Genomic DNA, 59,241 nt, shown 5'->3' on the forward strand with positions numbered 1-59,241 from the left:
GCTCACATATGGGAACCAGATGTATAGTTTTTATGAGGTTTGAAAGGCAGTATTGTCCCCACATAGTGAGAAGTGACCTCAAATTATTTATCCCCTCTGGGTCTCAGTTTTAATGTCTGCATAATGAGGGAGCCAGCTGGTATTCTTCATTCTCGGCCCAGGCTGAGTTATACCTGGGAGTCATAAAATGGCTCAACCCCGGGTGAGCAATTCAGAAATGATTCTGGATTAGAATACGGAAGCGATTAGGGGGAAGCCAGGCATCAGCATTCTGAAAAAGCCCCGCAGGTGGTTCTCGCGTGCAGCCGGGGCTGACGACAGGCACAGACGAGGATGCTCGCTGTGCTCTCATACAGCACTGACTTTCAAATTGTAGTGTCTGAGCAATGGATGGCTTGCTCAATGATAGCACCTGCATTGCAGTTATTCCTTCTTATTTGTAAGGGACCTCTAGTCTGAAGGGATATTGTAGAAATCTGTTTATTTTATAACCGAGGGTGGGTAAGAATGCTATTTTTGAAAATTTTAAAGAGCTTCCATGGAAACTCCAACCATCTAGCTCCATAAGTTTTTTTTTTTTTTTTTACGTGGGGGATGTACACATGAATATGTGTCTTGGGACTCGGGAAAGAGCATGGACAGGAAAGCATCATCACTTTAAGAAAGGCTCCATAATTCACTGGTCAAGCAGGCAAACAAGGAACCTTCAGGAATAGGTCTTTGGTCCATGCAATCATCTATTCACCCAGCAGCACTTACTGAACACCTAGTTTTTACAAAGTTGCTCTGCCAGGCCAGCTTGTTGAGATTGCTCGGCAAGTGAGCTCTCTTGGGCTCCCGTCACAGAGATTTCACTGAATGGGCAGTGCCACGCTCCAGTGCCAGGGAGCTTTTCTGCTCTGATATTGTCAAGGTGGTGCCGGTGAGGGTTACATGGGTTCACCTTCTGTGCCCACATGGGCATTTCTGCCTCTTAGTGTCAAAAGAGTAGCAGCTGAAGTTTATGAAGAGCTTACTGTGTGCCAGGCATGCTGCTTTACATGTATGATCTCCTATAACCCGCCCAACCGTGGCAGGAATCAGGCTCTATCATTCTTTTTATAGGGGAAACGCAAGGTTGAGAGAGGTTAATTAACTTGTCCAAGGCCATACCGCTAAGGAATGAGAGTTGTAACGCCACCCGGGACTCTCTGGCTCCCATGCTGGACTTGTAGGTTTGCCCACATCCCAGAACGATGCCTCAGGCCCTCTGTTCTCCTTGACATCCCAGGCCTGCTTCTCTTTCAGGATCCAGTTCCAGACTCACGTGTGCGGTAAAGCCTCCTCTGAGCACTCGGCCCCACGCGGTATTTCCCTCCTGTTTGTTCATTCAGTGCGCGGACCTGCCCAGTGTGAGCCCCGCTTCTAGTGGTACGCAGTGCCCATAGGGAGGGTCAGCCTTATGTCACAGGCTTGTTTCCTTAGAGGTATTAGAGCCCCCCTGAGGGTCCAGACTCAGCTTTGTACTTCCCTTCACTGTGCCCAGCTCAGACCTAGATCTGTGTGAAGACCCATCACATGCTTTATGATTGATGAAAAGTTAATCTTCTTCTATAATAATAAAAGTGTAATATGGTAATTAGACCAGACGCCCTTCCGGATGAAGCTGGGGCTGTGAGGGAAGCCTGGGTCCCGGGTGCTGGAGGGAAGCCAGTGCCGGCAGCCGAGGGAAGGAAGGCCTCCTCTTGCACGAATTTCGTGCATCAGGCCTCTAGTAGATTAATAAATATTCTAAGTTCCTGTTTCCAGAGAAAGAATAAACCAAAATACCAAATGTACCCTCACTGTTGATTCATTCAACATGTTGGTTGAAAACATGTCAGATGAGAGCTCTTCAAGCATTATTTCCAAGGATTTCATCTTCACCATTTTCTTAAGAGTTAATCTGAGGCCTGGCCAGCATGGCTCAATGGTTGAGCATTGATCTATGAACCAGGAGACCACAGCTCGATTCCCAGTCAGGGCACATACCCAGTGTGGGACAAAAGAAATGTGTTGCTGGTCCTTATTTCTATCACCTGGAAGTGATCAGTGATTATTTCTCATCATTGATGCTTATATCTTTCTCTTTCTCTTCTGCTCTGAAATCAATAAAAATAAATAAATAAAGAGTTAATCTGAGCAAAAATCTATTAGAACAGGGTAGCACCCAAAACAAAAGTGGTTAGAAGTGCTCCTCACCAGCTATTTTTAGGTAGCCCCAAAATGTACTTTCCCACCCTATAAAATCAAAGAAGCAGTTAAAGGTGGCCTTTGTTTTCTGAAAGTTGTAGTTTCTTTTTTTAAAAAAAAATATATATTTTATTGATTTCAGAGAGGAAGTGAGAGGGAGAGATAGAAACATCAATGATGAGAGAGAATCATTGATGGGCTGCTTCCTGCATGCCCCCTACTGGGGATCCAGCCCGCAACTCCTGGCATGTGCCCTTGGCTGGAATTGAACCTGGGACCCTTCAGTCCACAGGTCGTCGCTCTATCCACTGAGCCAAACCAGCTAGGGCTGAAAGTTGTAGTTTCTATCACAAATGATATCATGTAGCTAGACTGTGAAGCCAGAATCTAGCCAGGATGGTCTGTCTCTAGAGGCTATGCCTTCAGCCCCTGTCTTGGGGCAGGGACTGTGCATTATACTCCTCAGTCTCGCCCCCCCTCCCCGCGCCACCCCCTCCTCCCCCAGGCACCAGACGAGGCTGAGCACAGTGTAGCACAGTCAGAAAATGACCTGGTGGGGACTGAGCTCATTGGAAAAGATGCTGGTTGTGGGTGAACTCCCTCACCTGAGAAGTTTCCAGAACATGCATGCCAAGGCACCAATGGGTAATGTTCTGAAGACATCTAAGAATTGAGCAAGAGCTCTGAGTAGCTCACTCTCGAGGGGAGTGTAGGCTGTTGGCCCCTCTAGGTTCCTTGCAGCCTAAGCACTCAGTGTTCCGCTTCATTCCTAGAACTGCTGGCTGACGGAGAAATGCTTACGATAAACCACAGCATGGGACCAAAGGTGACAGGAACCGTGCCTTTGGCCTGATGTTTATCTTGTGGGCCAGCCAGCCACAGGCGGCCATTTACTAGCATTTCATCAGCTGTTATAGGGCTTTCCCCATCAGCTTCCTTTCCAATTACTCATAAGCACCACACGAGGAGGGCAGGCAAGGAGGACACGTGGGGGAAGGGATCTCCCTCCTGAGTGCCACCCTGGCAGGAGGCTGATGGGAGCTTGAAGCACTGGCCTGGTTGCTGTCTGGACTGGAAAACCTGATGGTCCACCTTCCAATGGTCCAGCACCCAGAGTTTAGTTAGTAACACATGCCATTCATGCACCTCATCCATTGATTGTTTTACTTTCTGAACAACAACAAAAAATGGATTCACTCTAGGTCCTCATTAATACCACTTTCTTTCTAACTACTTTTCTAGTCCATCTCATATACTCCCAAGTATATTCATGCGCTCATTATTCTTTCATTGCAAATATTTTAATGAGTACCTATCATGTTCCAGCAGGTGGGCTTGGGGTGGTGATTCTTGGATCAATCTAGCATCAATCTCTGCCCTCAAGGAGCAACCAGCAAGTGGGGGAATCAGAGAGCGGAGTGCGATGTGAGAAATGTGTGTGCAGAATGAAGGGAGCTGGCCCAGAGACTTCCATTGGGGGTGACTTTTGAGCTGGGTTGTGAAGATTACTTTGGGTGGGAAAGGGATGAACAGCTCATGCAGGAGGCAGAGACTCAGAAGAAGTTGGATGTTGGGGAACAGTGAGTTCCATGTGACACGTGGGGGTGGGTATTGAAAGTCTCCAAAGATTAGATTGTGAAGGGTTTGCACAGGGAGTTTAACTTTGTGAGGGAGTTTAGCTCTTATTCTATAAGAGATGTGGGCCAGAGAAAGCTCATTCTAGTGGCAACATGCAGGTGAACTCCAGAGGGACCGTGCAGAAGGCTCAGAATCAAGCTAGACACTGGTTGCCACTGTCCCGAGCACCCACGAGGAGGCACGAGGAGGCTCAGCAGTGGCGCTGTATGTAAATTGACAAGTTTGATGAAGACGTAGTGCACAGTAGGTAAGAGCCACAGCTTAGAGTCAGACTTTCCTGGGTTTGCATCCTGGTTCTATGCCTTTCTTGTGTGACCTTAGGCAAGTTCCTTAACATCTTTGTCCCTCAGGACCCTCATCTGTCAGTGGGGAAATGGTCAGAGCGCCCACCTTAGAGACATGCTGTGAGAATTTAAGTGAGATGATGCCTGACCATGGTGGGTGCTGTATGCACAGTGGCTCTTATGAATAAGGAAAGAAGGAGAGGAGTCACCAGTGACTGGCTTCAGCAGCCAAGTGGGTGGTGCTGCCAGTATCAAGAAGAGGATACTACAAGAGGGGCAGGTTTAGAAGAAGGACATAAAGAAGGGTAGAGATGTTGGGTTGGGCATAAGGCTTGAGAGGACGGGCTCTTCATATCTAAAAAGGCTGAGATGAAGACATCATTCCGTGTTGTTCCAGCTACAGCCACTTTATTGCCATAGAAACTTTGAACTTGCCGTTCTCACTCGTTCCAATAAATACTGCTGCAAACAAATCACACCAAAACTTAATGGCTTAAAAACACAATCATTTTATTATCACATCTCTCAGTTCTGGGGTTGTGCGGGCTCAGGAAATTGGTTCTCATTCGGGGTCTCTCATGCGGATGAAGCCAGAAAATGGCCAGGGGTGGAGCTGTCCCAAAGGCTTCCTCACTCACATTCCCGGGGTTGATCCTGGATGTCGGCCAGAGCATCTGCAGTGGCTCTCCACCTAACCTGGACTTCCCCCTAGCAGGCTGGCTGCCTTTTAAGAGTGAGTGTCCCAGGAGAGCCAAGTGGAAGTTGTGTTGTTGGTGGTGATGCAGCCTTGGGGGCCATGTTGTGCTACTTCAAGTAGAGGGAGTGAGGACCTCATCTCTGAATGGGAGGATTGTAAACTCACAGTGTACTCAGATCATGTGGAATGAGAGCGATTGCTGTGTCCGTCTTTGGAAATAATATCTATCATCTGCCTGCCTGGCATGCTTCCCTCTCCATGCTGCACCAGCAGCTAACGCCCCCTCCTCAGGGAGACTGCTACGACCTTCTGGCTAGGTCAGATGACCCTACTGTGTGCTCCTGCACAATAGGTTTGTAATTACATGGTCATGTATGTGATTTGAGGATTCATGTCTCTTGTCTCCCACAGTAGACAGATGCTCCTTGAGGAGGGATTCTTTTGACTGTAATTATGCAATATTGTATTTCCGGTCTTTGGCAAAGTGCTTGCTACATATTAGGAACTAAATGACTGTAAAAAAAAAAAAAGAATGAAAGAAAGAAAGAAAGAAAGAGAGAGAGAGAGAGAGAAAGAAGGAAAAAAGAAAGAGAAAAAGAGAAAGGAAAGGAAAAGAAAAGAAAAAAAAAGAGAAGGAAAGAAAAAAAAAAGGGAGAAACCAAGATGGCGGCATAGGTAAACACCTGAATTTGCCGCCTTGCACAACAACTTCAAAACTACAACTAAAAGACAAAACAGACATCATCCAGAATCACAGGAAGACTGGCTGAGTGGAAATGCTACAAATAGAAGGAGAGAGAAAAGCACACTGAGACACAGGAGGTGCAGAAGGCAGAGGTACGGAGGCGCGCGTGCTGAGAGGGCTGGCAACTGAGTACGTGGCTGGCTTTTTCAATCCACAGGGAGACACAAGCTCCCGACTGCTCTGAACTCCAGTTCTGGGCGAGACTCTGGGGACACAGACTCATACGGGGAGAAACTGGACTGTCTGGCAGCGGGCAGAACTCGAGGGCGGCTTTATCTCAGAGGTGCTTGCAGCAATTACCACGGGACACTGAGACCTGGTGTCACCAGCTCTTAGGTCAGGGCTGATGGGAAGCCATTGCTGTTTGCTCCGCCCTGAGACTCCGCCCCATCCAAGCTGTGCACAGAGGCTATTGCATATGAATGGCCTGGTCCTTTGAAATCTAAACTTACCTATCAAACTGCAACTGAGTCAAAGAAACCCAGAACATCCAAAAGAAGGCCCAAGGCCCCACAGCAGCTTGCATTGCTTCACAGCTGGGCCTCATCTGGGCACCTCCAAAACCCAAACAAAGAAGAGGAATCTGCAGATCTCTCTGTAGCTCCTGCTGGGGGGCCTCAGGCAGAGGCTAAATTAGTACCTCCTTGGAGATTCAAAAGCCAGTGTACCCAGGGGTCAGAGTAGGACCATCCAGATTACAACTCCTCAGATCCATAAGGGACACACTCAGGGGGCAGACTCAGTAAGCACGAAAGCCCCACTGAAGCAAGTCATGCCCCATAAGGGTGTCTCCAGCACAGAAGTTCTCCCATCGTAGACACAGCTTATCCTCACAGCCAATTGGCCTGGAGGTCAATTCCTCCCAGTGATACCAACAACAATCAAGGCTTAACTACAACAAAACTGTGCACACAGCCCACAAAGGGGTGCACCAAGAGTGTCCACCTCAGGTAACTGGGGAGGCTGAGCCACTGGACACCTTGCACACAAAGTCACTCTATCAACTCAGGGAAGCAGCAAAATGCAGAGACAAAGAAACAGGTCACAAATGAAAGAAATGGAGGAAAGCAAACTACTGGATATAGAGTTCAAAACCACGGTTATAAGGTTTTTCAAGAGTTTTTCTAGAAAAGATCGATAAATTTAGTGAGACCCTCGAGGATATGAAAAAGGACCAACTAGAAATTATGCATACACTGACTGAAATAAAAAATAATATACAGAGATCCAACAGCAGACTAGAGGATCACAAGAATCAAGTCAAAGATTTGAAATACAAAGAAGCAAAAAACACCCACCTAGAAAAGCAAAAAGAAAAAAGAATCCAAAAATATGAAGATAGTGTAAGGAGCCTCTGGGACAACTTCAAGCGTACCAACATCCGAATTATGGGGGTGCCAGAAGAAGAGAGAGAGCAAGATACTGAAAAGCTATTTGAAGAAATAATGACAGAAAACTTCCCCCACCTGGTGAAAGAAATAGACTTACAAGTCCAGGAAGCACAGAAAACCCCAAACAAAAGGAATCCAAAGAGGACTACACCAAGACACAACATAATTAAAATGCCAAGAGCAAAAGACAAAGAGAGAATATTAAAAGCAGCAAGAGAAAAACAGTTAGTTACCTAAATGGTAATACTGATTGTCATTATTTAAACGACATACCTAAATGGTAATACTGATTGTACCTTTGCGACACCCACCAGCCAATCAGGACTGGCGAGGGCAGGGGAAAAGTTAGGGGGACTGCCAAGGGCAGGGGAAAAGTTAGGAGCACCCATACGACTGTCAGCTGATTTCTCAACAGAAACTATTCAGGCCAGACGGGAGTGGCAAGAAATATTCAAAGTGATGAATTTATAACCAAGATTAATCTACCCAGCTATCATTCAGAATAGAAGGGCAGATAAAGAGCTTCACAGATAAGAAAAAGCTAAAGGAGTTCATCACTGCCAAACCAGTATTATATGAAATGCTGAAAGGTATTCTTTAAGAAGAGGAGGAAGAAGAAAAAAGTAAAGATAAAAATTATGAACAACAAATACATATCTATCAACAAGTGAATCTAAAAATCAAGTGAATAAAAAATCTGATGAACAGAATAATCTGGTGAATATAATAGAATCAGGGGCATAGAAAGGGAGTGGACTGACAATTCTCGGGGGGAAGGGGGTGTGGAGGGGTGCGGGAAGAGACTGGACAAAAATCATACACCTATGGATGAGGACAGTGGGGGGGGGGCGGGTAAGGGCATGGGGTGGAGTGGGGTGGGAACCGGTGGAGGGGAGCTATGGGGGGGAAAAAAGAGGAACAACTGTAATAATCTGAACAATAAAGATTTTAAAAAAAAGAAAAAGGAAAAACGGATGGAAGGAAAGAGAATCTTAGTTCTAGAAGCTAAACTGGTTAGGGTTTGGACTCTAGGCCTCAGTCCCCATAAGGGCAGGAGAGACCCTGAGCTGTTGGGTGGCCTGGCCATGGTGACAAAAGAGCTGGCTCTGGAGTAGGTTTTATAACCTGGGTGCTTGCTGTCCACCTCGCTCCTCTGTCCACACTACAGAAACGACTGTGCACAGGTGCAGAGGATGGTCTTAGAGGCCTCTAGAGTATGTAGGGCACATCAGTGATCATGGAGGGCTTCCTGGTGATGATGACAGAGTTCAATCGGGTCTCTCTCCCAGGGCTCCTTCAGGAGAAGTCTCCCACCGCGAGGGATGTGCCTGACCCCGGGCTGTGTCTGCATAATATGGCACGAGATTTCAGAATGGGAAGACTCCGGGAGGGGCTTGACTGACCTGAGAGGCCCTGTAGCTACGGGCAGATGGGCAGGCTGATTGTCAGAGAGGGTTTTGGAGCCAGGGGAAGTTGGAAAACAGCTGGCAGGGCTGGGACTGGTGAGGCCAGTGGGACTAGTAATAGTGCTGAGGAGAGCCATCCTGGGGCCTGGGACAAAAATGGTAATACTGATTGTCGTTATTTAAAACCAGAGACCCGATGTACAAGATTTGTGCAAGAATGGGCCTTCCTTCCCCTGGCTGCTGGCACCACCTTTGCTCTGGCCAGAGCTGCCTTTCGGCTTCACCCCAGAGCCGCCTTTCCGCCTTCCCACGCTGCCCAGAGGCCCGGAGCGGCTGAGGTGGTGCGGAATGCCTGCGTCATTGCCATGGCGATGACGCAAGCATCCCGCCCCGCCCCCCCCCCCGCCACTTGGCGCCTGCGTATGCAAATTAACCCACCATTTTTGTTGGGTTGATTTGCATACTCAGTCCTGATTGGCTGGTGGGTGTCGCAAAGGTACAATCAATTAGCATGTTACTCTTTTATTAGGTAGATTGTATTTCTGCCATCACAGATAATTTTGTATTAAGTTAGATTTTATTTACATTGAATATTGAGTTTTGAGGCATCCTTTTAAATTTTGCCCCTAACCCTAACTCTAATCCCAACCCTGTCTCACTCATCTGACCCCAGCCCAGCCTTGGTAGCTGGACTCACAGAGTCTCATTCTTCTGGTTTTGGCTCTGCAGTTCCAGGGTCAGAAAACTCTGCCCTGCAGACGGGGCAAAGCTCCCAGATGGTCACCAGGCCTCCTGTGAAAAGCCTCGAGGCACAGGCAGTGCCATGGTTCCTTCCCTTGGGAAGGGCTCAAGTGCAGGCTTCCCCCCAGGCCTGAAGGGGAGCACCCCGCCCAGAGGCCTTTCCCTTCCCACGGGCCTTCTGCTTGAAACAAATTACTTCCATGGGTCAGAGCTCAGCAGAGATGTCAAGTGCCCCTCCCTAAAGATGCTTACAGGAAGCTACTTGGTGCCAAGCTACTTAGTGACAAGGCAAAATTCCTGCTGCACCTCCTGCTGCCAGGGCCCCAGATGGGCTGGCAGGCTAGGGGCACAGAGTGGCGAGGGCAGGGGAAAAGTTAGGGGGACTGCCAAGCAGAACTTGTGGGGCCCCCCTATTCTGGGCACAAGAAGGGCAGGAGAATTTCAGTTGCATGCTGGGCTCTCCTCTGAGTTCCTGAACCTCTCGCCTGGGCTCCCAAGACAGCCATGGATGATGCACAGAAGGAACAGGGCTGCCCAGAGGGATGTGCATTTTTCGGGCTCTAGAAAAGCCCCCACTTGCCCCTTGCCCGTATGCTCTCTCCCCAGTCACTACGGCAGGTAATTCCCACACATGGGGGTGAAGTGGGAGTGAGGAGAACTCATCATTCTGTAGTTAGAGCAAAAAAATAAATAATATGTGTAAAGAAAATTCACATATGACTCTTAAAGCCACACTGTGGAGTTGCTATGATCATCTTCATTTCTGATGAGCTAAATGAAGCTCTGAAAGACCAATTGATTTCTACCAGCTGGGTGTGCAGCTGAGGTTCAAACCAAATATTCTAAGTACAAATTTCATATTTTTTCCACTTATATTTACCGCTTATACTTGTAAGAAAGTACAAATGATGGTGGGGAGGGAAGTGTAGGAGATTCCCAAGGCTGTGGAGGGGTGTTAGGACAGGGTTGCCAGTTCAAGTACAAGATGCCCAGTTGAACTTAAATTTCAGATAAAGACTGAATAATTTTTTAGTATAATTATGACCCAAATATTGCCTGGGAGCATACTTATACTACAACATCACTTGTCACTTATCTGAAATTCAATGTTAACTGGACATCCTGTATTACTATTTGCTAAATCTGGCTACTCCCGTTCAGGGGTCTGAAAAGATGCACAGTAAGGAGACCAGGGATCTGAAAATTTGAATCCACATCCTCTCCTCCAATGTTCATATGTAACAGGCTGCCATGCAGGTGGCCCTCTGTGTCCGCGGGTTCTGCACCTATGGATGCAACCAACTGCAGATTGAAAAATATTCGAGAAAAAGAAATTACATTGTGCTGACATGTTCTATACAGTTAGACCTATGATGGTTGTGTCTGTAGTGAACATGTACAAATTATTTTTCTTGCCATTATTCCCTAAACAATATAGTATAACAACTATTTGCATAGCATTTACATTGTATTAGGTATTATAAACAATCTAGAGATGATTTAAAGTATGCAGGAGGGTGTGCATAGGTTATATGCAAATACCACACTTTTTTATATAAGGGACTTGAGCATCCTTGGATTTGATGCCTACGGGGGTCCTCGAACCAATCCATTGCAGATTCAAATGAGGGACAACTATAATCCTGTATGGGCGGTGTAAGTTGGGGGGAAAAGAAGGTTATAAGGAGGAGAGAGAAAGGCTTAAGAATTTAGTCTGATACTGTGGAGTTGCTATGATCATCTTCATTTCTGAAGATGGACCACATAGGGAACCCTTGATGACAGTATGCTCAGTGAAATAAGCCAGAAACAAGGGAAAACTAGTGGCTAATTTCACTATATGCAGTACCTACAGCCGTCACAGTCACAGAGACAGAAAACAGAATGGTGGTTGGCAGGGACAGGGTAGGAGATTCTCAAGGCTGTGGAGGGGTGTTAGGACAGGGAGAGCACCTGCGTTGGGCATAAGGCTTGAGAGGACAGGCTCTTCATATCTAAAAAGGCTGAGATGAGGACATCACTCCGTGTTATTCCATCTACAGCCGTGGTGTTTAATATGTAGCACGAACGTCTGGTTAAAACGAATTTCAGTTGGGGAGGATGAAAAAGCTCAGAAGATGGATGGGGATGGGGCACAACGATGTGAATGTATTAAAAACCACTGAACTATACACTTAAAAATAATTAAGATGCTAAATTTTATATTTTACTGCAACTAAAACAAAACAAAACAAACAAACCCACAGAAAATAATTTAGTCCAAGATCCTCTCATGTCCTTAAAAGAACTCCAGAGGGTTGCAGCCAGCTCACATCTGGGTCGCTCTGGGCTCTGGGTGTGGAGAATACAGGTGACAGGATTCCTGGCTGCTTAGCACCCAGCCTGTGGGGCCAGGGGTTCAGTGCCCACCCACAGGCAGAGGTTCATGTCACTCAGTGAAGGTCACTCTGGTCAGAGGCTCAGGGAGCCCAAGTCTCCCAGGCTCCAATGTGGGGCCATTCCTCTGCTTTAAAGGGAGAGGAAAACACCAGCATCCTGCCCCCTCTCCTCCTTCCACTCCTGTCCCAGTGAGCTAATGCCGAAAAGAGCCTGGAGCTCTTCTCAGAAGGGTGCTCTATAAATACAGCATCTTCTTGCTAATTGGGCCTCCAGGGGTCACGGTCAGATCACCAGAGGGATCCAGATGGGGGAAGGTTCCTTGGGGACTTAAATTTAGCCCAGGCAACTCAGCTCAGGTCACTGGCTGAAAAAGCCCTAGACGCTGTCCCCAGGAGGAGCCATCAGGGGAATACTGTTCATTCTTTGTAATTTGGTGGCTTCCTCTGATCCCAGTCACAGCCTATGAGCATAATGGATTAATATGGGGGTTTGGATACAGAGGGCAAATTTTTATGAACAACCGTCAGGACATCCTCCTGGGTCCTTGCTGTAAGGTGCCTGGGCCCTGCTAAATTCAGACCAGACAGAGTTGCTGCTCAGACAGACCTTACAAGGAAGCCTCAAGGCCAGGGAGGCATGAGCTAAATACGACAGTTCTCCTGCCTTAGCCATGGCTCGCCAGGGTACTTGGGATGCTGTAGCGGCACCCTCTCTCGTAATATGAACTCACAGAGCAGTTCTCTACCCTAGCATACAAAACAGTACATTTAACAAAAAATATTTTATAGCACCATCTTTACTATCTTAAAGTGAAACTCATAGTTAATATAATTTATATGCAGCTTTAAAATCAATATGTCTTAACTATAGGATAAGTGAAAGGAAAATAACTTAATACTCTGTATTTCAATTTAAAAAAATATTTTAAAATTGATTTTTAGAGAGAGAGGAAGGGAGAGGGATAGAGAGATAGAAACATCAATGAGAGAGGAAGTCATCAATTGGCTGCCTCCTGCACGGCTCCCACTGGGGATCTAGCCTGCAACCCGGGCATGAATTGGTGACCTCTTGGTTTCTGGGTCGACACTCAACCACTGAACCACACCAGCCAAGCTGTATCTCAATATTTAAATGCTCAGGCTCAGCCACATTAACAGACTATTATGTAGCAGTAAAAAAGAAGTATTCAGATGCTATTACCTAGTTATAATGGATACATTTGAATTTAAGAGCAGTAAGAAAATGTTCAACTAACAGTTATGTGCTTAAAATTAAAAATAATGTACCTTTTGACATTTAAAATAAGAGTTAAATTAGCATATCCGTGTAAATCTATATGTTACACTGTGAATGCGGAGCTACAAAAGCAGAGCGCTGATAACAGCACCACCGGCAGCATGATTTTCCAAAATGGTAAACTACTGTTGGAAAATTCCAAACCAAAAGGCACAGTCTCCCTCAGACTTACACCCTAATGGGAAAATTCAATGTGTGTTAAACTCCTGGGAAAAATGCTTTTTGCATAATTAATCAGCGTCTGATTCTAGGCTCAGAGTTATAAACAGGTGTTTCACTTATATGAGATTTTATTTTAATTTTTTAAAATCATTTTTTTATTTTTCAATTACAGTTGACATACAATATTGTATTACTTTTAGGTTTACACCCAGTGATTAGACATTATATAACTTACTAAGTGATCATTCCAATAAATCTTGTACCCATCTAACACCATAAATACCTATTATAATGTTAATGACTATATTCCCTATGCTGTACTTTACATCCCTATGACTATTCTGTTACTGTACTTCTTAATTCCTTCATCTTTTTCACCCAACCCCCCAAACCCTCTCCTATCTAGCAACCATCAAAAGGTTCTTCGTATCTATGAATCTGTTTCTGTTCTGCTTGTTCATTTATTTTTTAAAATAGATTCAATTGTTGATAGATATGTATTTATTGCCAGTTTATTGTTTTTTTGTTTTTTGTTTTTTTTTTTAGTTAATTCTCACTGGAGGATATTTTTTTCCATTGATTTTTAGAGAGAGTGGAAGGGAGAAGGGGAGGGGGACAGGTGAGAGAGAGAGAGAGAGAAACATGGATGTGAGAGTCACATCAATTGGTTGCCTCCTGGCATGTAGCCCAACTGGGGTGGGGAACCTGCAGCAAAGGTATGTGCCCTTGACCAGAATTGAACTCACAACCCTTCAGTTCATGGGCTGTAATCACTGAGCAATGTCGGCCAGGGCTTATTGTTCATATTTTTAATCTTTCTCTTCCTCCTCCTCCTCCCCCGCCCTTCCCCCCTCTTCTTCTTCAAGAAGACCCTTTAACATTTCATATAATACTGGTTTGGTGATGATAAGTTTCTTTAGCTTCTTTTTGTCTGGGAAGCTCTTTATCTGTCCTTCAATTCCTTGCTGGCTAGAGTAATCTTGGTTGTAGGTCCTTGCTTTGTATCACTTGGAATATTTTTTGCCAATCCCTTCTGGCCTGCAAAATTTCTCATGAGAAATCAGCTGACAGTCTTATGGGACTGTCAGCTGCTTTTAATATTCTCTTTTTGTCTTTAACCTTTTGCATTTTAATTGTGATGTGTCTTGGTGTGGGCCTCTTTGGGTTCATCTTGTTTGGGACTCTCTGCTTCCTGGACTTGTATGTCTATTTTTTTCACCAGGTTAGGGAAGTTTTCTTTTTTAAAAAATAAGTCTTTATTGTTGAAAGTATTACATATGTCTCCCATTTCCCCCCCATTGACCCCCTCCAGCCCGCCCCTGCCCCCCACCCCAGGCCTTCAGCACCCTATTGTCTGTGTCCATGGATTATGCATATATGTATACAAAGTGTTTGGTTGATTACTTCCCACCCACCCACCCTCCCCCACCTTCCCTTTGAGATTCCACACTCTGTTCCATGCTTCCATGTCTCTGGATCCACTTTGTTCATCAGTTTATTTTGTTACTTAGATTCCACATATGAGTGCGATCATGTGATACTTGTCTTTCTGTGACTGACTTATTTCACTTAGCATGATACTCTCCAGTTCCTTCCATGCTGTCTCAAAGGGTAAGAGATTCTTCTTTTTTACTGCTACATAATATTCCATGGTATAAATGTACCACAGCTTTTTTATCCACTCATCTACTGATGGACACAGGGAAGTTTTCTGTTAATATTTTTTCAAATAGGTTTTCCATTTCTTGCTCTCTCTTCTCCTCCTGGCACGCCCATGATGGAAATGTTGGTATGTTTGAAATTGTCCCAGAGGCTCCTTACATTATCCTTATATTTTTGGATTTTTTTTCTTTTTGCTGTTCTGATTGGCTGCTTCCTTATATTCCAAATCACTGTGTTGATTCTCAGCTTCATCTACTCTACTGTTGATTCCCTGTAAATTATTCTTCATTTCAGTTAGTGTATCCTTCAGTTCTGACTGGTTCTTTTTTATGGTTTCCATGTTCTTTTTAATGCTGTTGAAGTTCTCTCTAAGTCCATCTACTCTTCTCCTAAGTTTATTGAGCATCCTTATAACCAGTGTTTTGAACTTTGTATCTAGTAGATTGCTTCTCTGTATTTTGTTTAATTCTTTTTCTGGAGTTTTGTTTTCTTCTTTCATTTGGACATGCTTCTTTGTCTCCTCGTTTTGGCAGCTTCCCTATGTTTCTATATATTATGTAGAGCTTCTATGTCTCTTGGGCTTGGTAGAGTGGCCGAATGTAGTAGGTGTCCTATAGGGTCTTGTGAAACAGCCTCCCCAATCACCCAAGCTGGGCACTTCAGGTGTGCCCCTAACCCTGTGTGGGCTGTGTACACCACCTCCCCCCCCCACCTGTTGTAGTTGAGCCTTGATTGCTTTTGGCATGTCAGTGGGAGGGATTTACACCCAGGCTGATCAGTTGTGGGGACAAGCTGTAACCACCACGAAGGATCAGCTGTGCAGGGGCTCATCCCACAGAGCAGCACTCACTTTCATGGGGCTCTGGTGTCCACTGAGTATGCCTCTTGAGTGTGTCACTTGTGGAGGTGGTTGGATGGTGCTTCAGTGTGGTCTGAAGCTGTCCACCATGTACGCTGGCTCTGGGGCCTACTGGGAGGTGCAGGCCATGGTCAGCTGCTACCTGTGTTCTGCCTGGGGCCACCCAACCTGAGCTACAAAGTCATCTGCAGATGCCTGCTACTTGTACTGGGTTTGGAGATGTCCAGGAGAGGCCAAGCTCTAAACTAAGGTTGGCTGCCTCTACTGCCAAGCCTTGGACCACTTATGGGGCACACTGAGACCAAATATTATTTGTTTGAAAAATTTTGGAAAAGTCTGAAACATGAACCAAGACAGGTCATTCCTATGGGAAAGCCACTGGAAACAGCTTGGGTGAAACCACAGGTTCGTTGGGTGGGATTTTAGGGAATACCAGGGTGGGGCAAATAGTGTTAACTCTGTGGGGGGAAGTCTCAACAAGGAAAGTGGCATAATGAGATCCTACTTTAAGAGGAGGATCTGCCAGCACTTCTGTCTGGTACAAAGCTGCCTCTCCCCTCCCCCCCCCCCCCGCCACGCCCGCTCTCAACCTGATGCCAGACACTTAAGTTCCTCCCCATGTGCCCCTTGCTCCTTTGCTGCCCCACTGCTAGAACTCAGAGGAAGTGAGTCCAAGTAAGTCTGTGCATGGATCCTTTAAGAGAAATTCCTGGGACTCTGCAGCCTCTGTATCACTCAGCCCAATCCCCACTTTTTTTTTTTTATACCCTGCAGTTATGAGGACTTCTCTTCCTGGCACTGGAATCCTGGGCTGGGGGCCTGGTATGGGGCTGGGACCCCCTCACTCCTCAGGAGGGACATCTGCAGTTATATTCCTCCTGATTTTTATCCAACTCACGTGAGTGTCGGACCAGTCAGTTTTTCATCTCCACCCCTCCTACCAGTCTTCTGGTGGCTTCTTCTGTATATCCCTAGTTACAGGACTTATGTTCAGCTAGATTTCAGGTGGTTCTGAATGATGGTTGTTCTGTAGTTTAGTTGTATTTTTAATGTGGTTCTACATGACTTTTTAACATTGAGTAAAGTACAGGACAGTTCATCATGACGGGGGACTGTCCTGCACACTGCAGATATCTCTAATCTGTGGCCCCTGTCCACTAATGCCAGTAGCATCTCCAATCATTGTAACAACAAAGCACCCTCCCAAATTGCCCAAAAGTTCCCATGGATAACCATGGACGTAACAGTTCTGAAGGTGCTTCCTTCCTTCATTTCATTTCCTTTTCCTCCTTTTGTTTTTCCATATGATTCCAAGAAGTGGGAGCAGGGACAAGGGAAAGAAGAACTCTATCTTGCTTTGCAGAATGGCTAAGGAAGGACCAGATGAGTCCATTGCCAGGGGACCCATGGGCAAAGGCCTCAAAGATCTTCCCAAGAAGCCATCGTCAGCAAGAAAAGAAAGACTTCCTTCTTACTTCTATAGTGATTGCACTTCACACAACTCTTTCCAGCATGTCATTTTATTAGAATCTACACACTAACTCTGCATGGTAGGCAGGGCAAGGTTATAAGCAACATTTAAGCGATGAAGAAACTGAGGAACAGACAGCTAAAGTGACTCACTGACCCAAGGTTGTCCGCTATTTCAGCCTGTGTTTTTTTCCTTGCCAGCCCTCCCATGACATGTAATGATGCTGTTAGTTCTGTGGTGACTTAATAAACTGAAAGCTCCCCGTAGCAGGAGCCTACTGCCTCTCCAGACCACCCATCGTCACGAGCACTAGCATGGTTATTTAAAGCAGGTGGGCTTTAAATAAATATGCTTAAATAAATGAGTTAGTAGCTAACTTGCTTCTAATCTTTTATCATCCTTACAGGATTCTCCTCTTAAAGTAGGATCTTATTATGCCACTTTCCTTGCAAAAATCTGCAGTGGTTTACCACCATCTACAAGACAAAGTTGAGTTCCTTAGCTTGACATTCAAGATCTGGCTTCAACTTATACTCCCTGCCACACCCATCCATGCCATCCACACTCTAAAACACCTGAACTACTTGCCTTTATCAGCTAGCATTTATTGAACACTTATGTAAGCCAAGTACTGTGCAAATAATGTATGTTATTCCATTTCATCTTCATAAGGACTCTATGAGATAGGTAACATTATTATCCCCATTTTTGAGTGGAAGAGAAAGCTGAGACTTGAATAACTCACCTGCAGTTCTTAAATGGACATCCAAGGTTCGGTCTCCCACCTGTCTGCCACCCAAGTCTATACTTAAGAACCCACACTAAGCGAAACTTACGCTTTTCTATCTTGACGGGGCCTACTTCAGGCTCTTCTCAGCTTAGAATACCCCGTTCTTCCCTCCATGTGCCTTTCATCCTTGCAGTCCCATATCTAGTGGCCCTTCCTCCATGAGTCTTCCCATCCACCCACTCCAGTGAGTCACTTTTTCCTCTGTAACTTCTAACGTATTCTGATTTAAAGCAGCATCAGCTGGGCAGGTGATTGTCCTTCACTCAGGACTGTGAGCTCTTTCTAGGAAAGGACTGTGGTATATTCATTTGTAGTCAGCATCCAAGTCCTAACTCACAGTTGGCATTAAGTGACTCTTTTTGAACATCTGGAGTTGAAATCCAGTGATAAAATCATTATTATTAAGGAAGTAACCACAAGGGGGCAGTAGCAAAGGGACTGATGTTGGATTGCCCTGACTTCCTTCTGGGAGATGGCTGTTCTATATGAGGTTCTGTGTAAGAGACCCTGAGGGACAAAGGAATCAGGGTATAAAATAATTAAAATGTATTTAATCAAAAACAGTAAGTAACAACATGAAGTGTAGAGAAAAATTGGAAGAAAATTAGAAAAATAAAAATTTTTGGAAGTTTTAAATTAGAAATTTCTAAAATATTTAGAAAACAAACTTATTTACATCTTTTGTTTCCCGAATATAATTTTATTAACAAATCAAAGAACACACAACATTCTATTAAGGAAAACATATATTTAGATCTGTACAGATAACTAAAAATATAATTGTTATTTTCTATTACAATCCTCCCAATTTTGCTACCTTTCTCCCTCCACCCTCCAAATGGTTATCTATGGATTTTAAATGTTTTAAATCAATAATTATGGGTTATTTGCTTTTCATTTCTTTGTTGTTTTTCTAGGTTTTCCCAGCTGAAAATGGATAGAAGATAATACAAATTTTGAGGAATGTTATTTTCCAAGCACTGCTGGAGATCAAAGGACACCTACAGCTAACCCTGGAGAAGGATGGGTTAGAACTGGATGGAGAAGAATGGAGAAGGCCCGCCCCCCCCCCCCTATTTGTTGAGCCATAAGTGCCAGAATTCATTCATATTGAGGTTCAGAAAATAAGAGAATTTTGAGAAGTGGGTTCTTAGGGAGAGCCTTTTTAGAGGACTTTAAAGGAGGGCCTAGAGTGCCTTAACATGTCAAGAGAGAGATTTTGGTGAAATCCCACAGAGGGCTGGCTATGTGTTCCCAAAGCTAAGGGACGTGATGGGCGGCTGTGCTAATTCCTTCCTGGACAGTCTCCAAAGTAAGAGAGAGCAGGGTTCATTGTCGCTTCCGTGATAAGAGGGAAGGGCAGGTTGCTGCTGCTCTGGGGTCAGTCTTCACTCCTGGAGTTTATAGGGAAACATGCAGATTTAAAACAGGGCCACTCAGGTGAGAACTTATTGTCCTTCCTGGCTTCCCTTCTGCCCCCAAAAGGGTTAGAAACAACAGCTAACAAGTCAGGAAGGAGGTGATGGAGGAAAAGAGAAGAAACTGAGCACGCCCCCCCCCTCTGCCCCCCCATCCTTGCCCCCCTCCTTCCTCATCTGCAGCAGGCCCCGGGGAAAGCAGTCTTACCTTCAAATGAAGACCAAAGTGCAGGTTACTTTGTATTACCTGACATTATAATTTCTGGATTGTGGCTCTGTTTGCAACTTTAAATGTCCAAATGCCTTTGTATTAACTTAGAGTGGCCAAAAAAGTCTTGGGAGTGGCTGGGTTTTCCTCCAGGGACAATAGCTCCATGGAGCCAATTGAAGGGGGCAGGGAGAGTCAAAAACAAAATTGCTTTGCAGTAGCATCTCATAAGCTGTGCTTATCCTATCTAGTTTCTTTTACATATGAAAAGCTGAAGGGAGACACAATAAAATCTAACATCAGTAGTCTCTGGGTGGTCAGTTATGAGTGATGAGATGATTTGTTAAATTTCCTGGAGTTTCTAAATTTCTATTTTACAATCTTTAAAAAATGAAAATAAACAGTGTCCTTTGAAAAAGGAGAGAAGAGCCCTAACCGGTTTGGCTCAGTGGCTAGAGTGTCGGTTGGCCTGTGGACTGAAGGGTCCCAGGATCGATTCTGGTCAAGTGCACATGCCCGGGTTGCGGGCTCGATCCCTAGTAGGGGGCGTGCAGAAGGCAGGTGGTCAACGATTCTCTGTCATCTTTGATGTTTCTATCTCTCTTCTCCCTTCCTCTTTGAAATCAATAAAAATATATTTTAAAAAATTAAAAAGAATAGAAGAAATTAAGCTTATGTAGGTAAGAATAATTTATTGCTAAAGTTCTGTAGAACAGTCCTGCATGGCCATGATGGGGGTGGGGTGGAGGCTGGAGATAAAACCATGATCCAGGTGTAAGGAGCTGAAAGACAATGGCAAGAAAGAAGAGTAAGTGCCTGTTGAGTTTCTTCAGGTTATTTCCCTTTGATACTAGTCACCTGCCCCATGCTACTCCGTTGACCCAGAAACTCTTATCTGACCCCCAGGTCTATGGTTCCTCAGTGCCCATCTGCCAACTCTGCTCTGGACAATTCTTGATAGCCCACCGGGACTTCCTGGGGGTCAAGATCTGCATGTAAGGGTGACCATGGCATCTGAAGCTCCTCTCCCAGCTTTTAAGTCCTCATTGGTCTTCAGTGGGGTTAATTTAAGAATTTCAGGACAAATAAGAGGGTACATTACTTTGCAGCAGGGATTCCTCAACCTTGGCACTATTGCTCTGTGGGACTGAGTCACTCTTTGTGGCAGGAGGCTGTTCTGTGCATTGTAGGATGTTTAGCAGCCTCCCTGGCTGCTACTCATCAGATGGCAGTAGTACACACTCCCCACTCCCAGTTCTAACAATCAAAACTGTATTCAGATAGTGCCAAGTACCTCCTACATGTCAAAATCATCCCTAATTGAGAACTATTACCTTAGAGGTAACTACCTGTTTCACCCACTCAAAAGAATAAGGCCCTGAAATTCGAGCTATATGTAATTATAGGAGACCCTTGGGAGTCTGGTAAGTAGGTGACTGATGACTTCCCTCCTGAAATGTTACTAGAATGACATAGAGTCTGAGGTCAGGCTTCTCCAGATAGAAGTGAGACACTTTTAGGATGGAACGTTTGTGTCCTCCCAAAATTCATGTTATATTTGGAGATAGAGCCTTTAAGGAGGTAATTAAGATTAAATGAGCCTGGCCAGCATGGCTCAGTGATTGAGCGTCGACCTATGAACCAGGAGGTCACGGTTCAATTCCCGGTCAGGGCACATGCCTGGGTTGTGGGTTCGATCTCTAGTGTGGGGCATGCAGGAGGCAGCCAATCAGTGATTCTCTCTCATCATTGATGTTTCTATCTCTCTCTCCCTCTCTGAAATCAATAAAAATATATTTAAAAAAAAAACGATGAAATGAGGTCACAAAGGGCAGGAATTTAATCCTGTAGGGCTTGTGTCCTTATAATGAGTGTAGAGACACCAGAGAGCTCTATCTGTTCACACTCACACACAGAGGAATGGCCATGTGAGGACACAATGAGAAGGCAGCTGTCTACAAGTCAGGAAGAGAGGCCTCACCAGAAACTGACCCTGCTGGGCCTTGATCTTGGGCTTTCAGAACTGTGAGGAAGTAATAGTGTTTAAGCCCCCAGTCTATGGCATCTGTGGCTGAGACAATGAAATAACCACTCTGTGCATTCTCTAATAGCAAGGGAGAGGCAGTCTCTTGTGGTCCCTTCGAACTATGAGTAGCCTTGCCTCATGGGGACATATTATGGCCCATTAGATGGAGAGTGTCCCACCAAAAACAGATGGGAGGGCTCTTGTGCTACCAATAAAAATAAGTAATAATTAACCATTGATATTTATAATCAGCACTGTGACTGGCCAGCTAAGTGACTCTTCAGCCTCCCAAATGGCCACAGTAAACAGCCTCTTTTCTCTCTTGCAGGGCAACTCCAGGAGGAATGTTCAGAAATGGAATATTTTGATTGAAAAATATTAAAAAACACGCACACTGAGCATTAAACTATTTTCTTATAATTGTACAAAGTTTTGTGTTGAAATCTTTTTAAAATATGCATTTATTCCTTAATAAACAACTTTGTCACCTGAAGTTTCCATAGGTCTTGAGGTGTTCACTCTGAGCATCACATCCTGTTGTATGAGACGGTAGCAGAATGTGGTACGGAAGTTTGACTGAGTGTGGACAGACTTCAGAATATCCCTGGAATAATGTTTTCACAACAAAAGAAGTTCAACACCTTTTATTAGCTTGTTTCCTTGGCATTCAGCTCTTTCTCTTAAAGCCAGAGGAAAGGAGGGAAGGGTCTGGCCACGCATGTGCTTGTAAAATGAGGTCATAGTGTCCCTTTGCCTGTGTCAGAACCATCGTGCGGCCTCAGGGCCTTGACAGACACAGATGGACAGAGGAGCTTCTTGTCCATCCATCCAGAAATATGAGTGGTCATACAGAGGATGTGCAACCTGTAGAGATCCACCTCAGAAAATGGTGGGGGCTGGTTCCCATGTTTTTGGTTTGAAAATTTTTAATTTATTTTTTTTTTAGAAGAATCAGGCTCATTCTACAAAGAGCTCCCTGGAGTCAGGGCTGTTGTATGAAGTGAGCAGCCTCTTTGCACCCTCCTGGCACCGTGCTGTCCTGTGGGCACCTGCTCCAGCCTGGAACTCCAGCGGCCTCCACACTGTTCTCCCCACACAGGGCTCACCTCCTCCAAGTCATTTTCTATAAGACAGTTCCAGCGATCTTTCTGGTCTTATTCCTTCTTACACTCAGTGAGGACCCCTCATGGTTTTAAGATTAAAAGAAAAGCTCCTTCAGTGAAAGAAGCCAAACACAAGAAACCACATATTGTATGATTACCCTGCACGAAATACCCAATAAAGGCACAACTTCGGAAACAGAAAGGAGATTAATGGCTGCCTGGGAAGGACATGGGAGGTGGGAGGGAGAGTGAATGTGCGTGAGGGATCTTGTTGGAGGAATGAAAATGCTCTAAAACTGGTTTATGGTGATGATGGTACAACTGGTAGCTTTACTTAAAAATTACTGGCTTGTACACTTGAAAAGGGTGAATTACATGGCAGGAAAAATTTAAATACACAAGCAGCTGACCGTACTTACCAGGTGCCCCATGAGCCAGCTCCCAGCAGACTGTCTTGAGCCCCATCTTGCCCAACTCCCCTCACTCTGTACCTCGTTCAGCGCCTCCAAGCTGCCCTGTTCTCCTCCTTGGCCTCCATCTGCGCCGTCAAACACCTCCCATGCCCTCCCTCCCCCAGAGCACTCCTCCCCTGCTGCCTGTGACCCCCACCCACAGGCCCTAGATCTGGCCGACCCCTTAGAGCTCAGCTTTCTCTGGGATGCATCCCTCATCCACCCACATGAGGTGGGGACCCTGGTCTGTGCCCCCATAGTACCTGAACTTTCTCTTGTCACTCACCATGTTTCACCATGATTATTTGTCTAATGTCCATCTTCCCTGCCAGTACATAAGCCCATATGTAATCTGCCAAGTGATATTCCTGGCGCCCAGCATGGTTCTGGCACTCAGTAGGAGCCCAGAGCATTGTGTGAATAAACACAGCACTGAGGTTGGAGGCCACGAGCGAGCGAGCGGGCAGCTCTCCCAAGAGCGCATCGACTTATTCTGAGCCCACACTGCTCACCTGAAGGCACATGTTAACCTCCCCGAGACTGCGTGAGGAAGCAGAAGGTGCTGTGGGGTGCGGGTGCAGGGGCGTGGCGGGAGGATGACAGGTCCGAGGATGGGGAGGCGTGGGGGGAGTGCACCTGGGAGGGGAAACACAGCCATTGTGGGTTCTGGTTCTGGTTGCGTGGTCCTGGATAAGAAACTGAAACTCCCTAATCTTCTTTTAACCTATAAATAGTTGTTGTTTTTTTTTTTTTTTAAAAAAAATAAGTTATAGAGTTCCTCTTAGCTCAAATGTTCTACACTTCAGCCGTCCTGTGAGGGCTTTTTAACGTCAGCATCACCTGGCAGGTGGGGTGTTGCAGAGCCAGACTCCTGAGCCCCGGACCAGAGTCCGTGCGTCTGTGCGAGTCGGCTGGGGAGTCTGCACTGTAACACACGCCTTGGTGACTTAGTACATGTCTGCAAGAGAATGGGGACTGTGTCTACCCCGTGCACTCACATATCCCAAAGCCAAGCCCCATGCGGCAGAGACAGGGTGCTCAGTAGATGTTCCCTGGTGGGTCACTGAGTGAATGAGCTAATGTGCTGGTCACAGACATGTGGGCATCTGGCCTTGACCAAGGCGGGAGGGGAGGGCAGCTGCCTCACCGTGTTTTATGGTCCACAGTGGCTTCCTTCCCCTCCCCCCTTTATAAAACACAGCGATCGGACCAAGTGACCTGCATGACTTCCTCCTGCCTTCGTAACCCACAGCTCCGTGCCTCTTTCATACCCACAGCAGGAATGTGCTTCTGTTTCCCCTGCTGCCTCCCTAGGAGGCGGGAAAGAGTGAAGATGAAAATCAGCCACAGCCCAGAGGTTCACGGTCAGTTTTAATAGGAGGGGTGGAGTCAGTGTAGAGGAACGTATAAAAAGGCCTTTCACTTGTTGCTGGAACATGATATGGTTTGTGCATAGCACATACATATTAACAAAATAGAAGCATCATATTTTACAAGCACACGAGTGAACAAATTCCGAGCTTTCCTACTCGCTAGACCCACGCTTGAGAACGTTTTGCACTGGGATCCAGCCTGAGGTACATAGTGATTTGTAGAAAGGGAAACCACGAGGGGACACAGCTGTCCGAGTGCTGGAGCCTCAGCGGTTTGTGAGGTAAACAACATGTTCTGTGTGGCCTGTCTGCGCGATGGACTAGATTTGGGGTCTGTTTGGGGTGTGATCACTCCCTCCTGTTCTGGGAAGAGGAACCCCAACTCAGGTGCAAGTGCAGACTGGAGCATTCCTGTCTATTCTCTGGCCTTATTCCAGATGTCCCTGCCCTTGGAGTTTTCCGGGGAGGTAGCAGAATGAGTGGCTGGTTCCTTGATGGGAGGAGGGGGGACAAATATTAGAGACCTGAAGTGGCAAAGAAAACCTCTTCAGAGCCGTTGGGGAAAGCACTGGGAGGGAGGGATGTGGGAGTTTCCTAGTGTGCGCGCCCATGAGGAGGCTCAGAGGGGACAGGGCGACAGCACCTGGTGGGTGCGGTGCCCCGTGGCTGTGGCATTGGCAGTGAAGCCCAGCGTGGGAGGCAGGAGAACGCCAGCTCATGGACTTTTGCACTTGCTTCTTCCTCAGGACTTGCACACGTGAGAACTTGCAGGGTCTGAGGTGGAGGACAAGACAGGGCCCCGAGCCAGCATGGGCAGGAGAATTCCAAACGCCGGGGCAGGGTGGGGGCGGGAGAGAATTTTAGGCCTGGATTATTGGCCCGAGGAGAAACCTACTTGTCTGCAAAGGAGAGAGGTGTATAACCTTGATCAGATGAAAGAGAAAATATTCTCTTTCTCAAGTCATAGAATAAGGGCCCTGACTGGGGGCTGGGAGTGTGTGTATCGCGGGACATGGTGGCAGAGGGGGGAGGCTGTGAAGGAAAATGACAAGGTATTAACCACATCATTATATGCTGCTTTCCAAAGGTGGTTCAAAAATGTATGGAAGTGGGAAGGGAAGGGGATCAGAAGGCAGCGAGTGATGACGCCAACCTAATCAACAGCTCCAGCAGGCAGCTGGCGTTTCCTGGTTCCCCTGAGTCCATCTATTACCCTGACGGGTGCAGAGCTCACCTGGCCTGGGGCTCCCCATGGTGTCTGAGCTAAACTCTTCCCAGCTGAGGAGTCTGTCTGCAAAGGGCTTCAGTATGTTGCTCTCTCTACCATTTACTCTTAAGAGGGAATAAGGCGGCCTCAGGGCTTCTGGAACCGCAAGTTTGCATGGAGCTGCCAGAGAAGTTCAGGGTAGAAGAGAGACCAATTAGCTACCAAACTCTCTAAACCAGGCTCAGAGCTCAGGGTCTGGGGGAGGGAAGACCAGGTCATTCATAGGACATTGTCAGCAGGAAGGCGGGGACACCTTTGTCCCCCTGCCTATGCAACGTGTTCCGCAGCCCCTTGGAGCCCACGGGGCTGGCATCTGAATTCAGATTCACAGACACGATGATCAACAGACACGATGATCAGATAGGTGAGGACTCTGCACCCCTGTGCGCCGACACTAGCAGGAGAGAGGGAATGAGGAGCCCTGAGCGGATTTTGCGCTGTTCCTGCCCCTTAACCTGCTTCTGTGAGTGGGGACTGATTTTTCTTAAGCCTAAGTCTCTTATAGGCCGAAGAGAAAGCCCTTGGGAGAATTCCTTTGGATGGGAAGGACTTCAGAGTCAAGGATGTGTGCCTCCATCCAGAGGTGTAATACAGAATACTTAACCTGGTGCAGCAGGGACCTGGTACCCGTTAGAACAGACGGCCAGCTGCTCAGAACTGATAGTCGTCACAGCCAGCGTGCTGGGGCCGCTGTGTAGTGGCCGAATATCGAGCCTGCCTGGTCCTGGGCGCTCCACAGCTTCTCCTTCTCACTCGCAGCGTGACCGATGGGAGCAGACATGTAGGGAAACTCCTTGTCGGGATCTGAGCGCTTTTATGAGCCTCTAGAGATGCAGAAAAGGCCTGGCAGTCTGCGGCCCCTCTCATGCCACGTTAGCTCAAAGAGCTAGGCAGGAAGGAACTAATGCTTTGGGACCTAAAACTTGTTCCTCCTCCATCCATCCACCCAGCCTTCCTGCACTCCCATCGCGTATCTATCGAAACGGATACGCGCCTCGGGTTCTGAGAGCATCGTTTTCTGATGAACCCTGTTATAGAGACAGATTGCTCTGGACAGCCTCCTGGAAAACAATCAGCTTCATCCCCTGCCTCCCAGCAGGCCTGCACTTCAAATATTCCAGCCAAGATGGACCGCTTTTCTCTCTTCTACTTGATCCAGGACCTCAGCCCCCTCCAGTTGCTATCCCTGGCGTGGCCATGCCTTTTCCCGCTCCTCCGCTCTTACTGTCTGTTCACGATCGGCTCACCTGGGTGTGGCCTTTTCCTCCTCACCCAGCACATGTCCTCCTGCTGTTTGCTGGGCAGAGGAGGCGGCCAGTATGGCATCTCTCCCTTGGATTGCCAATGTCCGTCTTGGGCTCACAGTCGTCCAGGGCAGGTCTATGTATAGACGGCACATCTGCACTAGAGCAGCATGCCAGGGATGAGGCGCGGCAGCAGATGGGGGGCTGTCTTGCAGGCAGGGGCCCCTGGGAGTAGCGGAGGGTGTCAGGTCATCGTGTAACTCCATGGTTCACGTATGCCGAAAATATTTGCACTCTGACTTGGCTCTCTCTGGTTTCAGATTTAGGAACGGTCCGATGGCTCAGGAATCTGAAGGCTCCGGGAAGACAACATTTATAGTCGCTCGGGGAACCTCTGCTTTAAATACTCTCAAAGGGCAGGAGGCAAGAAGCCATCGGGCAGCGAGGAGCTGCCTCAGCTTGGCTGCTTGGTTTTACAGGATTAACACTCTTCTACTGTAGGGGGCCGAGGGGGCAAACCCCAGACGCCACGGTGCCCATTCTCCTGCATCCAGGCACCAGCGTGTATGTGAGACGAGGACGACCAAGAAGGAAGTGCGGGTATCGGATGAGAACTTGGGTGAGTTTCCTGGACGGAGCTGGAGAGGAATTATCATCTGGAGTCCAGAGCTTCTCTACTTCCTTCATGCTCTATTTTGCACCCCCTCACCCCTTGCCAAAGAGGTTGCCATTATTAGGATCCTTGTCATCTGAGGTTAAAATAAGACCTGGTTCACAGTGAGGAAAAGTTATGGGCAGGCAGCCTGGCCCCACTTGATCTCGGAGCCACATAGCACTGAGTCCTCCAGCAGAATGGCTCTCCATGGAACATCCAGTCCCTCCGCTGCCTCCAGCAGGCCTTCCCCAACCGCCTGAGAAGCTGCTGTCCTCCGAGAAGGGCACCCCTTCTCCCCCAGCTGCCCCGACAATGCGCCTGTGTCCCCACAGTCCTCCTGAGCAGGACGATCAGAGCGCCTGCTCACTTTCCTTCTGGTTTGCAGTCAAACCTTACTCCCGCTCACCCTGCCTCTCTGCTGCTCCCCGCCACTCGTGCAACCCGTGCAGTCAGGGGCCTCTGAACGCAAAGGTGATTGGAAAGAGGCAGAATGGGAGCACGCATCAATCCTGGTGGTTTGACAAGTGACATTCTTGCAGGCAGATGCCTGCCACAATGATCTGGAGGGAAGAAACCCGATGCTCTGAAATGCCTTTGCTCTGACAACATAGACAAAGATGTATGGATACACACCAGCACACACATGTTTCCTCCCTGGCCTCTCCTGGGCACAAGGTCACATTCCACAAGTGTCATCTGCACCTTCTCTCTTCAGGTGAGGTCAGAGCATGGGCTCCACTGCCACTCTAGAAAGCTGGCTGCAACCCCTCACCGGGGTGGGCTACATGTCCTGGGGTCTGGTGGCAGAGGGAACCAACGCAGGCCTCCCCCAGCATCAGAGAAACCTGACTCAGGAGGCATGGGGGTAAGGGAAATTGTTCACTGTGCAAAATTCCAGTAGAAAAAAAAAAGTCACTTTCAGCCTGGGCACCTTCTTTCAGGGTCCTTATATCCTGGGAAGGAAGTGAGTGACAGTCATGATTGGGGACACCTTGCTGCCCCGCTTTACCCGTCCATATTTGCTCAGTGCGATGTAGGTCCCTCGATACAGGTCTGACTCATAGGCGTTGTAATTGTTGGGCAGGAGGGTTTCTCTGAACTTGCATTCCTCTTGGAAGCTGGTCTGTGAAAGAATGGACAAACAGCAGGCCAATTACAAGTGAGGCCCAGCCGACCCGCTGCCAGGTGCCTCCCCGCCCCCCCAGCCCCCGCCCTCTTTGTAAAACAACCACTGTGAGATGTAAGGCACCCCAGGTGAACAGAATCATGAAAGGTTGGAACCGGAAGAGACCTCAGAACTCTCATGGCCCCCTCTCACCTTCCCTCCCTTACAAGGAGGAAACCAAGGCCCAGGGACGTAGGTGGACAGTCTGTGTCACAGGGGGTGAGTCTCCTGATTTCCAATTCAGGGCACTTTCTACTAAGCACCTCTGATGATTTATCCCACTCAGAGAAAGGACCAGAAAGGGATGTAATAGGCTGTTTTCTCCAGTCCACTGTGAGAGGTAGTCTAGTGGAGCAGGACTGAGAGAAAGAGCTCGGGGTTCTGGTTAGTGGCTTCTCCACTCCCTGGCTGTGTGCCCCGGCGGGGGGCTGCTCCTCTCTCAGCCTCGGTTCCCTTTTCTGCAAACTGTGTGGTGGTGTTGGGGGTGGGGAGGAAGGTGGTGAAGGGGTCAAAGCAGATGATTCCTAAGTCCTTTCACTCACTCCTTCCACTTGTGTTTCCTCACTGCCTTTCCCACTTTAAGTCCCAAGTTTGCAATTCCTTAAAGAGGCATTTTGACTTTGAGCCCGAAGATGCCCTGTGCCTCACTGGACATTCGTAGTTCTCCAGGGAAGTGCAGGAATAGAGATGGTGGGGAGCAGAGGTTTTTGTGGGGACAAGAAGCGGGTTGCCTGTGTGACAGTGGTGCCATGGGGTCTGGGCCAGTGATAAAGCGCTGATCTGGTAGAGGACAGTGTGTGGACCGTCCGCTCAGAAGTGATTGCTGGACTTCCTGTCACACACCCACAGGTTCATCCCCAGTAAATAGCCCACATCCTCCTTTATTCCTAGAAAAGAGAGCCCTTTGCTCCCCTAGCAGGCCGGGTCCCTGTCCTGAGGGGGGGCTGGGAGGGTTTCTGTGCTTTTAATGAGGAGCAGCTCCTTGGGGTCTACAGGAAGAGAGCGAGCTGGGAGCCAGGAGACCTGGGATGTAGTCTTAAAAAAAAAAAAAAAAGGAATGAAGCAGAGAAATAGGTGGAGTATCATTTCTGATTCCTTCCTGCTGACTGGGGCCATCAGCTATAAAATAACCCACTCAATGGCTGACCGCACCAGAGGTGTCATCTGACCTTCTCTACAGGAATTGTACTGTGAGCTCACTGACCCGCTGGCAGTGGGCTTCTTCCTGTTTTGAACAGAAGGTGACGAGCTTGCTCACCAGGGCTCCCAGACTCCCAGCCCTTTGAGTTCACCTCTCAGGCAGCATCTAAAACAGTGTGTGATCCCTGTGGACAGATTTTTCTATCCCAATAGACTCCAAGTTCCTTAAGATAAGAACTGTGCCTTGTTGAGTACATGATGCTGAATGAATGATGACTTATTAGGGACAACACTGAAATGTACAGATACCCCCACGTGGATGGCTGTTTCAATGCAGTGTGGGAGTGAGCAGGGAGGAGGTGTGGTCTCCCCTTCTGCCCTTTCTCCTTCCCTCTCCTGCCCCTAGTTTACAAAGCTCTTCCACATTATGTTAATTTCCTTGAGACAAATGTGAAAACTCTCACCAGCCACTATCAAATGGCTCCTTGATACCATCTAGGGAGTTGCCACAAGCTTTCCTTTCTCTCCTATGGGTGCTCAGTAAATATTTGTGGAATGCGTGAAGGAAGGATTATCCCAAAGGTGGGGAGAGGAAACAAATCAAAGTGGGTAAAGAGTACATTTGAGCAATAGCTTTGAGGTTAGACTGATGATGCTTCACCTCGTACTTAGCTGTGTGAACTTGGGCAAATTAACTTCCTAAGCCCCAGTTTCCTCATCTGTAAAGTGGGAGCAGTAAGAATAATTATGTCATAGAATTGGAGTAATTATTAATTGAGATAATGCATAAAAAGTCCTTGGTATAATGCCTGGCACATAGAAAAATAAAAAAATAATTGTCTGGTGCCACAATAAAAGTCTGGTGCAGACAAATGAACAAAATAGAAAGTCAAGAAGTAAACCCAAAGATACGTGAATATAAAATAAAAATGGACCTGAAGTGAATATAAAATAAAAGTGTATCTAGAAATAGAAGTGTGTTTCAAATCACTGAGGAAACATGGTGTTGGTAAGAACAATAATAACAATAACAATAAATTTGATGTATGCCTTCATTCTTATATTAAAATGAACTCTAAAAGGAGCAGAGATTTAACTGCAAAAAAGAGAACCTTAAAGATACAAATTTTTTTTTAAGATACAAAATTATTTTTTAAAAGTCAGAAATATCTTTCTAAGCAGGACCCAAAAATCTAAAAGTCATAATAAATAAATAAATAAATAAATAAATAAATAAATAAATAAATAAATAAATTTGTCTGGAAAAAAAATTTAAAGACCTTAAACAAAATAAAAATATAAGTAATATACTGGATAAAAAATATTTCCAATGCATTTTATTTTGTAATGCAGTTTGCAATACATTGCAAAGAGGGCATTTTGTTACTATATTCAGAACACTTAACTCACCAAAAAATGGATATTAATGAACAGACAATTCACAGAAAGTGACATACAAATAGCACTTAACCATAAGAAAACTAGGGGCCCGGTGCACGAAATTCATGCACATTAAAAGAGATTAATTAGAGGAAATAATTTAATATTGCTATTTGCCCTTTCTCTATAATAGAAGTGTCAGAGATGAAAGAAAATTAGTAAAATGTATATGAAAAACTTCCTCCTGTCAGAGTCTGGGGTGCACCACGGGACCCAGAGTCAAGTTTCTTCCCACCCACATGCGCCTCAAAATCTCATGAGACCCAGACCTGGTCGCCCCCCCCCCCCCCCCATTGGGCTAGATCCAGACCTGGCCAGTCCCACCCTTGTCAAGCCCCACCGGGCAGGGGGCGTAGCCTCAGGTCCCCTGGTCTGGCACCAGGTTGGGGGGCATGGTCTGAGGTCCCCCAGCCCAGACCAGGGCAGGAGGCATGCCTTGAGGTCCTCCATCAAGCCCTGCCAGGTGGAGGGGCACAGCCTCAGGTCCCCCATCAAGCCCCACCAGCAGGGGGGTGCAGCCTCAGGTCTCTCATCAAGCCCTGCTGGGCGGAGGGGCATGGCCTGAGTTCCCCTGACCCAGCACTGGGGGTGCACCTTGAGGTCCCCTGTCAAGCCCCACTGGGTGGGGGGCACGGCCTGAGGTCCCCTGTCAAGCCCAGCCAGGCAGGGGGGCACAGCCTCAGGTCCCCTGGCCCAGTGCTAGGGCGGGGGGTGCAGTCTGAGGTCCCCCGGCTTGGTGCCAGGGTGGGGGGCTCGGCCTGAGGTCCCCTGTCAAGCCCCACAGGGGCGGGGGCGGGCAAAGCCTCAGGTCCCTGCTGATTGCTCGTTAAGGCTCCTTATGGGAACTTGGCCTCAGCTGTGAGTGCAGCCATCTTTGTGATGGAGTGGTGGTCAATTAGCATATTCCCTCTTTATTAGATAGGATATGCCCTAGCCAATTTGGCTCAGTGGATAAAATGTTGGCCCTCAGATTGAAGGGTCCAGGGTTTGATTCTGGTCAAGGGAATGTACCTCGGTTGGGGTGCATACATGAGGCAACAATTGATGGATATTTCGCTCTGTCTCTCCCCCTCCCTCCCACTCTCTCTAAGAAGCAATGGAAAAAATATCCTCTGGTGAGGATTAACAACAACAAACAAAAAAATCACATAAGAAAATATCCTACATAATAAAAGGGAAGTATGCAAATTAACCATCACTCCGCTACGCCCACGATTGGGCCAGCAGGAGGCGCGGGGGCAGGACTCGGGGTGGCCAATCGCGCTGGCAGGAGGAGCTGGGAGCGGAGACTCGCGAGTGATCCCTGGCAAGCCGAGCCGGCTTGGGCTGGGGGATCTCAGGCCGCCAGGCCTCGCCCCCAAGCCGAGCCGGCTTGGGATGGGGGTGTCTCAGGCCGCCAGGGCCTCGCCCCCAAGTGCGATGGCTCTCAAGCCACACAGGTTTGGGCTGGGGGTCTCAGGCCGCCAGGCCTCGCCCCCAAGCCGTGCGATGGCTCTGAAGCCACACAGGTTTGGGCTGGGGGTCTCAAGCTGCCAGGCCTCGCCCCCAAGCCGCGCGATGGCTCACAAGCCACACAGGTTTGGGCTGGGGTCTCAGGCCGCCAGGCCACTCCCCCAAGCTGAGCTGCTTAGGCTGGGGTCTCAGACCGCCAGGGCCCCGCACCCAAGCCACAGGATCCCCTGGCCATGAGGACAGCTTGGGCTGGGGTTTCATTCCTGCAGGGCCTGGCACCCAACTGCATGATCACCCAGCCAGCAGCAGCGGCAGGGCGGTGCACCCCCACCAAGCTATCTTCAGGCCAGTGAAGGCAGCCTGGGCTGGAGCCGCACACCCCCACCGGGCTATCCACAGCCAGGCTGAGATGGCAGCCTGGGCAGGGGTCTCAGCTTGGCTGGGCTGAGGCGGCAGCCTGGGCTGGGGTCTCAGCCTTGCCAGAGCCCCATTCCCTGCCAGTGATGGCAGCCTGGGGTCTCAACCATTGAGTCACACCAGCCAGGCAGATATGGAGGAATCTTAAATGTTTCTTTTTTTATAATATATATTTTATTGATTTTTTACAGAGAGGAAGGGAAAGGGATAGAGAGCTAGAAACATCTATGAGAGAGAAACATTGATCAGCTGCCTCCTGCACACTCCCCACTGGGTATGTGCCCCCCAACCAAGGTACATGCCCTTGACCAGAATTGAACCTGGGACCCTTGATTCTGCAGGCCAATGCTTCATCCATCTGCTGAGCCAAAACAGTTAGGACTGTCCAATATGCTAAAGAAAAAACCCTATCTAATAAAGAGGGAATATGCAAGGGAGGGCATTTGGGGGTGACCGGAGTATCAGGGGCTGGCAGGGAAGTGGTTAGGGGGTGATCAGGCTGGCAGGCATAGCGGTTAGGGGCAATCAGGAAGGCAGGCAGGCGAGTAGTTGGGAGCCAGCAGTCCTAGATTGTGAAAGGGATGTCCGACTGCCTGTTTAGGCCCGATCCTAGGATCAGGCCTAAACAGGCAGTTGGACATCCCCCAAGGGGTTCCAGATTGGAGAGGGTGCAGGTTGGGCTGAGACACACACACACACACACACACACACACACACACACACACACACCCGTGCACGAATTTCATGCACCGGGCCTCTAGTGTTTAATAAGAGAAATGTAAATGACATAAAATGTGAGGTCCCATTTTTAATTGTCAGATTACAAAGAGAACCAATATTTGATAAATACTTTCATTGGTGAGGACACAGAAACTAGGATTTCTCATTCAATGTCCATTGATGTGTAAATTGTTATACACTTTATAAAGAGCAATTTGACAGTGTTTATTAGAATAAAAAATTGTTACAGCTTTGATGAGTAATTCTGCTCCTAGAAATTTACCTTACTGGTACAGGCTGCCACGTGTACAAAAGTGACTGCGACATTGTTTACAGTAGTGAAAGCCCGACATCAGCCTACGTGTCTATTAGGAGGAGTGGTGAACTCAATTACAGTAAGTCCACACAGCGGGACACTATAAGCCATGAGAAAGTAAGAACCCTCTTTGTGCACTGACTTGAAATGGTCTCAAAGATACACTGTTAAGTGAAGAAATAAGCTTCAAACTGTGTGTGTAGTATGCTCCTGTTTGTGTGACTTTAAAAAAAGATGCCGTGTGCACGCGCAGGGACACAGGTGTTTCCTGGGATGGTATTCAAGACACTGGTAAGGGCGGCTGAATCTGGGAGGAAGTGGGTGGCTTTAGGACAACAGGGAGAGTGAGGCTTACTTCCCATGCTATGTTCTTTGGTATTTGTTCTCCCCCTGAGGCCATGGTCCTGCATTACCTAGTCATATAAGTAGGTTACTTAAAATGGAAAAGGAACCCAGGATAGAAGATGGGCCAGGAAACGGAGAAAACATTGGTATCAGAAACCGGTGGTCTCCTCCTCCTCCCATCACAGCCCAGTCTCCACCCACCACTTTCCCCTCCCTTCTAATTTTGTATGTCCCTGGAGAGTAACCGCCCCGCGGCTTTCCAGGAGAATTCATTTCTGACCTGGATGGTGGTTAGGAGAGAGGCTGCCTATGTGGTTTGCAATCTCCAGAGAGGGAATCAAATCCTGGGGTAGAGGGAGGGGGGAGAGAAGAGGAAGGGGAGAAATTGAGCCATTCTGGCAAGAAGCTCTGACGGCCTTTGCTCATACCCTCTGTTCTAGAATGTGTCCAATTTAAGAACTCAGCCTTTCCTTAGTGCCTGGGTCTCCTAAAACATATTTGTTTACATGTGCATGATGGTGCTTTCTACATCATGTTTTGTCCTCTGTTATTCAGATTTTGATTATTCAAGTCCACCCCCCCCCCGCACCTTTTAAAGAAGCTTCTGACTTGTTTTCCCCCCCATTCTGTCCCTTTTATCTAGCTTAGCTCATATTCCTAGCCTTCCCCAGAATTCTGTACAAATCTAAAGAGAAAAAAGAGAAATAGACGAAGTCTGCTTTAGAAGCCCTCTCTACCTTCCCCTGGCCTGTTCTTTTAAGCACACCGCCCCGCCCCGCCCCCATGCTCTAGTTCAGGTGCCTACAGACCTGTGGCAAGACAACTTCCCAAACTCTTTGGTGCAGCTGACGCTCCAGGCCCGCTGTGTGATTTTCCTGAAGATTGGTGCCCAAGTTGGTATCACGACCCAGCCCCTAATTCACCTCCACCATTTCCCTGAGCTCTGAGTGCTCGTGGCTCAGGAAGGCTGGCTCCTCAGCTCTGGTGTGAAATGCACTCGGCCAAGTGAACACCGTGATAATAAAAGCAGCTACCATATATTATTACTTGAACAAATGAAAATAATTCCAGCGGATCACATTTCCTGGGCCTGCCGGGCCTCAAGCCCCAGTGTGACAATGTCTTAAGTTCCACATAGGTCTCATCAGACTTCTGTGGAGCCAGATCAAGCACTGACGCTCACTCTGGGGACGGCCTCTGCAGAGGGGTCGATGTGTGGGTGTTTCCATGTGCGTTACCTCGGGCAGAAATGCCCATTGAAGTCTGGGCGGACCAGACAGCCATCTCCTGCCTTTAGGCAGAGTCCAGTCACCCAGGTTGATGGGAGTGGATCCTTGTCTTTAAAGTTTCTCCTCCTACGGCTGCCCTTGGCGCTTGTCCCTATTACTCCTGGTTGTGTGTGTGGAGGCGGGGGCGGTGGGTTAAGGAGTGGGCAGTAGAAACGAAGAAGAAAACACTTTGTCCCGAGACCCTTTCCTCCTGCAGCCACGGACTGCTCCTTTCCCTGTCCTCAGCTGAAAGGAAGACATAGCAGCCCCCGGCTCTGAAGAGGTCTGTATTGGCTAACCCTCGTTCCTAGCACACAACTGCATTGGCAATTTAGAAGTGTTTGAAAATGTTTTCACCAGGCACATCATTCTTCGCATTCCTGTAGCTCTTTGCAGGAGGCCACGTGTTCTGAGACTTCTCTGCAGGGCGCTCTGGCACTCACTGCAGCACGGCCTCCCCCTCCCTCGCCCAGACCTGGCACACACTAGATGAGAGGAGCAGCAAACTGAGCAGGGACTGGGGGAAAGGCGTGGGTCTCCTGCCCCAGGTAATTCTCACAGGCCTTTTGGGATGAAGCAAATAGTGTGTTTTTCGAATTGTCACACTACTATTGATTTAAAAGATGTAGACACAGTTATAATTTGTAAAACTAAAATCACTTAAAAGCATAACTGAATTTCTAGTACCTTTTTTGTTGCCGTTTATTGTGGACGAAAAAGGGGCCACATACTAAACCTGACAAGCTCAGGGGAGGCCTGCCTGGTGGGCCCCGCAAACTCAGAGAGTAGGATGGTCTGAAATGAAAACTTCCTAACGAAAAGCCAGTCATGGCAGGTAGGCCCATCCTAGGCCTGTGGCTTCCCTGACAAAGGTCAGCCTTTACCTTAACTGAGCCTGTCGATTGTCCTTTTGCATCTATGATAACATATCTTTGGAATGTCAGAGTAATCCCCTTTTCCAGACCCCTCAGGGCACAACTGCAGGCACCAGGGCAGAGACCACAGAACCCCTCACTGTTATTTTGTGCCCCAAATACCGTCTCTACGTGCTGTAAATGTCAACTATTCTACACACCCCAATATAAACAAAGTGTCTCTCCGTTTTACCTTTCAGCCAATCCCAGAGATTTCCCCACTTTCTTTTCTCCCACCTCCCAACTCTACCACCAATACATTCCATGTAACCCCGTTATGTCTCCTCCTTTGATTCCAATGTATAAAATAAGCTGCAAAACTGCCACTCTGTGGAGCATTTGCTCAGTGTGTTGAGATTTTGCTTCCTGGCAATTGTCCTCAGTTTGGCTCACATAAACTCTTATAAGACTGTTTCTTAAACTGGATGTTTTTTTCATTGATGGCATTTTTTTTTTTTCAACCAAAGGATTCTAACAGAACCACTGTCAAGTGGAGAGCCTTGATTTTTATTTTTTATTTAAAAAAGGAGACTGGGATTCATTGATTTCTGCCTCATTTGAACACAGGTCCTAGTCTGTACCTCAAATGCACGTCTGCTGTGGGCCTTACCTGCCCTACCTGCTGGGCCTCGAGGCAGGTCCCCCACAGCCATGATTGACACAAGACCTTGGAGACCTGGGGTCTTAACTATAAAGGGAGGGTCAAACGGGCCTCCCCGGGGTGCTGGGGGATAATGCTCAGAAAGCCCTTTGCAGGGCACCCTGCAAACAGTAGGTGCTTAAAACGGGGTGGCTATTTGTATTGTCTGAGGAGGGCCAGGCTCTGCACCCCTCTTTCCTGTGGGTGAGACAAGTGGGAGGCCGCTTTTCCTCAGGTGGGCTTTCATGACACTTTTTCTCCCCCCAAGGGCTGTCCCCTGTCCCCTGTCTCCTGCCCAGCACGGTTCCCTCCCTCTAAGAGAAGTCCCATTTAGCGGCAGGAGCAGCTGAGCCAGCTCGGGATGAGGCAGCTCTGGGGGCTTAAAGGGAAATAGTGTGAATGAAATCATCGCCCAGCAGGAGTCTTCCTGGCTCCGGGATCAGTTGGCAATTGTTTTTTCAGACTGTGATAACCAGCCCTGCGGGGCAGCGGCTCCAGGCTCAGCTCTACACTCCCCTGTCCAGCCCCACTCCTGCCTGGCCCTGGGCTCCATCCGGGAGGAGACTCTCCCCACTTAGAGAAAGTGCTTTTGGGCCCAGTGCTCCTGGGGAGTGTGTGTGGAGTGTGTGACAATCGGCCGATCTTCTCCCCTTCTTCCTAAACCCTGGTCGTTTAATGAGCCTTGCTTGACCCCTTGGAAGTCATGTGCCTAAGCATTAGGGCCAGGGGTGTCCCCTGCACTAGGAGTCAGTCCACACTGCAAAGCGCTGGCTCCCTTCCTGTGGTTACTCTAAAGGCTTTACCCTGTGCAGCATGTCCCCTGATTGTTGCATCTCGTGTTCCCAGCCTCCTTGGCTTCTCCTCCCGGGACCATGGACGTAAAGTGAGGAGGGGATAAATATCCCCCATATTTGTGCTCTTTCCCCGCCTCCCAGGTGAATTTCTTTCTGGGCAGAGAGACATGTTGAATAGCTTGTTAACAAAGGTGGCAAGAGTAAGGGCTGCTGTACTGAATGCTTCCTTCCAGATTTCCCTGCCTAGGAGCCCTTGCATAGGGTCCCCTAGCTCAGCGGTCGCCCACCTTTAGGACCTCACGGACCACCAGTGGGCCTAGCTCGCACCCCCACTGCGGCTCTCAACCAGTGGGCTCCAGGCATCATGCAGGCTGCGAGCGGCTCTGAGGGATGACGCACTCCTCGGAGGGGTGCCTACTCCATGGACACCCCTGGCCTAATGCTTAGGCACAAGGCTAACACCTGGGTTGGTCCTGGCTGCCTCCTGTCCCCTCCATCACGGGTGCCGAGATGTAAAAGGTGTCTGAGAATTCCATGCTGTTTCATCTCCCCAGCCCTCCAGCTCTCAGGGCTGGGGTCACCCTCGGGCAGGGCAGAGGCTCTGTAGCCTGGTGGTCCCCAAGCCTGCCTGTGCCTCAGAGACACCAGAGAAACGTAAAAAGCAAAAACAGACAAGCTGATTTCCAGGCCCCAGCCCAGCCCTCCCGGATAAGCATCTCTGAGAAAGGTCCCTGGAAATCGGTACTTTTAACAAGCTATCAAGGTGATGTGAATGCAAACGGCCCTCCCACATGTCTCATCCGTAGGAGAGGGGTGTTTGCAGGGTGCCCTGCAGAGGGCTTTCTGAGCATTATCCCCCAGCACCCCTGGGAAGCATGTCTGATCTTTATCCTCACTTTATAGTTAAGACCCCAGGTCTCCAAGGTCTTGTGTCAATCATGGCTGTGTGGGGACCTGCCTCAGGGCCCAGCAGGTAGGGCAGGTAAGGCCCACAGCAGACGTGCATTTGGTGTACAGATTGGGACCCGCGTTCCAGCTCCTGCCCCACTGCCCCTCCGTTACTTGTCTTATTTCAGGGACCCATGGAATTTAACCCATGCCCGTGTGCATGGAAACCAGCTCAGACGGAGAGATGTTCAAGGGCAGAGGCCACGTGGGCACCCCATTCAGGTATCTAACAGACCTGCTCTGTTGGAATAGTCTCCCCAGAAGCCGGCGCCAATCCCAGATCCCTCTGTCCACTTCCTGATCCTCAGTCTGTCTCCAAGGAGAGGTAGAGCAGCCCTCCACGCCCTTCCCATAAATAACTCTGGTATTCCTTGACCATTGCCCAGAGGTCTTTCTTTTTAGCCCTCTTATTTCTGTCGAAAGAACTCTTGGTTTCTTCAACATCACAGGGATACTTTCCCAGCCTGTATTTTGGAATCAGCCAAATCATGGGCTGAGAGGCCCAGGATGAAGGGATAGAGAGGACAGGGATTTTGGTAAATGTGCTCAGAAGTAGGGAGGTACACCTCGCCTGGTGATCTGTGATGGGGAGGAAGAGTGGGCCTGGTGCCATAATAGGGCTGATGCTTCCCCAGCCTCTGGGGTCAGGGGTTAGACTTGAAACCTAAGTGAAAAGTTCCCCACACCGATGAAGGCGAGGAGAGGGCCTCCGTTTCCCCTCCTCCTGTTGCACTGGGGCTGGAGGCGCCTCTCCAAGGGCGGGTCGTGGAGAACTGCACACTGGCCGCTTGCTTCTGTGGCCTCTCCAGTTCGGAGGATCAAACCTGCCATAGCTCGGAGGGCGGCCGGAGGCCAGAGGCAGCTTTTCCTCAGGCCAGCAGCCCTCTGAGCTGCGGGTCCCTGGACTTACAAAGCGCTGGGAGGCAGGACCAGGAGGATCATGGTCCAATGAAGCCTGAGCTTCAAGGCCCCCCCACCTGCACAGGCTTCCTCCTACAGCCCCCTCTGTTCTCATTCTAGAGAAATATTCATCTCCATACTCCAGAGTTGGTATTATTTTCCTCAGTGGCGTCAGTTTTAGGCCTTGTACAACCTGGAGCTTCCCCTGGCTGGATAAACTCACCGTTGTGTATAATCTTCCTTTACTGTTCATGGCAACGAAGAGGGCGCTTTTCACTCCAAAGAGACTCACCACACCTCGCTCCACGGTGGAAATCTCCAGCAGGCCTGATGGGGAAACACGGGCTGTGTTACCTGAGGCTTGTGCAGATCAGACTGAGCTGTCAATCTAAAGGTGGCCCGGCGGGGCCCATCCCCCTGCTCCTAGAAAGCCAGACCCTCGTCACCTCCATCCCTGATCTCTCTAATTTTAGGAAATCCCACAGCTAGACTCGGTCTTGCCAACAGACTGTCAAAAATCCGGTTCTGCAAGGGGCCGTTCTGACATCAGAGTTAGGGATCACAGTGGCCACTTAGGTATCTACTTACGATTAGCTTTGAATCTGGGCTTTCACTGACTTAATCGCTTTTTGAGTTGGGTAAAAATTGCATTCAGATTCGTTTTGTTAAAAATGTACACTCCACATGTTTCAACAAATCTCAGCCCATCGGATCTTGCAAATGCATCAGCAGAGGCTGACGGTTTGCCTGGATCCTGCAGCCCTTCCCCGACCCCCGCCCCTTAGATGGGAGAGCCTATCCATGCAGCAACCATCAACTGTAGGACCCAGACCCCAGGACAGAGGGGGCAGCAGAAATGGAAAGAAGGATGTGCTTCAGCTGGAAATTGTGCAAACCACTCGCCTTTCCTTCTCAAAGGGGAAGCTAAATAAAAATAAGTTTGTGTCTAATTTGGTCCAAGTATCCTCACTTGTTCTCCCCCTCCTTGCCTTTGGTTTCCCAGGCTGATGGTTCCCAGTGGTCTTATATGGCCACAGATGGCCCCCTAATGCTGAAATATGAGTGCCACAGGGGCTCCATGAGATAATGGCAAAGCACACGGGGATGCTGGGACCTCCGCATATTGAGCCTGCACCTGGGCAGAGTCAAAGTGAGTCTGGAAGGGATGGCTCTGTTAAGGGCATCCAAGTGGAGAATAGCATGTCACTCTCCTTCATAACAGGACCCCGCGCATCAGAGCAAGTCCCCTGCATCCGTGAGCCCTGCTTGAGCTCAAGCCCCCAGCTTCCCAACTGGCTGCAACTGGCACTCACTGTAGGGGTTCTCCTCGTGGGTCCCGCTGATCCGGCCGTCGGGGGACACCTGGAGGTGAAAGCCGATGCCCACGTTGCAGTAGAGCCTCCGCTGTCTCTTGATCCCCACCAAATAGCCACTTTCCCAGTTCACCCCGGCAATCTCTCCAGCTAGCCCAGCTCGGGACCTGGACAGCAGGGTGCCCCAGCCCCTGGAGTCCAGCAGCGTGCTGTTGGCTCGGGTGCCCGCAGGGGAGGGCACCACCATGCCCACTAGGACGCCTAGGAAGAGGAGAGCCTGCAGCGTGCCCTGAAGACGTCCTGCTCCCCGGGACATAGCGATGAACAGCCTCTGTCCCAGGGCCATCCACCTTGCCTCTCAGGCACGTGGTCAGAATTAATGGCCCTAAAAATACCGCCCTTCTTGTTTTTCTCCCCTCGGCATGGCGGCAGGGGCTTATTTTTGGAAGGCAGATGAAGGCTGCTGACATAAAACCAAAGCCTGCTTTGGGCACTCGGGTCGGGAGCAGAAGGACCCAGGCTGAGCCGCGGCTGGTAGGGACCATGGCTTGGGGACGCTGTCTAGTTCGCCCGCTAGCTCTGTCCCGAGTTGATTACATTTGATTTGACCTGTCTTTATAGTCCAGCAGCCTGGCGCTCCCCTCCACCCATCATCACCCTGACGTCAGCTGGCCCAGCTCACTTATCCAGGGCTGTAACATTAACCTGCTCCTGAGCTGGCTGCTCCCCAGACCCCCAGCGCCCTCCCCATGCCTCAGGGATGCTGGGAGCCACTGTCATTCCAACTATGAGGCAGGAATGAAGTGAGCAGGGAGCATCTCTGAGGGAGGGAGGGATTGGCTGGGGGCCCAGGGAAAGAGGCAGGCGAGAGGCGACCCAGGATCCAAATTGGGCAGAAGTTCTTGGCTTGGCAGCGCTGGCTTCCTTATTTAGAGGGCAAAGGTAAAGACGGGGATAGGGGAAGGCTTGGTGGCACGTGGCGACCGGGGCCTATGAGTTACCCTAGAGACCTTTTCATGGAAAGAGCGCATGGTTGACAGCAATAGTGGCTCAGGGGACCCTTTCAGCAGGAGAGGACAGAGATTGGGTGGCAAGGGGTGGGGGGTTATCCAAAGGAGCATTAGGGTCATGGAGGGAGGGAGGTTGGGTTCTGGCTTCTGCTCACTGTCCTGGCCATGGCATTCACCCAGCCAATGAACATTGTCTCTGGCCCTTGACATAGCCCACAAGCCATTTTCCTACCTGGGCTCATCCTTGGCATCTGATAGGTATTATTCCCATTTTACAGACAGGAAAGCTCAAGCACAGAGAGCTTAAATGACTTGCCTGAGTTACCATAGCTAGTGAGCGGCAAAGCCAGGACATAAAGTTGGCCTGAGTTGAAAGCCCATGCCTTTAACCTCTGTGTGCTTGCCTGGAGTGGAAATGGGATTTCCAGGCTGGCCCTCGGGTACTACTGAGCTCATTACATGCCTTGAGCCAACCACAGGATTATTTCAACAGCCAAACGATTCACCAGTGCCCACAGGCTGGAGGCTGCAGGCAGCGTGGGGCGAGCTCCTAGGGTGGGTCCACTGCTCAGGGCCTCTTCTGAGACTCCAAGTCTTCTGCTCCTGCTTGGACCTCAGCCTCATCTGTGGCGTCCACCTGCCTTCCGCTTCTCTGCCTACTTCACTTAGGGTGATGCTTTTGTTAGCGTTTCTGCCAGGCCACACATTTCCGGTTCTCCCTCGACATGTTCCCTCAGATCCTTTGGGGCCCAGACAACTTCTGTCATTACCTTCAGCTGATAAACTGAGTGGGCCCCCAGCTTCCAGCCATCTTTCCCTTCCCTGTCACATCCATTGCCGTCTGCCCAGCCTTATCATCACCAGCACCATTTCCCACCACGAGGAAAGACTGGTACCTCTTGGGTACAGAATGAGTCTGCTGTGTAGGCCTTTGTTGGGAAAATGGTAAATAAATAAATAAATAAATAAATAAATAAAGCCGAAAGCAAGCGTCTCTATGTAGAGTAGGAGAGTTGTGAGTAACGCAAATACAAAATTGTAAAAAACAAGCAAACAAACCATCAAAGCCCACAACCAAGCGCCCTTCCCTTTGGATTCCCAGCTTGGTTTCATGTCTTGAAGCTTTCATGTATGCAAGAGCAGTGGAGACACTCTGTCAATGGTGTTTACTTTGGGATCGTGTGTTAACTAGGCCTGCTGGGCTGGGCTGGGGAAAAGGCACCCAGAAGCACGTGGACGGTCAGGAGAAGTTAGTCTGACATGAACACTCGCCTTGGATAACCGGGGAGGTGCTCATCAGCAGAGGTCGGAATCTCCGGAATTCTTCTTGGAGCCCACCCACTTTCGGACCTCCTTAGAGGAGAGATCAAACTGTAATAAAGTCCATGCTCTATATTAATAAAAATGTTAAACCTCTTTAGATTCCCCTCATCCCAGATTCTTCCTTGTACAGAGCAATGGGCTTTGGAATGGGGGACACCTGGATGTGAGTTCTAACTCTACTACTTATTAGCTGTGTGACCTTGGGAAAATGTTGAACCTCTCTGAGCCTCAATGTTTTCATCTGCAATGAGATGTAATGAGATCATTACTTCATGGGGTTGTTACAGGAATTAGCAATAATATATGCAAAGGTCCTGGTGCAAAGCACAGTAGAGCTCTTTCCCAGTCTTTCCTCTGAAACATGTTGAAAATCTCCTACCCAATTAAAGGAGGACAAACCCAAAGTGAGAAGGTCCCTCTCTCATCTCAGGGGTGAGAGAGACACATGAGCTTCTAGTTCTTAACTGCCAGCCACCAGAGCATATGTTGTGATGGCTGTTAACATATGTACAAACAGGCAGCCCAGATTCCTAAAATATTCTGAAAACCAGTAATAGCCTTGGTATCGTCCCCTGTTAAATATAAAACTTAAGTAATTCATGCTATTAAAAAGCCTGGGTCTTATTTTTATCAGGTGATGTGATGAGGCCCTGTTCTAAATGCGCCTCCTGGGCCTGTCTCTATAGCAACTCCACTGTGCTCATATATCCATATATTTTTCCTGAAGGCTAATTAAGTTGACAACTGCTAGGGCTTCTTGGTTTACCAGATTTGCACTTGACCCTTCTCTTGGGGCTTAGGGACCCCTATGGATGTGAAGTGATAAAGAAAAGAGTAACAGGTGGAGGAGGCCTCTCTGTGGACCCCTCTGTCAAATAGTTGTCCAGCAGCCTTTGGGGTTGTCAATCACTTTCTCTGGATGAGCCAAGAGTTAGTGGAGGTGAGTGGGGAAAAATGTTAACGTTTGTCTCCTTTCACGACAGGGTCCTTGTCCCTAAGTGGGGTACCATGCGGTCCAGGTTGGCCAAATTCTACCTGTATCGTGGAACTGCCTTGGTCACAGCCAGACAGGTGACCTTCTACGAGTTCTGCTTATTACATAATGAAGTCCAACACCTCGGGAGTGACCGTAGGGAGAGCAAATAAAGCTCATGTAGATTGTGAAAAGCTGTTTACTTGTACTTTTTACATTTAATTTTGAAAAAGATTTGCCTTTTTCTATAGCTAATTTGCTAAAGAAAATGATAAAGTAGAGAATAAAATAGCTGTGGTGCTTAGAGACTTTCTTTTGTTTTGGTCTTTCTTTGAGCTCACCTGGCACAGGGGCCTGGCCACTGGCCTCGGTCTCCCCCTCCCTCTTGCTAAGATAGGTGTTCCGCGGTGGAGTTTGCTCAGTGGCCTTGATGGATGGGAGATGGGCGTGTGCCGAGGAGAGGGATGAGGAAGCATCTTTGCTATAGAGCTGAGCAGAAGGGCATTTAGGGCTCATGAAACTCACTATACATGGGAAGATTTGAGAGAAAAAGTTTCTACTAAAACAAAGGTCTCCAAGGACCTACCTTGCCAGTCGGTCTCTGGAGGAATCCATACTTTGCACTTTCCTAGTGAAACTCAACTTTCCCCATGTCTCACCCATATCCTAGTGGGAACCCATTAGCATTCGTAATCCAAATTCTCCTAGTTAGTTTTTGCTTTAACCAGTTCTTGTGGAACCTCCTCACCCCGCGCTAAATGAGCCCTGAGTTATTTCTGGAGTTCCAGAGCAGTCTCACTGGGGCCTGGCAGTGGGTCGGCGTGGACCCCCCTGTCCACCATCTCCCACCTCCTAATGGACAGCTGATGGGCACAATAGTCCTCGCTATTGGCAGTCTCACTTTCTGTGGTTTCAGTTACCCGTGGTCAACTGCTGTCCAAAAATATTAAATGAAAAATTTTGGAAATAAACAATTCATAAGTTTTCAATTGCAGATTGTCCTGAAGAGTGAGATGAAATCTCCCGCCACCCCACTCGGTCTCACCTGGGATGTGAACCTCCCTTTGTTCAGTAGCAGCAGAGTAGAGGTACATGCAAAACATGAATGAGGTAAGGCAAGGAGGGGAGGCAGGGACTCCAGAGCCAGCTTAGAGCCAGATCGGCTGTTGCCACATCACAGTGCTTGTGTTCAAGTGGCCCTTATTTTACTGAATGATGGCCTAAACGTGCAAGAGTAGTGATGCCGGCAATCAGAAATACCAAAGAGAGCCAAGACCGGTTTGGCTCAGTGGATAGAGCGTCGGCCTGCAGACTCAAGGGTCCCAGGTTCGATTCTGGTCGAGGGCATGTACCTTGGTTGCGGGCACATCCCCAGTAGGGGGTGTGCAAGAGGCAGCTGATTGATGTTTTTCTCTCATTGATGTTTCTAACTCTCTCTCTCTCTTCCTCTCTGTAAAAAATCAATAAAATATATTTAAAAAAAAACTAAAAAAAAAAAAAAAAGAAATAGCAAAGAGAAGCTTTAAGTGCTTCCTTAAAGTGAAAGGTGGAAGTTCTTGATTTAAAAAGGAAAGAAAAAAGTTTATGCCGACGTTTTTAAGATTTTCCTTAAACACAAATCTTCCACCTGTGAAACTGAGAGGAGGAAAAAGAAACGTGTGCTAGTTTTGCTGTCACACCTCAGACTGCGGAAGTTACTGCCACGGTGTACGACAAGTGCTTCGTCAGGATGGAAAAAACATAAAATTTGTGGGTAGAGACGTGAACAGAAAACGTGTTCTGACTGATGGCAGCATGTTGCGCCAGAAAGCCCTGAGCCTCTAAGAACGCTTCAGCAAGGGATCCCCTGAGATAAGTGACAACAAACTGTTCACTGCACGTAAGGGATGGTTACACAGACTCGGGAATAGGTTTGGACTGAAAAACATACAAGTGACCGAGAGGTTGTTTTTTCCGATGAAAACGCCGCTGCCACCTTCCTGGCAGTGATAGTTCAGGACCCAAAGACCTCGAGGAGCCGACCCACAGCCTCACGCTTTGGTTCAAAGCAAGAACGAATAGCTCAGGCCTCTCCTTCACAGTGACGCTCGGTAAAGGAACGTCTCACTGCCTGTGCGCGGGTGACCCCGCGTCTGGCTTTTCCGTCAGCCTGTTTGCACGGAGGACTCAGTCTTTGTTGTGGGTCCGGGCCGTCAGGTTGGATTCCCCTTTCCTCCAGGATGGGCTCTTTCGCAGGAGCTCCTTCACTTTCAGGCAAATAGACGTCCACGGGGGCCGCCCATCGGCTGTCCAGATCTGTCCAAATCCAGGCCCAAGTTCAGACGAAGACCCTGCTCTACTCCCAGCAGTCCTTCCACTGGGGGGGAAGGGAGGCCCTGGACAATCAGCTTTGTGGCCTGAGCATCCAAGAATTTGCAGAGTCTGCTGGGAGGAGGCCATATTCTCCTCTCCGCCCCAGAAATCATCATCTTCTTGGTTTAAAGTTCTCTGTGATCTATTTCTTCCATCTGAGGCCCCATCTTCCTGTTTCAGAGTAATTCCTGTCTCCCCGATCTGTCTTTTCTCTCTCACTCGCTCTCTCTTCTCCCCACTCTGTCCGCCTTGTCCTCTCCTGTTCTCCAGCCATCTAGACAAGCCTAGAGGGTTAGCCAGCTGCCAAGGAGGCAGCACCTCAGAGTTGGCTGACCACCATGGCCGCACATCTCAGCTGAATTTGCAAAGGGGCAGAGGAGTCAGATAACTTTCTGGAGTCTCAGAACATAAGAGACTTGGCTCTGATCAGAGTTTTGCAGTTTCTCAGGTTTGCCTCTCACGATCATCATCTAATAATACCTACTGCGTGCTGAGGCAGTCATGCTCCCTGCCAGCCACCGTGCAGAGTTATGTAAGGGACTCCGGCCTAGTGGCAGGCTCCCCAGTGTGGCGTGACAGGCCCTCCGTGCCTGACCTCTGCCGGCCTCTCCAGGCCATCCCTGCCTCTCCCTCTCAGGGGTTCTTGCTTCAGCACCCTCACATGGTCTGTCGTTCTCAGGCATACGTAATGCTGCTTCTGCTTTCATGTATTCATTTTCATTGTCCACTCTTTGCCTGGTGAACTGCTTCCCATCTTTAAAGATTCGGCTTAAATGTCATCTCCAGAAGCAACCTCTGTCCACTTTCCACCTGTCTCTAAGCTGCATCTGGTGTCCCTGTCTCCCCTCCTCACCTTTTCTCATTAATGTTTTGCATGTACCTCTATCACTGCCCTTACCAGGTTATCTATATAGATAAAAAGCCAGCGACTAGAAAGCCATAACGATCAGAATGATCAGTCGCTATGACGCCCACTGCGGCCAGCGAACCACCCAATCGGGGGGTGGGGCTGGCTAGCCAACCTTCTGTGGCTCCTCCCTATAGCCAACCCCAACCCTAATTGGCCCCCACCACTTTGATCGGCCTGCAGCCCCCTCCCCCAGCCAACTCCGCCCCTGATAGACCCCCCACACACACCAATTGGGGCCAACCTCCCACGGCCCATCCCCTGGCCACTGACTCCTGATCGGCTCCCCAACCCCATTTGGGGGCTGGGCTGGCTGGCACACCGCCCACAGTCCCTCCCCTCAGCCAGCCCAGCCCTGATCAGCCCCTATTGGGGCGGGCCGGCTGGCCAACCTCCTGCTGTCTCTTCCGCCTGACAGGCCTGGCCCCGATCCGCCCCAATTGGGGCCGGGTCAACCAGACCCCACCGTGCACCAATTCCTGCACTGGGTTGTCACTCTGATAGTAAAATCCTTGAGGCAGCAATAGTGTCTTATTCATGTCTGTAAGGTTCATGGAATGTTTGAATAAACGTTGAATTAAAGGCTTTGAATGTATGGACTTCACTACATGAGTGATTTTCAACAAGAGCCAAGCCCTTTGTTAACAGGTGATCAGAATTTTGGTGGGGGTGGAGCATATTAATTAGAAAAAACCCCACTTTTAATATTATAATTTGCATCTTGTCATTAAAAAAAATAGTTACATTGGCAATTTCTGCTTCCACCATGTTGGAGAAACCTGTACTGGATTTGTACTTCCAAAACAGACAACAACAAAACTGGACAAATACATAAAGCAACTGCTTTTATATATTGAGTAACAGGCAGGACTGTGATCCTGCAAGGAAAGAAACAAATGAAACGGACCCTAAGGTCACATTTTCTTTCTTTCTGGATGCACTTTCCAGAACACAGAGCAGGAAAGGAGAACCCAAGCGGAGCCCAGAGGACACAGTGAGTTAAGCACACAGAGATCAAAGTTTGGGGAGGCAAAGGCAGGCAGTATTTGTAGGGTGGGGTCACAAAGAAGAAGGTGTATGTAAAAAAAAAAGAGCTCCAAAATCTGTACATTTGTCCTTACGTCTGTTGTTGAACACTAAGCCACACCAGTAGGGGGGAAGAAGGTGGTACCAGCCCCTGCTATCGTGAAGAAGCAGGAGGCCAAGAAGGTGGTAAATCCCCTGTTGGAGAAAAGGCCCAAGAATTTTGGCATTGGACAGGACATCCAGCCCGAAAGGGACCTCACCCACTTTGTCAAATGGCCACACTCCAATCCGCTGCAGTGGCAAAGGGTTATTATCTATAAGCTGAAAGTGTCTCTCGCCATTAACCAGTTCACCTAGGCCTTGGACTGCCAAACAGCTACTCAACTGCTTTAAGTTGGGCCATAAGTACAGGCAAGATACAAAGCAAGAGAAAAAGCTGGGATTGTCGGTCCGAGCTGAGAAAAAAGCTGCCGGCAAAGGGGATGTCCCCACCTAGAGGTCATCTGACTTTGGGAAGGGGTTAACACTGTCACCACCTTGGTGGACAACAAGAAGGCCCAGCTGGTAGTGATTGCACACGATGTGCGTCCCATCGAGCTGGTCTTCCTGCCTGTGCTGTGCCACAGGGCGATGGGTTCCCTACTGCATTATCAAGGGGAAGGCCAGCTGGGGCGTCCAGTCCACAGGGAGACCTACACTACTGTTGCCTTCACACAGGTTAACTCAGAAGACAAGGGAGCTCTGGCTAAGCTTGTGGAAGCCATTTGGACCAACTATGACAGATATGATGAGATACACCACCACTGGGGAGGCAGCATCTTGGGTCCAAAGATGATGGCTCACATTGCCAAGCTGGAAAAGGCCAAGGCTACAGAACTGGCCACCCAACTGGGCTAAGTGTATGCTGTTGAGTTTTCTGTACATAAAGTAATAAAAACTCTACTTCAGAAAATAATAAAAGTAAAAGTTACCATCTTGATTATAAGATTAGCATTTAATAATTTTTCCTAGATATTTTGCATAAGGATAGAAATGTAAATCAATAGAATAGAATTGAGAGTCTAGAAATACATTCATACATTTACGGCCAGTTGATTTTAGAGAAAGGTGCTAAAGAAATTCAATGGTGAGAAAGGATTGTCTTTTCAACAATGGTTCTTAGACAACTTGATGTACATATATAAGAACATGAGTTTAGACTTTTACCTCACATCATACACAAAACTTAACTTTAAAAAATTGACTAGCTGAACTTCATTAAAATTAAAAGTGATTGTGCTTCAAAAGACACCATTTACAAAGTAAAAGAAGCCACAGGCTGAGAGAAAATATTTGCAAATCATATATCTGATAAAGGACTTATACCCAGAATATATAAAAAACTCTTATGAAGGTCAAAGACAAATAATCCACTAAGAATGGAAATAACACAATTAAAAAACAAGCAAAATTTCTACAATTAAAAAAAAGGGGCAAAAGATATTGGTAGACATGCAACCAAAGAAGATATAGAAATGGCCAATAAGCAAATAAAAACATGCTAAAAATTATTAGTCATTAGGAAAATGCAAATTAAAAGTACAATGAGACACCCATTCACACCCACCAGGATAACACTATAATAAACAGGACAAACAATAACAAGGGTTTGTGAGATTATGGAGAAAATGGAACCTTCGTTGTGATATTGGCATTTATAATATGGACTATATGTTTGGTCTTTGTCCCATTTCTGAAACAAAATTCCTAAAATCTTTTGAATTTCCCAAGTGATGAGAACATCAAAGGTGTCTTTTGTTTTGTGAATGAGGCTGCTATGGACCCAACCAAAGGATGGAGGCTGGTTGCCAGTAGAGCCGATCATGTGATAACCATATGACCTCTGCTGAGAGGAGAGGGGCTGGTGATAGAGTTCAATCACCAATGGCCAATAATTTAATCAATCATGTCTATGTAATGAAGCATCCAGAAAAACCAAGAGAGCTTCCAAGTTGGTGAACACTTGGAGATTTGGGGAGAATGGCTCCCTCAAAGAGGGCAGGGAAGCTCTGCACCCTTTTCCCAGCCTTTCCCCATGCATCTCTTCCATCTGGCCGTTCTTGACTTATGTCCTTTTATAACGAACCAGTGACCTAGTAAATAAAAGGTGCCTCAAAGTTCTATGAGTCACTCTAGCAAATTAATTGAACATGGGTGGGAGTCATTGGAACCTCTGACAGGTTCAGTCAGAAGCCCAGGTGACAACTTGGACGGACTTTCGATTGGTGACTGAAGTGTTTGTGTGTGTGTACTGGGGAAGTTGGGGGGACAGTCTTGTAGGACTTAACTTATGGGATCTGTCCCTACCTGTAGGTAGATAGTGTTGGAATTGAATTGAACTCTAGAACAGTCAGCTGGTGTCTGAGAATTGCTTGCTGGTGAGGGGAAACCCCTTTCCATATGTTGGAATTGGGTGACCAGAATTTATTTTATTTTATTTACTATTCTATTCTATTCTATTCTATTCTATTCTATTCTATTCTATTCTATTCTATTCTATTCTATTCTATTCTATTCTATTTTTTAAATCCTCACCCGAGGATATTTTTTTCCATTGATTTTTAGAGAGAGAGCAGAAGGGGGTGGGAGAGGCATAGAGAAATACCGATGTGAGAAAGACACATCGATTGGTTGCCTCCCACACCCCCTGGACCAGGGCCAGGAACCTGCAACTGAGGTACATGCTGCCTTGACTAGAATCAAACCCAGGACCCTTCAGTCCACAGGTCGACGCTCTATCCACTGAGACAAACTGGCTAGGGTTTGGGTGACCAGAATTTAGATTTATACACTGCTGGTGGGAATATAAAATAATACAGCCTTTAGAAGAAAAAATAATAATACAGCCTTAAAAAATTAGTTTGGCAGATCCTCAAAAAGTTAAACATAAAGAGAAAGGAAAATAAATGTCAATATAAACACTTATATATGAACTAGAGGCCCGGTGCACAAAAATTCATGCACTGGAGGGGGGTCCCTCAGCCCGGCCTGCCCCCTCTCACAGTCCAGGAGCCCTCAGGGGATGTCCTCTGTGGGAGGCAACTGGGCTGATCAGGGGAAGGCGCCCCCCCCCCCCCATCACCCACTGCTGCTGGAACTGCAGGCCGCGGAGGCTGCAAGGCCTGAGCCCTGGGCCTCACAGCTGCTGTGGCTTTGTCCGGATGGACGTCCGGAAGACGTCCGCCCTAATTAGCATATTACCCTTTTATTAGTATAGATGTTCATAGCAGAACCATTCATAGTAACCCCAAAGTGGAAACAATCAAATATCCATCAACTGGTGAACACATACACAAAATGTAGTCTATTCTTACAATGGAATGCAATTTGTCGCTAGGATTACAGAGTTACAAAGTACTGGTAGGGCCTACAAGGTAGAACCTCAGAAATGACAGCAGCCAGACAGAAGAGATCACGTATATGATTTTATTTACCTGAAATCTTCTAAAAGGAAAATCTATAGAAACAGAAAGTTGATTAGCTGCTTCCTTGAGCTGTGGGTTGGGAAAGGGCAGTTACTACAAATGTACCTGATGATCTTTTGATGATGGAAATGCTCTAGAGTTGAATTGTGGTGATAGTTGCACAATTCCATAAGTTACTAAAATTCTTAGAATTTTATACTTATGAATAAGTTTTATGGTATGCAAATTCTATCTCAATAAAGTTGTTAAAAAACAGGAGGGCTTTTCATAGAAATTAATGATTTGTCTCTAACATCTATAGGAAATGTAAAGGTCCTAGAATAGCCATTAAAAAAAGAAAAGAGCAAAGTTGGAAACTTACATTATCTGACTTCAAGACTTGTATAAAGCTGCAGAAATAAAAAGGACGTGATATAAGACAGATATAAGATTAGGGGAGCTGAATAGAGACCAGAAATAGGTTCATGCATATGTAACAACTGATTTCAGCAATGATGCCAAGACAATTCAACAAATTGTGCTGGAATAATCCATGGGTGTAGCAGGCAGACAATTTACGCATACTTTATGATTCCATATTTTAAATGAAATGCTACAATAGACAAAAATAATCATCTATAATGACAGAAGGCAGAGTGGTAACACCCTGAGCCAGGAGTGGTGGCGATTGACTGCAAAAGGGCATGAGGGACCATGCTGAGGTAATGGAAATGCTCTCTAACCTGACTGCGGTGGAGGCTGCACATTTTCAAAACTTATGGAACAGTATCATTACAATGATTATCTTTTATTCTTTGTAAATTATGTTTTAAGCAAGTTGATTAAAATATGACTTTGAAATTTCAAATAATAAAAGCAAGGTCATAAAATATCGATTCTACGGTGATTGAATGGGAGCACTGACTCAAGATGTTTGAGACATACAGAGAAGACAGTCTCCAAGGTCGTCATCTCCCATATTCTATGACTTTATGAAAAAGGCTGAAAGCTCAATGAAAGAGGTTTAAACTTGGCATCAGGAAGAAATTCTAAGCAGTAAACATAGAAAAGTAATTGACTTTGGAGTTAGAGAGGCAATTAGTGGTCATCTTAGCCAACTTTCACCCTATATAGGAATCCCCATTATAGAGTCTTCTATTAGAAATTTATTGCAGAGACTCTGCTTGCAAATGCCACCCTGCAAAGAAAGTCCATTTTGGACTATCCCACTTGTTGAAAAAAGTTCTCGCTAGTATTGAACTGGACATCTCTCTCGTGGCAACTTTTATTCTTGGGCTTTAGTTACCAATTTCGGGTTTTACTGTTTTGAGCGTAAGTCATTTGGGAGAATGTGCCTCTCCTGAAAGTCATTTTTAAGGGCAGAAGAGATCCCATATACATGGTGGTCAAGGAATGCTGAAGAAAGTTCTTGTAAAGACTCCAATGGTGCTTGCATAGTTCCTGCCACCAGTTGAGGGGACAGGGATTGTCCCACAAATACAATGACCTAAACTTTCTACATCTCCTACAATTCTGCACTTTGAACATAGGGCTCTGTTGTATATTTACAGTGCCCAACCCAATTTACTACATACAGTGAGAGAAAATCTTGGTGTGCAGCTATGTTCCCTGAGTTTGATAGCAGGAGGCAAATATCAGATGGGAGCTGGACTCAGTGACCTCTAAGATACTGTGGTTCCAGAAAAGTTACAAGTACACCATTCATATTACTCATTCACAGTGTCATACCTGCACATGTAGATGAGGAATCTGTGGCATGAAGGAAGAGCCAAGAAAAGTGCAGAAGGTTGAAGAACCTGATATCATCAAGCTGCTGAATTTACCAACCCTGAAACCTCCCACCTCTAGATGCTTTTGTAAGTGAAATAAATCCTGTCTCACTAAAGCAACTCTAAGTTGAGTGTCATGCTTTGATCTCTCTCTATCTCTCTCTCTTTTAATTCTTTATGATCTCTTTCTCTAGACAGATGAATTGTAACTAACAAAAATTCCTAGGCCATCCTAATATGCAGATCCTAGAGAGATAGAGATACATCTTTTAGCTCTCTTAGTATTTAGGTGGTAGGTAGCTAGCCTCTGGGATGGGCCCCACTGTACCTTGTCTTCTGGTATTTAGGTTCTTGGCCAGCTTCTCACTGAATTGAATCAGGGCTGGTCACTGTGACCAACAGAGTATGGTAGATGTGATGGTGTATGACCACTGATGCTAGAGTTATAAAAAGATTGAAGCTTCTATCTGGCCTCGTGGTTTACTTATCCCTTTCCTTCCCTTCCCTTCCCTTCCCTTCCCTTCCCTTCCCTTCCCTTCCCTTCCCTTCCCTTCCCTTCCCTTTCTTCCCTTCCCTTCCTTTCTTTTCCCTTCCCTTTCTTTCTTGGTGGTAAGAATGTGTAAAATAGCACAAACATTTTAAATCATTAAAAAATCACCCAAAAGAGAGGGGAAATTTTTGTCCTGGAAGCAGACACACACGCACACAGACATATACACATACACACATACAAACACACATACAAACACACATACACACACACACACACACACACACACACACACACACACACCCCACAAACCAGACCAAGCGAGTCTGGCATAGAGTTGTCATGCCCTGACCCATAATCACAGAGCACTTCTCAGCTCTGGCCCTTCACAGAGGAAGAGGAACAAGGGTAATTCCAGCTATTACAGGCTCTTGGACACCAAATGAAACACTGCTGTAAATTGTATATAATCAGTGAGGAAGACTTCTATTTCTCTGTGGTTATGAATGGGACTTTTCCTTCCTCTTGTCTAGGAGGAAGGGAACAGGTTTAGATCAGTATGGGGGAGTGTCATTTGGTGGAGATGACCAGAACTCTCTCTGGATCCTAGGAGGGTCCCAGTCCTATATTCAGGATCTGTGTAAACAGAGATTCTTATGTCTCTTTTCTTATACCAAAATTTCCCTTCTTACCACACAATTTCTGTCCTTAGAACCAAGCACATCATAAGGGGGTGGACATTTTCAGATGCCTGGAAAATTTCTTGGTCATCCTGTGACATTTTTGCAACTTTATCCACATAGTCTCTGCCCTCTGGAAGATCACAATTTTGTAGAAAAATACTGAGTTACAAAGGTCTGGACCCTTTAGAAGCACAAGGGGGAGGACTCATCAGATATGACATACATTTCTTTCTGTTCCTTCTAGGTTAAGCTTTTAGAAATGAACCTTCCAGGGGTGACTGGTGATGTCCTACAGGTGGTGATAGTGGTAATTGGAGATTGAAGTTCCCTTAACTATTCCCACATATATACCAGGGCTGTCCTTCAACACATTCTCTCTCAGCCCCGCACACTGTGTGGGATACCAAGAAAATGAGGTGGGTAGTAGAACCACTCTCACTGGGGACAGTGATCCAAAATGGAAACAAGAATTGCACACACAAAGCAATTAGAAACCAGACAGAAGAAAATACATTTCTGAACTGTACAGAGAACAGAGGGTTCCCAAGTGGAAGAACATGGTGTGAAAGTCAGGGAAGATGAAGCTAAGTTGTGTAGGAGTGGGGTGAGCAGAAAAGAGGGGGCAGGCTGGGCAGGTGGATAGCGGTGTCCTCCATCCCACAGACTAGAAGTCATTCAGTCCATCCTGACCTAGTTCTCACCACCAGCCTTCCTTTCAGCTTCCCTTTGTGCTTTACAGTATATAGATATAGATATAGATATAGATATAGATATAGATATAGATATAGATATAGATATATAGATATAGATAGATATATTTCAAAGAGGAAGGGAGAGGAAGAGAGAGATAGAAACATCAATGATGAGAGAGAATCATTGATAGTTGCCTCCTGCATGCCCACACTGGGATGGATCTTGCAACCCGGGCATTTGCTCTGATAGGGGATTGAGGTCAACGCTCAATCACTGAGCCATGCCGGCCAGGTCCTTTGTGCTTTTTTTCCCCCATTTAGCACTTGCCACTATTTTCTATATTTCATTCTGAGTTTGCTATCTGTCTGCATCAGTTGATCTTGCTCACATACCATTTTTTAAAATTTATCTTTACCGTTTAAGGTATTACAGATGTCCCCTTTTTCCCCCATTGATCCCCACCTCCTTGATCTCACTTATATGTGGAATCTAATGAACAAAATAAACTGACAAACAAAATAGATCTAGAGTCATGGAAGCATGGAACAGATTGAGGATCTTCAGAGAGAAGCGGGTGGGGGGAGAAAAGATCAACCAAAAAACTTATATGCATACGAATTCGTGCACCAGTGGGGTCCCTCGGCCTGGCATGTCCCTCGGCCTGGCATGCGGGATTGGGCCAAAACTGGCTCTCCGACATCCCCCGAGGGGTCCCGGATTGCGAGAGGGTGCAGGCCAGGCCAAGGGACCCCACCAGTGCATGATTGGGGCCTGAGAGAGACGTGGGAGGTTGGCCAGCCGGAGAGGGACTGTGGGAGGGCTCCAGGGCATGTCCGGCCTGTCTCACTCAGTCCTGATTGGCTGGACCCCAGCAGCAAGCTAACCTACCAGTTGGAGCGTCTGCCCCCTGGTGGTCAGTGCACGTCATAGCAAGCAGTTGAGCAGCCTTAGCATATCATTAGCATATTACGCTTTGATTGGTTGAATGACCAACTGGTGGACTGGACACTTAGCATATTAGGCTTTTATTATATAGGATATGCATAACCCATGGTCACATACCAGTTTTATTAGTTACTATTTTCTATCTTTTTTTTTTTTTTTTTTACCTCTATGGCGTTTTCATTATGGAATCTATTTCTCAATCTCTTTTTATCTTCCTATCTATTGTCAATCAAATTATCTATTTTTCTATCCTTTTATATCTTCATGTATATGCTTTTATTTTACTGTCCTTTCTCTTTCATGTCTAAATGGTTATTTACCTTAAATCTTTCATTCTTCCTCTTCTTCTTAAACCTCTACTCTTTTTCCTACCCTCATTTCTACCCAATAGTTGTCTTCCTTTATAGGGCAACACTTCTTCCTCCCCCAAATATTTGTTTTCCTCTCATTAATTAATAATAAGTAAACAGTTATGTAAGCATCTCTTATGTGCCAAACAGTATAACTGTTTTATAGATGCTCATTCATTCAATCCTCCCAACAACATTGAGATAGTTGATTCTTATTAAGGAAACCGAGGTACAAAGAAGTGAAGTAACAGACCCAGGGTCCTACAGTTAATAGCAGAGGCAAGGCTCAATCTAAGACAGTTGATCTCTAGAATTTGTGCTCTTAACCACTATGTAATACTACCACTCAAGAAAGCCCACAGTACTTCAGCTTATTTAAATGTGACTCTGAGGTTGCCAAGCTGGTGGTTAATGCAGTCTCTATCATTACTGAGCCCCCCTACCCCCCCCCCCCCCAGGACTTCCCCAGACCCTAGGACAGGGCCAGATCCCAGGAGTACTATGCAGAATAGAATGCTTAGGTGAGAGGCTCTTCTTGTCCTTGATCCATTTAGAGCTGATATGCTCACTGTGCCACACTTGGGTGCAGGAGTCCTTTGGGGGCTGGGGACCCTCTGCAGCCTGGGATCAAGCTTCCAAGAGGTAGAATGCTGCTGCCTCATTTCAGGTTTCAACTACTCTTAGAACCAGAAATTACTGGTTATTCAAAGTTTTAGGGAAGCTTCCCCCTATTCTGTTCTCTCAACTTCATCTCTGGCCCCAGTCTCTTTTCTCCCCTCCCACAACATTATCCAACATAGAGCTCAGAATTCCTAAAGTAAAACTCAGGAAGGGTGGTTGTCCACAGGCAACTTGCTTTTAGCCTAGTTCCCTAAACGGCTTATGCTAGGTAACACAAATGTCTGCCACCTTCTTGGAATGAGGGAGGAAAAATACAACGAGACAAAGATATAGATTATTATCGCAACAAATCATCCTGCCCCAAATCATGGACGATACCTTACTCCTGTTCAGGTTTCCAAGCGGCTGAGCCTCGTAGCTTGGCTCTGTGTCCAGTTTCTCCCCACACAAGCACTCCTGCTTTTGTAGCAGGGATAATCTGCTTGAAATACCAGTTTATCCATGAAATCTCTGTTCAGAAATATTCAAAGCCATGCTGTCTGTTTTGAAGTTAGATCACAGTGATGGTTGCATAAGTTTGTGAATAGGCTAAAACCCATTAAGTTTTGATTTTTAAAATGGTGGGTTTTATGGCATGTGAATTATACAGTTCAGTTAAAAAAAAGAGAAGGATTATTTTCATCTCCTTTTGCAATTAAATGCTTGATCTTTAAGATCTTCCATAGTATGACCCTCCACTTTCTCTTCAGCCTTATTTCCCACTACTCACTTTTCTTCTCCACTCTTCAAACTCAGTTCTCCATACCTCTGGTCATGCCACTTTCTCTAACTGAAATCCATTTCTCTTTCCATTCATTAATCTCTATCCCATACTTTTCTCAAGACCAGTTCAAATTTTGCTCTTGATGTGAGTTTCTCTGACAACTTTAGCTTTTATTGGTATCTTCTACTCGAAGTCCCCTTTGTATTATAATTCTTACTTTGGTGTAAATTTTAGTAGGGTGACAGCTCCTTGAGTGAAGTTACCATCTTTGTGGCTCAACATCCCATACTGCGTCTGGCATTGAGTAGGCACTTTAAAAAGTGAATGAGTGAATAAATAAATGCATGTTGCTAATCTCTAAGTGGTTCATATGTGTGCGTATTTTCAACTAGATCACAAGGTCTTGCAGAAAGGGCCAAGGTCTTTACCTGAGACTTAGCACTAGTTCAGAACAGGTCACATAGTTGACACGTCAGCTACTTAATTATCGGATGGGTTGTCAGAGAAAGTTGCCCTTTTCCCACTTTATTGGTGATGGGCTGGAAAGGGAGGACACTGAATAGGCAAGGAGAGTCCCCAGGATGCCTGGTTGAATGGTGGTTGCTCCACCCTTAACCACAAA

The 59,241-nt window shown here is 47.3% G+C and overlaps 1 protein-coding gene and 1 pseudogene across 1 annotated transcript; one reads left to right on the forward strand and one right to left on the reverse strand.

The window, feature by feature from the left end:
* Positions 1–28,424: 28,424 nt before the first annotated feature.
* FGF6 (fibroblast growth factor 6) lies at positions 28,425–41,596 on the reverse strand. Its single transcript, XM_008143746.3, has 3 exons — positions 41,251–41,596; positions 40,161–40,264; positions 28,425–28,601 (listed from the first exon to the last, which is right to left on the reverse strand). The coding sequence occupies exons 1-3, from the start codon at positions 41,594–41,596 to the stop codon at positions 28,425–28,427; spliced, it is 627 nt and encodes a 208-aa protein (XP_008141968.1).
* Positions 41,597–44,591: 2,995 nt separating this feature from the next.
* Positions 44,592–49,738, forward strand: LOC129149618 (60S ribosomal protein L7a-like; annotated as a pseudogene).
* Positions 49,739–59,241: the final 9,503 nt, after the last annotated feature.

Source organism: Eptesicus fuscus, chromosome 7 (genome assembly GCF_027574615.1).
Source record: "Eptesicus fuscus isolate TK198812 chromosome 7, DD_ASM_mEF_20220401, whole genome shotgun sequence".
Taxonomy (NCBI): Eukaryota; Metazoa; Chordata; class Mammalia; order Chiroptera; family Vespertilionidae; genus Eptesicus; species Eptesicus fuscus.

Coding starts and splice junctions, on each gene's coding strand:
- FGF6 (XM_008143746.3), bottom strand. CDS start 41,596: ATGGCCCTGGGACAGAGGCTGTTCATCGCTATGTCCCGGGGAGCAGGA. Junction 40,265..41,250: donor CCACGAGGAGAACCCCTACA/GTGAGTGCCAGT, acceptor TTTCCCCATCAG/GCCTGCTGGAGATTTCCACC. Junction 28,602..40,160: donor AAGGAAGATTATACACAACG/GTGAGTTTATCC, acceptor ATTCTTTCACAG/ACCAGCTTCCAAGAGGAATG.